This window comes from Brassica napus, chromosome C4 (assembly GCF_020379485.1).
Source record: "Brassica napus cultivar Da-Ae chromosome C4, Da-Ae, whole genome shotgun sequence".
Classification (NCBI taxonomy): domain Eukaryota; kingdom Viridiplantae; phylum Streptophyta; class Magnoliopsida; order Brassicales; family Brassicaceae; genus Brassica; species Brassica napus.
The window spans coordinates 53,819,492-53,890,595 of record NC_063447.1 but is presented as its reverse complement, the minus strand read 5'-3'; the positions used below and the strand labels follow the sequence as shown (position 1 = coordinate 53,890,595).

General features: G+C 36.5%; 4 protein-coding genes, 2 long non-coding RNA genes and 2 pseudogenes across 8 annotated transcripts; 4 read left to right on the top strand and 4 right to left on the bottom strand.

The window, feature by feature from the left end:
* Positions 1-24,356: 24,356 nt before the first annotated feature.
* Positions 24,357-26,640, top strand: LOC106409532 (laccase-3). The gene is made up of 5 exons (XM_048753958.1): positions 24,357-24,645; positions 24,757-24,908; positions 25,003-25,247; positions 25,324-26,409; positions 26,487-26,640. The coding sequence occupies exons 1-5, from the start codon at positions 24,547-24,549 to the stop codon at positions 26,615-26,617; spliced, it is 1,713 nt and encodes a 570-aa protein (XP_048609915.1). The 5' UTR covers positions 24,357-24,546; the 3' UTR covers positions 26,618-26,640.
* Positions 26,641-26,962: 322 nt separating this feature from the next.
* Positions 26,963-36,540, top strand: LOC106411252 (malonyl CoA-acyl carrier protein transacylase-like). Of its 3 annotated transcripts, none has more exons than XM_048753956.1 (11): positions 26,963-27,337; positions 27,567-27,652; positions 27,743-27,809; positions 27,922-28,064; positions 28,217-28,265; positions 28,371-28,508; positions 28,592-28,672; positions 35,664-35,840; positions 35,933-36,019; positions 36,112-36,160; positions 36,333-36,540. In XM_048753956.1, the coding sequence occupies exons 1-11, from the start codon at positions 27,068-27,070 to the stop codon at positions 36,344-36,346; spliced, it is 1,161 nt and encodes a 386-aa protein (XP_048609913.1). In that variant the 5' UTR covers positions 26,963-27,067; the 3' UTR covers positions 36,347-36,540. The 3 variants fall into 3 exon arrangements, with proteins under 3 accessions (XP_048609913.1, XP_022551600.1, XP_013707428.1); XM_022695879.2 differs by having other exon boundaries at positions 36,112-36,214; positions 36,389-36,540; XM_013851974.3 differs by having other exon boundaries at positions 36,112-36,540.
* Positions 36,541-37,081: 541 nt separating this feature from the next.
* Positions 37,082-37,921, top strand: LOC106434864 (E3 ubiquitin-protein ligase RHA1B). Its single transcript, XM_013875715.3, has one exon. The coding sequence runs from the start codon at positions 37,218-37,220 to the stop codon at positions 37,692-37,694; it is 477 nt and encodes a 158-aa protein (XP_013731169.1). The 5' UTR covers positions 37,082-37,217; the 3' UTR covers positions 37,695-37,921.
* Positions 37,922-39,961: 2,040 nt separating this feature from the next.
* LOC125585245 (mitoferrin-like) lies at positions 39,962-41,492 on the bottom strand. Its single transcript, XM_048753957.1, has 2 exons — positions 40,576-41,492; positions 39,962-40,457 (listed from the first exon to the last, which is right to left on the bottom strand). The coding sequence occupies exons 1-2, from the start codon at positions 41,362-41,364 to the stop codon at positions 40,251-40,253; spliced, it is 996 nt and encodes a 331-aa protein (XP_048609914.1). The 5' UTR covers positions 41,365-41,492; the 3' UTR covers positions 39,962-40,250.
* A 2,342-nt stretch (positions 41,493-43,834) lies between these two features.
* On the bottom strand, positions 43,835-44,589 carry LOC106434859 (annotated as a pseudogene).
* A 2,761-nt stretch (positions 44,590-47,350) lies between these two features.
* LOC125585244 lies at positions 47,351-52,538 on the bottom strand (annotated as a pseudogene).
* A 9-nt stretch (positions 52,539-52,547) lies between these two features.
* On the top strand, positions 52,548-55,230 carry LOC111211640. The gene is made up of 2 exons (XR_002662572.2): positions 52,548-54,904; positions 54,994-55,230. It is a non-coding gene; the product is annotated as an uncharacterized LOC111211640 (long non-coding RNA).
* A 12,707-nt stretch (positions 55,231-67,937) lies between these two features.
* LOC125585243 lies at positions 67,938-70,883 on the bottom strand. Its single transcript, XR_007322194.1, has 3 exons — positions 68,653-70,883; positions 68,405-68,553; positions 67,938-68,312 (listed from the first exon to the last, which is right to left on the bottom strand). It is a non-coding gene; the product is annotated as an uncharacterized LOC125585243 (long non-coding RNA).
* Between the last annotated feature and the right edge of the window lie 221 nt (positions 70,884-71,104).

Below are 71,104 nucleotides of genomic sequence, written 5' to 3'. Positions count from 1 at the left end.
TATTCCGAGGAATTTTTCCCTCGGTATATACCGAGGGACCAGTTCCTCGGAATTTTCCGAGGGACGGCTCCCTCGGAATTTTCCGAGGGATATGTCCCTCGGAATATACCGAGGGAAAAGTTCCTCAGAATAAACAGAGGAACCTGTCCCTCGGTATAGCCCGAACGTTTTTTAAAAAACGCATCGATCGATGCGTTTTTGAACAAAAACGCATCGATCGATCAAGTGAAAAATATAATTAATTTCCTCGGAATGTAAAAAATATTAATTTTTTTAAAAGATAAAATTTCTGAAATTTAAATTCGAAAATATGAAATTAAAAGTAAAATTGAAATCATATTAATTAATATTCAAAGTTTCACAAATAAAAATAAAACATTCCAAGTTTGTGGAAAAAAAAAAACTACGGGTCTGGCACGTCCGGGAACACCTCGTTCGGGTACATCCTCTGCATCATCTCCATCATTTGCTGGTTCAGCCTCCTCTGTGCCTCATAGCCCGCCTGTTGAGCCGCCATCTGGGTCTCTAACAAAGATATACGATCATCTTTGTCCTTCAACTGGGCCGTAAGTACTTCTGGATCAACGAAGGGCGGTGGTGCAGAAGAAGGGGGAACCGACCGGGTGCGACGACCCAAACCGACCAAACGTCCCTTCTTCTTTGGAACCGACTGAATAGAAAAAAGCCAAATTTAGAAATTTAAACCAAGAAATAAATGAATTGAACTTTTAAAAACAAAGAACTTACGGATTCAACGATTTCGTTGATTCGAAACCGGGACAAGTTGGTCGAAGCCGTCGAAGCGTCATCCTCGGTTTGAAGCTGAGACACTTCGTCTACCACCTGAGTTTGGACCAGGTCGACCACGTCCCTCACAAGACCGTCATCAATCTGGCCGGTCTTCTTGTTGGTATACGCCCTCCTCATTAGGGCGAGATCATCAACCGGCTCGCCATCATTTTCTTCCGCCTTGAAAAAAAACATAAATTAAAGAAACATTAGAAATTAGAAGAAATGCACAATAAATTTAAATTCTAAAACTCAAATAATTGAAGAAAAAACGGTTGAACTTACCATGCGATCTCCGAGAGTGGCAATAGATTGAGCACCCAAGTTATGCTTGTAGATGCCCTTCCCTTTACGGTCGCTTTTGCGGTTGGTGGAGTTGGTGGAAGAAGTTTCTTTCGTCTCTTCCTTATCCCAATGCGCACACAACTCCTTCCAGACCGTGTCGTTCATCGACTTTGGGACCTTTTAATAAAAAAAAAAGAAAAATTTAATAAATTAAAAAATAGTTTAATAAATTAAAAAATGGTTTAATAAATTAAATCGAACCTTATTGATTTCCCACTTCTTCTTCCACTCTTGGATCTGCTTCCCATAGTTGTCCATTACTTTATGGACGAAGTGGTGATAGATAAAGAGCGTCTCATCGGAATTCCAGTTGAACTCTTGCTGAAAAAAACACAATTAGTAGAAAATTTATATTAAAGATTAAAAATATAAGTAAAAAATTAGAATACTTACCGCAAACTGACGAAACCACAGAACCTGCTTGTCGGTTGGGAAGTGAGTGAAAGTCGGATGTCCACTGTCGAGGGCCGAGTACATCATACGGTTGATCCATGCGCTGATCCCGTTCCCGGATCGGTTGAACCTTAGTAAAAGAACAAACGGTTAATAATGAATCCAAATTTAAAGAAAAAAAAATGTTTAATTACCATGTTTGACCCCGTCCATGTGGATACGGAGTGAGATACGGAAGATGGTCACGACCGGGCTGTTGAACCAACTCCGCAACACGCATCACTCCCGGAGGACCCGGATGAACAGGAGCGGATGCAGCAGCGGGAGCGAGAGGAGCAGGAGCGGGTGCAGCAGAGGGAGATGTATGGTTGGAGCTGTGGGGCGAAGGGGAATCTTGAAAATGGCTGGAATCCCGAGACTGGCTCCCCGTACCACCACGACCACGACGCTGTCGAGGCCGGGTCTGATCATCATGAGACCTGTAAATTTAAAAAATATATTTAATAAATACATAAATATATAAATTAATTTTTTTTTAAAAAAAAATTCCCAAATAATTTAATCACAAAAAAAGATTTATATATATTTAAAATTTTTAATAAATATATAAAAATAGTTCTAATAAACAAAAAATAGTTGTAATAAATAAAAATAGTTTAATAATTACAAAAAATAGTTTTAATATATATATATTAAAAATATTTTCAAATCCCAAATAATAGTTTTTAATCACAAAAAAAGTTTTATAGATATTTAAAATGTTTTGTAAAATCCAAAAAATTGAATTTATATAGAAATTTTTTTTTTGTAAAGTCCAAAAAATCGAATTTATATAGAAAAATCGTTTTTTAAAATACAAAAATCGATTTATATACAAAAATCGATTTTATAAATAGAAAAAAAAAATTATACAAAAATTCTAAATCAATTCAACAAAACAAATCATTCAACCAAATCACAATTCTAAACCTATTATACAAAGAATTCACAATCCTAACCAATCACCTTAACAAAAATCTATCAAAACTACACAAAAACCTAACAAATAGAACCTAAGAGAGTGGGATAGGGTCCTTACATGATTTGTGTAAGAAAAGGGGGAGATCGCCGGAGATATCGTCGGATTTCAGGGGGAAATCGCCGGAGAAAAAAAAGAGGAATCGGGCAGAGGAAAAAGAAAGAAATGGGGAAGAAGAAGTGGCTCGTGGGTATAAAACCTAGGGTCCGACGGATATTATCCGTCGGAATTCCGTCGGAATTCTAATTTCAATTTTCGCGAAATATTTGCCTGGTAAAATGAAATTATTCCGAGGAAATACCGAGGAACTAGTGTTTGGGGTTTCAAAACATCAATTTTTTTTGCCATATTTCATTTCTTATACAAATTGTAATGCATACCATTGAGGATTCTTTATATAGATGAGCATAAACCATGAAATAAAAAATTTCAAAACTAATTGAAAGTATTCCCTTTACCGTTCATTAAAAGGTATAAGTGTTTGTCTTATGTTGCGAGATTTCGTTCATACAATCGGAAAAGTGTTAATTATACGGTAAGGAACAAATTTTTGTCTTCATAATGAACGTAAGACACTTAATAAGGGTTATATAGGTGTTATTCAAACGGCAAAACGTTGTTTTCAGTTTAAAAACCCTATTTCCTCGGAATTTCCTCGGATTATTCCGAGGGAACTCCGAGGAAACCCTCTTCTTCCTTGGAATATCCTCGGAATATTCCGAGGAAATTCCGAGGAACTAGTGTTTGGGGTTTCAAAACGTAATTTTTTTTAAATAAACGCATCGATCGATGCGTTTTTGAAGAAAAACAAATCGATCGATTACAAAGATGGACCGGGCCGTAAGATTGTGATCGATCGATGAGAGAATCCCATCGATCGATCGAGAATCTCAATTGTTCCTCGGAATGTCCTCGGAAAATCTTGTATGTTTTTTTAAAAACGCATCGATCGATGCGTTTTTGAAGAAAAACAAATCGATCGATTACAAAGATGGACCGGGCCGTAAGATTGTGATCGATCGATGAGAGTATCCCATCGATCGATCGAGAATCTCAATTTTTCCTCGGAATGTCCTCGGAAAATCTTGTATGTTTTTTTAAAAACGCATCGATCGATGTGTTTCTGAACAAAAACAGATCGATCGATTACAAAGATGGACCGGGCCGTAAGATTGTGATCGATCGATGCGTTATAGAACAAAAACGCATCGATCGATGTGTGTTCGGAAAACAGAATTATAAGGCAAAACCCGACCTTTTCTGGATCTAAACCTTAGAACTCTCATCCCCTCCGATTTCCCCTATAATTCGCCCCCCCTTTCTCTCTCTATAATCATCCGATTTGAACAATTTTGGGCTCCATTCCACTTGATTTTTCGAGCTCTACCTGATTCCTACACTCGTCTTCACCCTAAGACAGGTATACTCCGCGAATCTCCACATTCTGAAATCGTGTTCTTGAGCAATTTTTTGGGTTTTGTGAATTTCTTATTTCCGTGTTGATTCCTTGATCAAATATGCATGAAACAGATGTTTAAACATGGAATAGAACACAATTGTCTGTGATCAACGAGTTTGAAACAGGATTTGAGATGATTTAGGGATTGAGAATTTTTTTCAATTTGGTTTTTTTTTTATCACAACTCGATTTCGCTTTTCATTTTCATGTTGCTTTGAGTTCTTAATTGATTATAACCATGTTGAGAGCAATGATTCTATTTTGTAGAGAATGAAGCGCACAAAAATGTCAGCAAAGAAGAACACACAAGAAGAGGGTTCGTCTCAGCGAGAGAAGCAAAGGCCAAAGAAGTGGGATAAGTCTGATACCACCCACTACAACAACATGAAGAAGGTAGCCGTTCCGGCTACACAACTAGCATGTCCTGAGACGATGACAATATTGGGAATCCAAGCAGACATTGAAGGACTGTTCCAGAACATGGGTCTAGGCCAACTATGCAACCTCAACGAACCCACTTATCCGGAGTTGGTACGCCAGTTCATAGCATCCGCATACGTCACCCGTCCCGATGATAGCCATCAGGAAGGTTTTCTGGCATTCGTAGTGCAGAAAGTATACTATGAGGTATCTTTCACAGACCTCTGCAGACTATTTGGATTGAGTGCAGGGGAGAGGACATCTGGTCTTTATTGGACTTCAGAGCTGTTGAACTTCTGGGAAACGATTGGCACAGGGGTTTATAGATCTTCTCAGGCAAAGGAGTCACTTATCCGGAGCCCAGTACTGAGATATGCCACACGCCTCATTGGCTCATTGCTATACGGGACAACCACAGCCGCATCAGTCACGCAATGGGAGTTGTGCCTCCTGTACCAAGGTGTGAGGCATTTGCTACCGGCATTTGGAAACTCTACATTCCCACCTGCTACTGCCTTCAACATGGGAGCGGTGCTGGCCGCAAACTTAGCAGGATACAAGGGGAAAGTAACCAAAAAAAAGAGCAATGCATGTGGATTTGGTGCAGTGATTACTCGGATCCTTAGACATGTGGGTGTAGACTGCAAGAACCAGGAGGTAGCACTGGACAGATCGAACAACATTGCTTGGAACTACCTGGATGTCATTTCTCTAGTAAGTAAGGAGTTCATAGCTGGTCCCCACTCGAGGATCCATCGGGATGGTCCTTACGTCTACGTATTCCAGGACCGAGCGAAGAAAACACTCTACTGCCACCTACCTCAGATCGGTCTCACTTCTCTACTTTCAGAGGCTGCAGTTGAGTTCCTACCCCCTGCTACCGCACTAGTAGACAAGCCATCCTTCTTCACGCCAAAATATCAGACCAAAGGCAAGGGCGTGGTTGATGAAGAAGGAGAAGATGAGGCTGCACAAGCCATTCCAGATGATTCACAACCCCATCAGCTACTCCCATCAGACTCCAGCCAGTACAAGCTGCAAGAGCTTCCACCGAACGCCACTTCGCGCCAGCAACAACATTGGAGAGATCAGAGCATAAAGACAAACAACGACATGCTACACAAGATCTGGGCTGCCATTTCACGTATCAGGCCGTGTCGTTGCCAAAAGGATGATGTAGTTCATCGGGACAACTCTCCATCCACCTCTGGTTCGGGTTCGAGTGGTACACACAGGGTAAGAAAGAGGTCCAAGAGACCCAACGATGCAGGAACATCTGGAGCAGGAGACGAGGAGTAGGAGCTATCACCGGCTATTTTATTTTCTTTTCTATTCTAACGTTTTATGGTCTTATTTTCTGTTAATTTTGAACTGAGTTTTTTTTTGGGTTTCTTAATTATGAGTTCGTATTTCTTTTACATGGTTTCTTCGTTTTATTTGGTTGTGTTCTGAGTAGTTTTTAATTCGTATTCAGCTTTGCCTTGCTAGATAAACCAAATAACTATTATCCGAGGAAAGAGGTTATATCAAGTGTTCCTCGGAATTTCCTCGGTATTTCTTTAAAAATAAAAAAAATAAGTTCAATGGTAGTCTGTTTCCGAGTCATCATCACCAGATGAATCTGAATCTGGATCTTCGTGAAACTCTCCAATCACTGGTTCATCCTCTACGTGAACGACGGCTTCCTCTCCAAAGTCGGTTAAATCGACTACAAGGCCAACTCCAGCTAAATCTTCTGCTGCACTTAAGTTGCCGGATGTGCTTGGTTGTAGTGGGTCTTCCAGCTCAGAACTTCCCTGAACTCGGCCTCTCGGGTTGAGTCTTGTAACAGTAACCCATGGATCATCTCTGTTTCTTACCCGGGGGTACTTGATATAACAAACCTGTAACATTTAGAAAAATTATAAATTAATACACATGATGATGAATCATTCTGAATAATTAACATTTAATTACCTGATCGGCCTGAGAAGCAAGAATGAAAGGATCATAATATTGCAGCTTTCGCCTCGAATTTACTGATGTAACACCAAATGCATCTGTTCTCACACCTCGATCTGGGGTGTTGTCGTGCCAATCACAATAGAAAACAGTACAGCGCAATCCAACCATGCCCAAATACTTAATTTCCAAAATCTCATGTATGTGTCCGTAGTATACATCATCTCCTGATGCAGAACAAACGCCAGCATCATAAGTCGTACTCGAACGTCTCCTCTTCTGAGTTGTGAATGCATATCCTCGAGTACAAAATCTCGGATATGACTTCACAACAAAGTTTGGTCCAACGACCATCTCACGTATCCAATCGTCAAATGTTTCACCTCTGGCCAAACCAGCAGACACCTATTAATAGCACATATATATATATTATATCAATAAATGTGAATTAGTATAAATATGTGATAAAATATATTTTAATTTGTTTAAAGCACTCACATAAGTAAACATCCATCCACTAAATTCTCTCTGCTTCATTTCTTCTAGTTCGTCCTCTGTGGCGTATCTATACTCGAACCGCTTTTCTGCCATGAAAATCCTGTATATGATGACAATAATGTAATTAATTAAGATTTAAATTTCAACTTGTTAAAATAAAAATTTGTAAGCTCATTTATTTACCTCTCATATTGAAGAACGTCTTCGCAGTTGGTGAGCAAATATGTTTGCAAATGACTGCGCTCCTGCTCAGTAAGTCGACGGTCCTTTGGTTTTCCGCTAAGTCGTCCAACATCTGTGAAAATGTCTGGAACCGTAACATGATATGCTGCCCGTTCGCCTCTATCATCATGCCGAGCAGGTCTTCTGTTTTTGGTCTGAACTTCTGCTGGAAAGTAGTACTCGGCAAAGTTTGAAGTTTCTTCATTGATCATCTGTGCGACTATAGAACCTTCCACCCTACTTAAATTTTTCACCATCTTCTTCAAATGGAACATATACCGCTCATACAGATACATCCATCTATACTGCACAGGACCACCAAGTTCCAATTCTCTTGCCAGGTGAATAACAAGATGCTCCATAACATCAAAAAATGAGGGAGGAAATATCTTCTCAAGGTTGCACTGAATCACGGCTATGTTAGTCTTCAAATTTTCAATACCTTCAAGAGTCACTGATCTCGTGCATAAATCGCGGAAGAAACCACTTATCCCTGCAATTGCTTCATGAACATTTCGTGGTAATAGTTCCTTGAAGGCGAACGGAAGGAGGCGCTGCATCATTACATGGCAATCGTGGCTTTTCAAGCCAGTAAACTTTCCTTCCTTTCTGTCGATACAGTTACGCAAATTTGATGCGTAACCGTCTGGAAATTCCACATCGTTTGAAATCCAATCAAAGAACGCATCTTTTCCCGCTGCATCAAGTCGGTATATGGGAAAAGGAGCCCTACCATTTCATCAACATGAAGTTCTGAACGAGCACATATATCGACTAAATCCAGTCTTGACTTCAAATTATCCTTTGTTTTACCTTGAACATTAAGGATCGTGTTCATGAGATTGTCAAAAAAGTTCTTCTCAATATGCATGACATCTAAATTATGCCTTAGCAGATGATCCTCCCAGTATGGCAGATCCCAGAAAATACTTTTTTTGTGCCAGTTATGTAGTTCTCCAACAGCATCTACCGGAAAACGCTCATGTCCACCGACTTCTGGCGTCCTTTCTGCACCAAAATCTCTTAGTTGTATCTTCAAATCTTTCCCACAAATTTCCGGAGGTGGACTGTCAAACACCCTCTTGTTCTTCGTAAACAAATTCCTACTCCTACGATATGGATGATCAGGTGGTAGGAATCTCCTGTGACAGTCAAACCAACACGTTTTCCTTCCGTGTTTTAGTTGGAAAGCATCAGTGTTATCTTGACAATATGGACATGATAGCCTTCCATGCGTTGTCCATCCAGACAACATACCATATGCTGGAAAATCACTTATTGTCCACATTAGTACTGCCCGCATTTGAAAGTTTTCTTTACACGAAACATCGTATGTTTCAGCACCTTGAGCCCATAGTTGTTGCAACTCATATATTAGTGGCTGAAGAAACACATCAAGTGATCTCTTAGGATGCTCTGGTCCGGGAACGAGAATCGAGAGGAACAAAAACTCTCGTCGCAAGCACAAGTTTGGGGGGAGGTTGTATGGTGTAAGAATGACGGGCCATAGAGAATATTGTCTTCCACTCTTGCCAAACGGACTAAAACCATCAGTACATAATCCAAGGTAGACATTTCTTCTCTCATACGCAAAGTCGGGATACTTTGATTGGAAATGCTTCCACGCTTTTGCATCTGAAGGATGTCTGATCTCACCATCTGTTGAGTGCTCCGCATGCCATCTCATTGGTTGCGCTGTGCGTTCAGACAGATACAACCTCTGCAACCTTTCCGTCAAAGGTAAATACCACATCCTTTTATATGGCACTGGAACTCTTCCACTCGTATCTTTATAACGAGGCTTTCCACAAAATTTGCATGTAACCCGCTGTTCATCCGCCCTCCAATAAATCATGCAGTTGTCGCTGCATACATCTATTACCTGATACGATAAACCAAGACCAGCTACGAGTTTCTGAACCTCGTAGTATGAACCAGGAGCTACATTATCCTCGGGTAGAATACCTTTTACAAAATCAGCAATCGCATCCACACAGTCTTCAGCCAAATTATAATCTGTTTTAATGCCCATCAATCTTGTAGCAGATGATAAAGCTGAATGACCATCTCTGCAACCTTCGTACAATGGTTGCTTTCCAGCATCCAACATATCATAAAATCTCCTAGCTTCTGCATTGGGTAAATCTTCCCCTCTAAAATGATCATTTACCATCTGCTCAGTACCTACACCATAATCTACATCCGTTCTAATTGGTTCTTCTAATCTAACCGCTGGCTGAGGTTCGCTAGTACTACCATGTTCATAATCAGTTTCCCCATGATGATACCAAATTTTGTAACTTCGTGTAAACCCACTCAAATATAGATGAGTCCAAACATCCCACTCTTTAATAACCTTTCTATTTTTACAATTAGAGCAAGGACATCTTAACTTACCTGTTTTTGCTTCCGGTTGTCGGTGAACTAACCCCATGAATTCGGTTATACCTCGTTGGTATTCTTCCGTAAGCAATCTCGTGTTCGGATCCAAATGAGGTCGATCGATCCAAGAACGAAAATAATTTGAAGAAGACATATTTTTTATGAATCAAATTCGTGTGTAAATAGAGTAAGAGGGAGGATGAAGATATGGAGTGAATGAAGAGGAAGAGGAGTGCTTGTTTATATAGATTAAATCCTGCCGACATACCGAGGAAATTCCGACGGAATTCCGACGGAAAAGGCTAGTTCGTCGGAATTTCCTCGGAATTTTGTAAAATCCCCCAACGGCTCTCCAACGGCTATAATATTTCCTCGGAATTCATCGGTTTTTTCCGAGGAACACATTGTTCCTCGGAATTTCCTCGGAATATTCCGACGGACTGAGGTTTCCTCGGAATTCCGTCGGTATATTCCGAGGAAATTCCGAGGAACCCCAATTTTGTGTTTCCTCGGAATTTCCTCGGAAATTCCTCGGTATATTCCGACGATTTCATTTTCCGTCGGAATGTCCGTCAGAATACCGCTGTTTTCTTGTAGTGGTGTGAATGACGATGAAAAGAAAATAAATAACACCCAATGTTTTTTTCCATTGAAAATTCAGGTTCTTCGTGTATCATTTGGACGTATCGTAAAAGAGCTCATGCCATGGTTAAACCAGTGGATAAAACATCAGACCAAGATAAAAGAACTACAATAGACAAGATAAAGACACACTTTAGAACATGATTATTGGGAAGTTTTTAGGGTGGGGTTCTTAGCGGAATATAAAAACCCGTCTCTTAACTTTTAACTAAAAAAGCTAAGAACCGGTTCTTAAATAAGAGTTTTAAGAACCGGTTCTTATTTTCCGCTAAGAACCCCCCAGTAATCATGCTCTCAGTAGATAAAGACACACTTAGTAGATTATGAAAATAGAGTGCCAAACTTTATAAGAAAATAAAACCTTACCACAGGAGGAATAATCTGTAAGCGAAAGGATTTCGAGGAAATGGATTGTTGTATGGTGAGTTCTTTACTGGTCCAGTTTCTTTTTAACTGAAAAATATGTATTGGTGTGTTTCTTACATATTGGTCAAAATATGTTTCTCTACCTTGATAACTCATACACACTCTTTTATCTGATGTAAAACACACACAGTTATTTATTTATTAGATGAGGATGTATTCTAATCCAGTGTAGCATTTTTATTTTAGGAATTGCGACAAAAAGTCCTAGCTCCAAATTTATCTATGTTATTAAAATAGAAATACACTTAGGAATTGCCCATAAATTTATAAAGTTATTTACATTACAATGCCATTGAAACTTTAAATAATCCTTCTTTCTAATAATGTTATCTTTTCCGATTAATTAATGCATATTCCTAACTATATTTTTTCCTACTAAAACGGAAATAACGACTTCAAGACTTCAACATAATTTGTTTCCATTAATTACATTACAGTGTCAAAAATATCATGCCAATTGAATGTTATAAAAAAACTGTAACCAGAAGCTTTTTTCTTCACTTACCATGTTTTGTTTTTAATAATTAAACTACTGTGTCATACATAAAATAGATTAGGTATGTTTAATTATTTAAGGATATAATGGTATTTTTTCTCTTTAGTTTTTTAAAGGTAATGTTGGTTAAGATAGATATGAAAAATAGAAAATTTCCCTACATAAAATGTGACACCTTTAGACGAAAAAAAATAAAAAATGTGACACCTTTCTTAATAACTGTAACATCAAACTGTCGTTCCTCTCCTATGGCTTGATGGACCCTTTTTTTTTTTTTTTGGCTGATGGACCTATATACAGAGCAATGGACAATAATTTTAATTTAAAAAAAATAATTAAAATCATCACTTCAAGTCTTCATTCATATCATTTTATGTTAATAATTATTCCTCCAAAAATCTTATGTTCAGTCACGTTATCATTAGCATCATATAGATATATTATTGTAACCCATAAAAGCAACAAGATTCATATATATTTCTTAAATGTATAAAATTCAAATCATATATACCTATGATTTTCTAATCTTTCTAACCAAACCAAATTAATATATTCAAAACAGTTAAAGTCTCAGTGACATTGTAGTGTAAATAACTTTTAAAATCGGTTATATATATTTCTTCATATTTTAAATTCAAAAACATTGTTTTCTATATATCGTATACAAATCTTTAATTAAACATTTATGTTGAATTTGTTTATATGAATCGAATATTGTCCATACAATAAATGTTTTAACACACACAAAATCATGATTTAGTCAATGTAATACGAGCTAATATTACAAATACATCATTTAGTACAAATAGAAAAAACTAAAACCCAAAAATTAATATATGCGCGGAACAAGAGCTAGTACTGGTTAAAACCGCCGAAACAATACATCAATACGTCAATCATGCGTGCACAATGTTTTGTGAAATAATTACATTCATACATATTTTTACACTTTCCTTTACACTCAGACATACTTCTACCATGTGGAGTACTTTGTCTCATAAAAATGTCTCTTATACCCTCCAACTAAAACAACTAAAAACACAAGTTAACTAAACTACTTTTCATTTTATTTTTGTTACGTTTTTAAACTCAGATCCAAAAACATAATTTCTCTCTTACTTTTTTTTTCCTACCGAAAAATCACTTTACTCTTTTAGAGACCCTAATCTAATAATTTGTCTCTTCTTTTTCCATCGATTATACCCTGGCGACCAATTGCAATTGCTGAGACGGAGACGGAAGTGATAACGGAGATGGTGGAGAATCATCTTATGGTGGTGGAGGTCATGGTTACGGAAATGGAACTAACGAAAGTGAGAACACAAGGTAAAGATGTGTATGGAGGTGTTGCTCGAGGTGGAGGCGGTCATGGAAGAGGTGATTTTATGGTGATGGTGTTTACGGAATCAGTGAAGAAAGAAGATCCATAAGTGGAAATAGACCATAAACCAGAGGATATGGAGGAGGTGGCGGCGGAAAAGCTTATGGAAATGGTTATGGAAGTGGTAGTGACGAGAAGATGTGAATATTGTATAGAATTATATATGACCACACCACTCTTGACCACATGTTCTTGGCCAGCGCACTTCCCCAAAGTCACACCCCTTCCCCCAACCACAAGTTCTCCACCTACAGTAACATTAACCACAAATCACCCAACCAAAGTACAAATCCCCATCCACTACGAAACAAGTAGATGTACTTGCTTCAATAATAGCCGTCTGATTTATTTTATAAACTTTTAATCCAACGGTTCTAATCCAATCCCACTGTTCAATTAACCTACTAAACTAATACACCCAAAGGAAGTTAACTTTTGGCTATTTTACTTGTAGTCAGCATCAAACCAGAATTTAGCATATCTCTTGTCCTCGTGACCACGTGAAGGGGAATAAAGGAAGAGAAAAATCAAAAGTAAGGGACAAAGTACACCTCATGGAAAAAGTGTGTCAACATAATAAAGACCCATAAGAAAGTACCCAATATTGTAAACTTCTCATGTTTTGTGCATCTAATTCAATAAAGCTTTAATAGATTTATAAAACTGTTGGAAATCTTATTCACTGTTAGATATATAATCTCTAGTTTTATGCTTTAAATAATTATTCTGGGCTCTAGCCATACCAATTTTATGTATTAGTTTGTCAACATGTTATATTTTTACAACTGTTACAAAATCTTATTCAAATTTTAAATATAATAATCTAGTTTATATTTTAAATATTTATTTGGGCTCTAAACATACCCAATCTTGTGTTAGTTTGTCAGTAAACCTAGACAAAAGCATATTTCACATCTGATTAGAACTAGCCTGCAAAAAAAATGAAACAATAATTTGGTTGTCAATAAACAAAACTGCAACGGCAGTATAAATTCAAATACTTAACGATTAATAAAGTTTTAAACCTTCAGATACATGGATGAAAAAACTATGGATCATCATATTCCCCAAATTTATAACGTTTTTTCACAAAACTATAGCGTTATTTTTTTTTTCCTTTTTTTTATAGTCAAAAGCGTTATCTTTTTTGCTAAATTGTAAATATCATTAAAGAAAATGAAAAGTTTGTCTCTGGCTAGTAAAGAATTCTACATACTGTTTCCTTGGAAAAAATTAGATAAAAACAAGGAAAGAAGTTGTGAGAGGATCTGAGAGTGTGGTCATCTTATCCAAATCGCCATTAGGCCTAAGAATGTACGCTTTGGTTGTCTCGGCGTTATGGTATGCCTGATATCCCTGTCAACAAGCTTGAAGACCTGCTGAGGTGTAAGAGAGATGCTATTGTGATAGACAATGACATGAGTAACCAGTTTTCTTAGAGTTCCCGGGGCAAGTGATTCTTGTGTCCTTGCTGTCGAGCCAATCGATTCCAGTCTTAAAACAACCAAGCATGTTAAAGAACTACACTGCTCGTCTCATAGGTATCGTAGGAGACAGCAAAGCTATGGAGATTAATGGAAACGCTTTAGTATAAGCGCAGGGCCTAACGACCTTGTGCTTAAGAGACTTGACAGTTTTGTTAGATTAGTGTCTCGTAAACTTCTTTGGTTTAACTGTTCTGTCTTTTATATTTGGCTCGTTAGATTTCTCAGTTTGTATATTTGACGTGTGTTCAGGAGCTTTACGATTTAGGCTTCCTAAATTTTTTTTTGGAGCGTCAATGGGTGTTTGCCGATCCAAATGACCACCAAATGGCAAACTTGCTTGGAACAAGAGAACAGAGACTCAGTCTTATTCAAGCAGAAACTTAAAAAGAAATTTCCACAAATAGAAGCGTCTCTCCCAGAAAGCAAGTTTTTTATACGCCAATGTTTGTGACCATGTAATGGACATGATCCAAAACCCTAGCAAATATACACTATAAGAAAACACGTCAGTTGCAAGGGAAAATTGCATCGCAATTCCGTTGCAAATTGCTTATTGCGAGGGTTTTGCGAGCAACCACGTTCCCTCGCAAATCATCGTCGCAAATAAAAATCACTCGCAAAACGCTCGCAAATTTGCGACGGAAATATATTCCTTGCAAATTTGCAAGGCAACAATAACTGTTGCAAATTTGCGACGAAACTGATTTCCTCACAAATATTTGCGACGGCTTAGTTGTTCCTCGCAAATTTGAAAGGATTGCTTTTCTCGCAAATTTGCAAGTAATCTTTTCGTCACAATTTTGCATTGGAGTTTTTTCCTTGCACATTTGCGAGGCTTGTTCCGTAGCAATTTTGCAAGTCATTTGCGAGTAATTGCTTTTTCTTGCAAAATTTGAAATTTTATAAATTATTATTTATTTTTAAAATTCTTAAGAAAATTAAATAGTTAACCAAAATATTACTGAAATAGAAAGAAATTCAAGATTCATTACACAAACACATACAAAGAAGTTTCAAGTCATTAGAAAATGATAGAAAACAAACTAAATAGCATCAGATTCATCATCATCTCCAGAACCAGAACCATGAGACACGTCTTCAGACTGAAGAATGTAGGCCACGGTAGAGTCTTTGCTAGCGAGATAACGAACGATCTTGTTCAGCTTCGAAATTTCATTTCCCTGGCTCTCAATCTTTTGAGCTTGGTCGTGGATGATCTTCTTCAAAGATTGGTCCTCAGTACTGCTAGAAGGAAACGAAGCAGGAACAGATCATAAAGATGTATTTAGAGAACCCACTCCATACAGTCGTCCCTTTTTGCGGGGAGCGAACTACATAAAAAATCAGAGAAGGATCAATATCAAGGAAGACTTAAAAAAATTTGAGACTGAGAACAGTAATAAATTACCCCACAATAGATCTTGTTCTTTTCTATTGGAGAGAGGCCACTAGAACCAGTGCTCTCGGGATCATCACTAGCAGCCTGAGATAACTCTTGAAATTTAGATGTCACGTCATTGTAGAGCTGCTCAGCTTTACCGTCAACAAAAGAACCATCCGGGTTTCGTTTAGTGATCTCGAGAACCCCAAGCAAGTCTGGAATAGAACATCCAGTTTGCTCAGCCTACAATTTAAAAGATTAAGTTAAACCATAAAAATGAGATCACAACTTAGATAAAATCGGCAATTTCAGATCACAACTTAAATGAACTAAGATAAGAAAAACAAGAACTTACAATCACTCGTGACCTGAACGATGCTTAGACGGTCCATGTCCATCAGGGTCAGAGTAACGAGCTGCCCGACTGTTACAACTCCGGACTTCAGATTCTGGATCTAGCCAATAAGCAACAAGACCAGCCCAAACATTTGGGTCAAACCACAAAGGCATAGCTGCATCACCTTTTTTCCGCCATTTACTCTTCCACCGACTAACTTTGCGAGACAACTGGAGTTTCAATTTGGCCTCGAAAGAGTTGCGAACGAGGATTGTTATACCGGAATCCCAATGATACATTTGCTGACACAACAAAAAGGCAAATTAATAGACATTCATGAACATAAAATTAATTTTTTTACAAATTTTAAATTTCAAGAAAATTAAATGAATTACCACAAATGATTCAAACCAAAGTCTCACAACATCCCCAGGGGTTTGCTTCCAACTAGCATGCGGTTCTTTGAAATCTCTTTCACGCTTACATCGTCATCAAACCTATCACAGAAAATTAAAGACAATTGAGAGAATTAAATTACAAAAATATGAAAATATTATAATTAATCACAATGAATTATAATTAAAAAACTTACCAAAGCGTATTTGGAGGGCGATCTGGATGGAGGTGAGGAAGACGATCATGTCCAGGACTAGCCAAAATCATATTGATTGACACTAAATCTGCCGCCGGGTCTGGGGCGGGAGCAGCAGGAGCTGGGGCGGGAGCAGCAGGAGCTGGGGTGGGAGCTGCAGGAGCTGGGGCGGGAGCTGGAGGAGCTGGGGCGGGAGCTGGAGCGGGAGCTTGAGGGGAATCTTGCGTCTGGCTGTTAGGAACAGCCGAACTCTCGGCCATCTGGGAATTAGAAGAACTACCCGTATTGGTATGACGGGATGAACTCTTCCTACTACCAGAACTCTTCTTACAACCAGTAGATAGATAGCGGCTATAATCATTTCCTGACATCTGCAAAGAAATTAACCATAACCTAAATAGTTAAAACCCTAACCAAACACAGAATCGTCACAAATCCATAACCAAAACTGATAATCAAAACCTAAATTGATAATTAAACTTAAACATAAACCGAAATTTGTAACCTTTCAAAAGGGACAGAGCCGCCAGTTCGAGATAATGATGGCGGAAGCCCGGCGAGTATGACGGCTGATGAGGGCGACCGTGAGGAGAGAGATCCGGCGAGAGACGGGTTGAGAGCAGGAGATCCGGCGAGGAGAGAGATCCGGTGAGAGACAGATCTGGGGAGGAGAGAGATCCGGCGAGGAGAGAGATCAGGCGAGAGACGGGTTGAGAGAAGGAGATCCGGCGAGGAGAGCTAGATAAAAGTGGATCGACGAGGAGAGAGTGGAGAGAATGAGACCCGGCGAGACTGAGACGTCGGCTGGGAAAAGAGGGGAAGAGAGAGAGAGATACGGCGGAGAGGAGAGGCGGGAGAGGCGGGAGAGTCCGGCGAGACTGACAAGAGACGTCAGCTGCGGGGAGAGAGAGCACAGAGAGGAGACGCGGAGAGGAGGGATGGGAGAGAGATTTCTCTTCTTTTTTTTCTTTGACGGCAGAGAGAAATGGGGAAGAAGGGTTAACTGTCCTTATATATTAACCTAATTTCCGACGCAACTCTCTTGCACATTTGCGAGCGAATTGCAACGAATGTCAAGGGTTTCGTTTGAGCTTATGTCAAGGGTTTCGGAGAGTTCTCGTAAATTTCTTGCAAAAGTGCGATGGACTAGCGACAGTTTTCTTGCAAATCCCTCGCAAAGGTTTAACTTAATGTGTTTAGGGATTCGTTTAGGGTTTTGGCTAGTGGTTTGAAGAGTTGCGATGGAATAGAGGATTTTCATGCAAAACCGTCACAAATTTGTGAGGAAGTTGCGAGAGATTCTTGCAATTCCGTCGCAATTTAGTCGCGATTCCTTCGCAAATTATTATATTTATTTAAAAAAAAAATCAAATACAAGACAATACAGCATAAAAGTGAAATTTTGTCTAATCAGACTCATTTTCAGATACATTTTCACTGTCTCTATTTTCAGCCTCATCATTTGTGATGTCATCTTCGTCAGTTTCAGCATCAAACTCGTCTTCTTATGAAACAGACCCTTCGGTGGAATCATCAACAATGACTTCTACTTCTTGGTTATCTGGATCGATGTGTAAGATATTCTCAGTCGATTCGGTTGGGACGGACATTTCAGCAACTCTTTCGGACTGCATAGCGACATTGGCAATTTCTCCGACGATTATACGCCCTCGCGGATTCACTTTAATCACTGATAACCACCTTTCACGCCTTTCTCTAATCCTTGGATATGGAAGAAAACACACTTGATCTGCTTGTGATGCAAGGCAATATGGTTCGAATTTTGCATAACGTCTATTTGCATTGACATCAATCACCCCAAGGTTATTTTTTCGGACCCCTCGGCCACTCGTTGGATCATACCAATCACACTTAAATAATACGCATTTTAAGTTGATGGTTCCCGGGTAAGTGACTTCTATGATCTATTGCAATACACCGTAGAAGTCAGTTTCACCTTTGATTTGGATTCCAAAATTTGCAGTTGATCTCTTCGAACCGTGTGTGTACGTAAGAAAAGTGTATCCACGAGTGAAGTACATTGGAGCAGTAGTGATCTTAGCAACCGGGTCATCAACAAATTCATACAACCATCGCGGAATTGGTTTGTCATGACATCCATTTTTCACCTGCTCAAAATATATAAATATTAAAATAAGTCATTTTAATTTTTAAAGGTCTAAAGATTGTACGTACATAGTATTGTAACCACCCAGGATAATCTCGTTCGTTCAACTGCTCATAATCCTTTTCTTCTAAATTAGGATAGTGTTCTCGAATTTGTAAGTTGAATATGCTGCATAAAAGAATTGTTATTTGTTAGGCATACATGTAAATATAAAACCAAAGTAATCAATAAAATTTATATATGTTCAATTTGTATGAGTACCTTTCAAATTCCTGCAAGTAGTCAATGTTTCGCACAATATAAATGTGAGCCACATGAGCATGTGCATGATCTTCCCACCAAACTTCTCTCACTTTGCCAGCAAGTCTTCCAATCTGACAAAATATGTCAGGAACGTCTTTAACAAGATATGAAGGTGAAACTCCTCCGTCGTCGTATCGTCTGGGAGCGGTCTTCTTCGTTCTAACGGTTGGGATAAAGTAGTAGGATGTAAAGTGCGAAGTTTCCACCGTCAAACTTCCTGCAACTATCGAACCCTCGACTTTGGCAAGATTTTTGGCAAAATTTTTGAGATATCCCATGAATCTCTCAAATACATACATCCATCGGAATTGCACAGGGCCCCCAAGAGCCGCTTCAAGAGGTAGATGAATCATGAGATTTTCCATTACGTCAAAAAAGATGGGGGGGGAGACTTTTTCCAGATTGGAAAGCAAAATCGGAATATTCTTGGCTAACAACTCGATCCCATCCTCAGTCAATGTTCGAGTGCATAAATCCCTAAAAAATGTTCCAACTCCTACAAATTCATCATCAAACAAAAATATTATTTCAATTAACAAAGACAATAAATTTATACATAATTTTAAAAGTCACTTTTATCACCAGCTATTACTTCATGGACATGTTTCGGTAATAGCTCCGTCATTGCGAACGGTAGGAGCCACTGCATGAAAACGTGACAGTCGTGACTCTTCATACCAGAAATTTTTTTTCCTTGCTCGATGCATCTTGAGAATTTTGACACATATCCATCTGGAAACTTTACATCAGAATTTACCCAGTCAAACAACTTTTGCTTCGCCACCCCAGACAATCTAAAATTCGCAACTGGTAATTTTCCTTCTCTTGTCACATGCAGCTCTGGTCTTGCATATAACTCTGTCAAATCCAACCTCGATTTCAAATTATCTTTACTCTTCCCCTTCACATCCAAAAGAGTGTTCATGATATTCTCAAAAACATTCTTCTCTATGTGCATCACATCAAGGTTGTGCCTTAAGAGATGATCCTTCCAATATGGAAGTTCCCAAAATATGATCTTTTTATGCCAATTATGAGATGTCGTATATCTGTTTGGCATGTTAGGTGGAGTGTTCCAATTTCCCCCAACTTTACATGTCTCCTTAGCACCGTAATAATCAATCTGCTATAACAAAGATGCTCTTGATTGCATTACTGGGGGAGGAACATGCACTACCTTGTTTTTCCTAAACAATTTCTTGTTCTTATGATATGTATGATGCGGCAGAAGAAACCTATGGTGACAACCAAACCAACATGACTTCCTCCCATTTTTCAGCTGAAAAGCATCTGTCATATCCATACAATATGGACATGATAATCTTCCATGTGTGGTCCAACCCGATAACATTCCATATGCGGGGAAGTCACTAATAGTCCACATAAGCACTGCACACATATTAAAGTTTTGTTGCTGCGAGTATTCCCATGTCTGCACGCCATAATACCACAACAGTTTCAGCTCATGAATCAAAGGTTGCAAAAAAACATCAAGTGCTCGCTTTGGATGTTTTGGACCAGGCACTAGAATACTCAAGAACAAAAATTCTCTTTGCATGCACATCTCCGGAGGGAGATTGTATGGCGTCAAGATGACATGCCATAAAGAGTATTGCCTTCCAGATATACCAAATGGACTAAATTCTTCTGTGCATAAGCCAAGATAAACGTTTCTAAACTCACTCGCAAAGTTGGAATATACGGTTTGAAAGTGTTTCCATGCCTTCGCATCTGAGGGATGTGTAATGTCGCCATCTTTCACTGAATGTTGGGCATGCCATCTCATCGACGCGGCTGTCCTTTCTGAGTGGTATAAATGCTTCAATCTATCTGTGATCGGTAAGTACCACATACGATTGTACGGCACATGATTCCTTCCTGTGGTTTCTTGATATCTTGGCTTTTGACAAAATCGACATTCCGTCAGTTTTTCATCATCTTTCCAGTAAATCATGCAGTTGTCAACGCATACATCAATCATTTCAGATGGTAGACCAAGATCCGCAACTAGCTTCTGAATTTCATAGAAATTATCAGCAGCAAGATTACCTTCTGGTAAATACTCATTAATGAGTTGAGCCCACGAATCCATGCACTTCTCATTTAGATTATGATCACTTTTAATGGTCATCATCCTTGATGCTAGTGATAATCTAGAAAGCCCTTCTCTACATCCTTCGTAGATGGGTTCATTGGCAGCGTCTAACATATTATAAAACCGTTGTGCGTCTATATTAGGTTCTTCCCTACTACTATCAGGAATACCAGCTTCATGCAATGCATCTGTAACCATATCATGATACCTATTTCCCTGTTGCTCATACCCATCCCCCGCATTATTTCCAAACATATTTTGCTCATACCCATCACCCGCATTATTTCTAAACATATTTGGCTCATGAGGATCATAATAATTTGCATTATAATTTGGCAGTTCAAATCCCTGACCCGTACTACTACTTGATGCACCTTCCCCATGCAAAAACCATATTTAGTAGTTTGGTCTAAATCCTCTATTATATAGACGCCTCTTCACAGTATCTATTTCTAAATATGGCTCGTTATTGCATTTTCTACAGGGACAAAAGATTTTACCATGTTCCCTTGCGAATGGTTGGTTAGTTGCTTGTTGTAAGAATCCTCGTAGTCCAGCCCGATACTCCTTCGTCACTTCACCAGTCTCTAGATCTTTATGATTGTACATCCATGCCCGTAACGCGTATATTTCATGTCTGGACGCCATTTTTCTCTCAACTTTTTATTTTTTTTCTTACTCACAACACACGGCAATATATTTATCTCAACTTTTTGTTCTTTTTTTTCGTTTTCTTTTCTTTTTTTCGTTTTTTTGTTTCAATGTTCGCTCACTTCTCACAGCTGCTATATATAGACATCTGAAAAATATTTGCAAGACACTTGCAACGGAATTGCAACATATATTGCAACGGAATTGCGATGCCTCTCCCCTTTGCAAGGGATTAGCGAGAGAGATTTGTCCCTTGCAAATATTAGTTACACTTAGAAAAAACGTGTACACCTATCCGTTTTTTGCGAGATTAAATGCCTTTCATAAATCAGTTACACAAAACAAAAAAAAGTGTATCACCAACCTATCTGTTTTTTTGTGACGGAATTGCAACGAACGTATATGGTATTGCAATTCACACGCAAATTCCTTGCAAATTTGTAACAGATTTGCGACGACAACGTCTATCGCAAATTTGCGACGGTTTTGCGTGAGTTTGCGGAAAAGTCTCACAAATTAGTTGCAACTTTGCGAGGAAAATATTTTGACGCAAATTTGCGAGCGAAATTTTTTTTTCGTCGCAATGCGCTTGCAGATCTGTTGCAAATTTGCGAGGAATTTTTTCCTCCGCAAATTTCTCTTGCAACAGGCGTGTTTTCTTGTAGTGTAATATGGTATTTCTTCCTTGTTCCGAAAGTCAGTCGCTTCTTATTTAGTAATACACTAAACCCTGACCCGCGCGCAATTTTCAGTTTTTATTATTTATTTTATTAAATGATGTATTTGTAATATTTGTTCATATTATATTCATTAAGTAAATAATTTTTTTTTGCATCTTAAACTATCTAATTTTTTACGAATGTGTGATATCATATAAAAAATATAAAAAAAATGAGTATAGAGTTAATTAGATAATTTTAAAAACAGAAATTTTCTTTCGTGTGCGATATCATATAAATAATGATCCGCCCAGTTAACAAAAATCATGATTATTTTATGTGTAATTTTTTTTTTTTGACAATTTCCTTAAAACTATATTAAATCTTACATATTTTAATTAGAATATTTTTAATATCTTTACCTTTTTATTTGAAATGCAACTCAATATTTTTTTTAACAATTATAACAAAATATTTAAAAAATATTTTTAGAATTTGTTTCAAAAATATGAAAATTACATTTTAAATTAAAATTATCCTAAAATAAGATAATTTTTGATGTAAACAAAAACTCAAATTATGTCAAAAATAATGATATTCAATGATAATAACAATTTTAATTGATTATTTTTAAAAAATACATTTACAAAAATATTGTTTGAAAGAAAATTCATTTATCTTTCAAATATAAAATAAAAATATTATAATTAAATAAATATAAATAAAAACCATAAATTTAGCAAATGACAACTAAGTTATATTATGCTAAAATTTTCTTTCTAACAATTTATCAAATGACAAATGAGTTATGAGCAAATAATACCATATAATTTTTAAAAACATAGCCATTGTTAAATATTTTTTGAATAAATAATTTTTTTAAAATTTAATCAACTGAAAATAATATTCGTACAATTGTGTGAGTCAAATTCTAGTTTTATTGATGCATGTTATATATTAGTGCTGCATGTTTTAGGTAACATTTTAATGATGCACATTTTTAAAAATCTCCATTATTAAAATTATGTACGTAAGGATAACTCATGAGTTTTTTTGGTTGATTAAATGACATTATGTCCAAATTTATTTAAGGATATTTCATTAAGGTAACTGAAAAAGACAAACAATAAAATAGGAAGTTTAAATTCATTTAAGCATATTTCATTAATGTAACTGAAAAAACAAGTAATAAATTAGACAGTTTTATTCGTTTTAGGATATTTCATAAATACAACTGAAAAAAGCATGCAAAAAAAAAAAGGAGTTTAACTAATGAAGTAAGAACATTTTCAAATGAGTACTTCTCTTTTAATAATATAGATATACTCATGGTTTGTCAAAATGAAAATAGGGTTCAAGGAGACGAAGAACGGATGGTTTAATGTACAATGCCCTTTCAAAGACTTGTCCAAAATCATTCGGATCACTTGCTTTGGGACTCCATTCACCCTTCGGAAGCAGCCTACATTTACCTTGGTAACTTCATAGCTGCTCAGATTCGAGGTTGGCTTTAGGCGTATTTCACTACAATTTATTCACTAAAATAAAAAGCTTAAAACAAAACACAAAAAGTCCCACAAAATCAATATAGCTCAAAATCAATATAGTATTTATTATATGTTGAACTATCTAATGTTTTGACAAAAACATAATCTTATATATGTTTCTTTAAATTATAAGTAAAGACGTTGAACAAACATCTAGAATATACTAATATAGAAGACGTCAACTAACCATTTTGTTTAAAATTAATTATATCGGTAAAGGTTAGTTATGGATTTCTATACCAAATCCATGCAACAAATTTCAACTCCCATCGAACCACTTCTTTCTTAGTTTGATCTTCACATTTTTGGTTTCATTAGCTGATCATTGTCAATTTTAAGTGCTTTTAGATTTAAACAAAAAGCTTTTGTAAATCTACTGAAATATAACATAAATTTATCAAACATTACCAAAGATGCTATATGGAATGTGTAAAGCAAGTTTGCTTCCTGTACCATTATAAACGAGAAGTGGCAAAATGATTAACGTTATGTTATTTAAAGTCAGCAATAACCCTAAAACTTACTGGAGTATATGTGACAGCATATATATTGCGTTTATGTTTACGTAATTTATAAATGTTTAACGGAGTCAATGCGTTATATGCATCCATGGTGAGACTCAACTTAATACATAATCATATATAATGAAAACAAACAAACAAAAAAGAATGATTGATAATAATTAGAGGATATATCCTAGTACCAAATTAGTCCAGTGGGTGCACCAAATCAACTAAACCATTTGTGTATTTTTGTTTTCATTTTTCTCCCTTGTGCTCTCTAAACCTAATAGTACCATATAATATAGTATAATATAATATAAGTTTGTTAAATTGCTAACGAATTCACAAATAGCTCTGTTGCTTCCCGCTTAGTGTGTATAAAAAACCACTCCTCTCCTTCCTCTAAACTCACACAACACATCCCAACACAGAGCTTCTCAATACAGCAACAATGGAGTCTCCCCGGCAATTCTCCTTAGTATCCTTCATCGCCCTTCTTGCTTACTTCGCTTTTCTCGCTTCAGCTGAACTTCACGTCCGTGAATTTGTGGTAAGCTGGCTAATCTCTTACATTATAGCTTTTCTCTTTAGGTGAGTTTAGATGAATGATGATTTATACAAACTTGCGCGATGGTTTTGTGTCTGTTGTGGATGACTTTAGATCGAGCCAAAACCAGTGAAGAGGCTGTGCAGAACTCACCAAAGCATCACGGTGAATGGTCAGTTCCCTGGTCCTACGCTCGAGGTCAGGAACGGTGACTCTCTCGCAATCACCGTCATCAACAGAGCTCGTTACAATATTAGCATTCACTGGTAACTAAAATGATTACATCACTGTAACTAACAAACATATGTCTATGTTCTGCTCTGTTTTTATACTCTGTGTTTGCTCTGTTTTTTGGGACAGGCATGGAATCAGACAGCTGCGGAATCCGTGGGCTGATGGTCCAGAGTACATAACACAGTGTCCGATCCGTCCAGGTCAAAGCTACACTTACAGATTCACAATAGAAGACCAAGAAGGTACTCTTTGGTGGCATGCTCATAGCCGCTGGCTCAGAGCCACTGTCTACGGTGCTCTTATCATTTACCCTCGTCTGGGTTCTCCTTATCCCTTCTCTATGCCTAAACGTGACATACCAATTCTTCTCGGTAATATTTTATAATTTCTAATTATTCCAAATATCATTTTTCATGATCACTAATAACATTTATCATGGGAACACAGGGGAATGGTGGGATAGAAACCCAATGGACGTTTTGAGGCTAGCACAGTTCACTGGAGCAGCAGCTAATGTTTCTGACGCTTACACAATCAATGGCCAACCAGGAGATCTCTATCGCTGTTCGCGGGCTGAAACAGTCCGTTTCCCAATTTTCCCTGGTGAGACGGTCCAGCTCCGCGTCATCAACGCTGGATTGAACCAAGAGCTCTTCTTCTCAGTCGCCAACCATCAGCTCACAGTTGTGGAAACCGATTCCGCCTACACAAAACCATTCACCACTAGTGTCATCATGATTGGTCCCGGACAAACCACTAACGTCCTCCTCACGGCAAACCAGCGACCCGGTCGCTACTACATGGCAGCTCGTGCCTACAACAGCGCAAACGCCCCTTTTGACAACACAACCACAACTGCTATCTTAGAGTACGTCAACGCTCCCACTAGACGTGGTCGCGGCCGCGGTCAAATCGTTCCAGTTTTCCCGGTTCTTCCGGGGTTCAACGATACCGCAACCGCAACCGCTTTCACCAACCGTCTGCGGTACTGGAAACGAGCTCGAGTACCGCTCCAGGTCAACGAGAACCTCTTTTTCACCGTTGGTTTGGGGCTAACCAACTGCTCCAACCCCAACAGTCCGCGTTGCCAGGGTCCAAACGGGACCCGGTTCGCCGCCAGCATAAACAACCAGTCCTTCGTGCTACCACGAAGAAACTCCATCATGCAAGCTTATTACCAAGGCATGCCTGGTATCTTCACGACGGACTTCCCACCTGTTCCACCAGTCCAGTTCGATTACACCGGTAACGTTAGCCGGGGGCTATGGCAGCCCGTGAAAGGGACCAAAGCTTACAAGCTTAAGTACAGAGCTAATGTTCAGATTGTTTTACAAGACACAAGTATTGTCACGACTGAGAATCATCCCATGCATCTTCACGGGTACCAATTCTACGTTGTCGGGTCTGGTTTTGGGAATTTTAACCCGAGAACTGACCCGGCTCGGTTTAACCTATATGACCCACCGGAGAGGAACACCGTTGGTACACCTCCAGGTGGTTGGGTTGCAATCCGGTTCGTAGCTGATAATCCAGGTAATTAATTTACTTAAATTATGGATTAAGCGAGTTAGCCTCAACCTTTAAACCATAACTTTGTTCTAATAACGCAGGAGCATGGTTTATGCATTGTCACATTGATTCACATTTGGGATGGGGTTTAGCGATGGTTTTCTTGGTGGAGAACGGAAGAGGACAGTTGCAATCAGTGCAGGCTCCACCTTTGGATCTTCCAAGATGCTAATATAGATCTCTAAAGGATTTGTGGGGGGGGGGGGGGGGGGGGGGGGGGGGGGGGGGTTTGTTTTGTTTTTATTTTAATCAAAAAAGGTTTGAGGGTCGTCTCTTTGTTATGTGTTGTTGTTGAAGATCAACAACTGCTCTATTGAAAAGAAGTTCATCTTATGGTTTCCATTGTACTCTTGCTTGTAACTTTTCCACGTTATATAGAACATCACCATTTTCTATTATTAAAAAATACCTAAAAAGTCACATAATTATAGTTCAACAAAAAGTTATGCACATTTAAAAATAAAATATGTACAAATGTTAATTTTTACTTTATATACTTTTGAATAAACCAAAATATATCAAAATCTAGTTAGCTAAGAAAAAAAGGTCGGGGTTTGATTCTCCATCTAGCACAACGTTGGTTAGCTCCGCCTTGAGCTTTTATGACTTAACCCTTGTCTGAATGCGCTCACTGCTTCACCAACCTGCTATCCTACGCACTGCTCTACCGGTTCATTCTCTTAACCTGCGCACCATGGCCACAGCCTCTTCCTTGCTCTTCCCATCCGTATCTCTCAACAAACTCTCCAGCTCCAGAAATGCTTCCTCCCTCGGATTCTCCGTCACGCGATCTAGAGTTTCAATGAGCCTCTCCACTGAGTCTCAGACTGCGATCAACGACTCTTTGTTCGCCCATTACAAACCCTCCTCTGCTTTTCTCTTTCCTGGTCAGGTACCCACTGTAATTGAATTGAATCGTATGCTAACATCGAAAGTGCGAGTTTTTAATAGAAAAAAGTTCGAAATTTCGAGACTTTCTTTGGTTCTGCGATGCCTACACTGAGAGTTTTGTCTAATGAATCTGATTGTAAAATTCCATTGCGACAGAACCATGTCAGATACTGTACTAGTAAAGTTGTCGTGTAATGATTTTTTGAGATATATATATATATATATATAAGGGAGCTCAAGCGATAGGGATGGGCCAAGAGGCTCAGAGTGTTGCTGCAGCTGCAGACTTGTACACCAAAGCTAACCATATCTTGGGGTATATGTTCCCTTTGCTTGTAACTAACTATTCTTTTCTTTTTTTTTTCATTTAGTGAATAAATAATTTAAACTAAATGGTGGCTTATAGGTATGATCTTCTTGACATTTGTGTTAATGGACCAAAAGAGAAGCTTGATTCCACTGTCATTAGCCAGGTACATCTTTCTTCTCGTCACCTATATCTAGCATAACTGAATCCTTTATCTAGTATTTTATGATGTTCATTTATGTATGGTTGTTAAGATATTGGTTTGTCATTTTTCTCAGCCTGCGATTTATGTCACAAGTCTAGCAGCAGTTGAACTACTTCGTGTTCGTGAAGGCGGCGAACAAATAATAAACTCGGTTGATGTGACTTGTGGTCTCAGCTTAGGAGAGTACACTGCCCTCGCATTTGCTGGAGCCTTCAGGTTAGTTTGTCATACAACACTCATCTCATAAAAGATACCAAACTTAGGAGAGTTCTGTGAGAAAAACGACAAGGTTACAAGTACAACTTAATCCATCTGTTTCATTTGTGAACCATCCACCTTAGTTCTTTTCTTTTTTATTTACTTTCAAGCTTCGAGGATGGGCTAAAGCTTGTCAAACTTAGAGGGGAAGCCATGCAGGTAAGATTTTATAAGCATCATTCTGTACATCCTTAATTAATTATTTCAACTTGTGCTTGAAGTGACTGATCTCACTTAGTTTTTAATTAAATGCCTTTTTTTCAGGCTGCTGCGGATGCTGCTAAGAGTGCAATGGTTAGTATCATAGGGTTGGATTCAGAAAAAGTTCAGCAGTTGTGTGATGCAGCAAATCAAGAAGTAGAAGAAGCTGACAAAGTTCAGATCGCAAATTACTTATGTCCGGTAATCCAATACCATCTCTCTTTGCATTTAAAACCTGTAAAAAACCAACTGCGCCATTCTATTAATGCAGTCTGGTATTATAGGGTAACTACGCTGTCTCTGGAGGTCTCAAAGGAATCGAAGCTGTTGAAGCCAAAGCCAAGTCATTCAAGGCCCGAATGACGGTAACCTCTCTCTCTTAATCCTTTTATCTTATGTAGAGGCTATAAGAAACTGTTGGGCCTAATTATTAAGCATAATAGCTCAAATAATATATGGCAAAATGTGAAAACAAATGGGTCTATGGGTTCTTATAAAAAGCCTTGTTGGCTTTAATGAAATGAAGTTAACAACATCCCACATTGGTTGAGAGAGTTGATTTTGAGGAGTATATATATGTCTTCATGACATGAGATGTTAAACAGCTCAGAGGAAGAGAGAGCTCCCCGCGCGCCGCCGCCGTCCGGCTCGGCTCGACGTGGGCTTGGGCTTGGGCTTGGGCTTGGGTCTTGGGTCTTGGACTCATATGGATATTTGTCCCTATATTTTCGTAACAAAAAATCACCAGATCCCTCAACGTAAGTCTAGAGAGTGTTTCGTAGAGTTTATAGGGCGATCACGAGTGAGGCGTGATTCGTCTGCCATGGTTGTATCCTAGGATTCTATATTCGTACAGTCCCGTCTCACTAACGGAGCGAATATTTTGAGTTAAGGAAAGAGATCATATCTCGACTCCATGTCTCTTTGCGAATACAATTTCTTATCGTTCTTGTATTCGTCTTTTACATTCGTTTATTTCCTTAACATCGCTTTTATTCTATCGTTTATGTCAGTCCGGTTTTCCGGCTTTTACAATCTTAACTCAAAATCGCTTTATGTTTAAAGCTTTAGTCGGGTTGATAAACGATTAATAGAAACGGGTTTTGGAATCGTGTTTGCGATTTGCTTTCTAGCATTTCCGCGAAACATTTTGTTCTTATCTCACAACGATGTTTGCGATTTGCTATACGCTTATCCGCGAAACGTTTCTGCCTAAATGTGTTTGCGATTTGCCTTAGAGCACTTCCGCGAAACGTTTCTGGTTTATTTCATTACGCTTTGCGGATTGCTTTCTAGCATTTTTCGCAAAACGTTGATACATCCTTCAAACGTTATATACATGAATCGTTTCAGTAACCGTTTTCTTAAGCGAGTTTGTGAAACATTCTAAGTCTATAAAAATGGTTTCTGCAAACGCTTTTAAGCGAGTTTGCAAAACGTTTTTTTTTCAGACTTATATCCATATGATTTGGTTCAAATACCAAAAATGAACATCGATTTTAGACTATTATTTTCTTTAAAATAATATGTTATTTGTTGAATGGAGTACTAATCCGTTTTTTCATGTTTTCTCTACAGAAAAATGACAAACGATAACAACACCCCCATTGACACCACGGATGTCATTCAGACTCCACTCAACGCTGCAGCAACTGATGCAACTGGCGTGACAACCGCTGCAGCAACAACGAGCACTATCCTCCCTGCGGGAAATGCTGCTGATGAAACCACTCGCCGTAGCCTATTCGGTGCTGGTCTTTATCAGACGGGTTCAGTATCAGCAACTGCAAGTGGTCCGGTGGCAGTTCAAACTCCTCCGGCTGTACCTAGCTTGTTCACTCAAGGGCTGATGCCAGACAAGTTTGATGGCAAAGGCTTCAAAACGTGGCAGAAGAAGATGATGTTCTTCCTGACAACGATGAAACTGGACAAGTTCATCCAGGAGGACAAGCCCCTGATTCCGTACGGGATTGATGATGTCCACAGTCTTGCAACTGTTGACATATGGGTGCATTCCGACTTCATCTGTAAAGGTTACATTTTGGGTCGTCTCATTGACCCATTGTACCGTGTCTACTGTGAGATCCCCACGGCGAAAGAGCTATGGAGATCACTGGACAAGAAGTACAGAGGTGAGGACGCTGGCTGCCAGAAGTATGTGGTCTCAAAGTTCCACGACTTCAAAATGGTGGATTCAAAACCCATCATGGATCAGGTGGAAGCGCTTCAGCTCATTTGCCATGAAATCGCTGCTGAAGGAATGTCCATCTGCGAGACATTCACAACTCTCAGCTTCATTGAAAAGCTTCCTCCAAGCTATGCGGATTTCAAGAACTACTTGAAGCACAAGAAGAAGAAGATGGGGCTCGAGGAGCTCATCATGAGGCTTCAGATGGAATCCAGAAACCGAATTGCTGACAAGGTCACTGCTAAGGAGCACAGTGTCAACATGGCTGAGCACAAAGGCAAAGGAAAGGCACACGCCCATTCTCCTGCCAAGCCTTCCAAAACTGCTGCAGCCCTGAAGGCTTCTGGAAAAAACTTCAAGAACAAAGGCATTGAAATCAATGCGAATGCGAATGTGGAGAAGTTCAGGGGAAATGTCACTACTGCCACAAAGTGGGGCACAAGACTGTTGAGTGTCGCAAAAAGATCAAGGATGAGAAGGCTCAGGCAAATCTCACAGAGGAGGATCTCGTTGCTGTGGTGACTGAAGCCAACATGGTTGAAAGCAACAACCCCAAGGAATGGTGGTATGACACTGGTGCAACCACCCACATTTGCACCGATAGGGCGATGTTCAGCACCTATCAGAAAAGCATGACTGAGGAGAAGCTCAAGATGGGAAACACTGCAGTCTCCAAGATTGAAGGACGCGGCAATGTGATTTTGAAGATGACATCTGGACATGAGGTCACTCTGACGAATGTGAAGCATGTGCCTGACATGAGGAAGAACCTGGTCTCGGGAACCTTGCTCAGCAAGAATGGATTCGCCACAAATTTTGAGGCGGACAAGCTCGTGATTAGGAAAAATGGGATGTATTTGGGAAGAGGGTATGTTAAGGGTGGACTTGTCAAGTTGAATGTAATGACAGTCCCTCCGAAAGTTGTAGCTTCAAAAGTTTCAATGAATAAGAAAGAGCCAGTTGCTTATTTGGTTGAGTCTTTTAATATATGGCATGAAAGATTAGGCCATGTAAACTACAAATCTATACAAAGATTAATGAATTTAAATCTAATTCCTAAATGCAAAACAAGTAAACAAAAATGTGAAGTATGCGTACAGGCTAAGCTCACGAAAACGCCATCACCTCGTGTTGAAAGAACTAATAAACCTCTAGATTTAATTCACACAGATTTATGTGATTTAAAATACTTACAAACTAGAGGTGGTAAAAAGTACTTTGTGACCTTCATAGATGACTGCACAAAATATTGTTATGTATATTTATTACATAGCAAAGACGAAACCTTAGAAAAATTTAAAGAATTTAAACTCGAGGTCGAAAATCAGCTTAAAACAACTATTAAAGTAGTTAGAAGCGACAGAGGAGGCGAGTATGATGGTCCATTCAATGCATTCTGTAAAGAACATGGAATAATCCATCAAACTACAGCTCCTTACTCACCAGAATCTAATGGAGTTGCTGAACGCAAAAATCGAACTCTAAAAGAGATGATGAATGCAATGTTGCAGGAATCTGGGTTACCCCAGAACATGTGGGGGGAAGCATTGCTTACCACTAATTATATCCTCAACAAAATTCCACACAAAGTAACTGGCAAAACTCCATATGAATTATGGAAAGGTAATTTACCTTCGTATAAATACCTCAAAGTGTGGGGGTGCCTAGCAAAAGTTGCAGTACCGCCACCAAAGAAGGTCACTATTGGACCTAAAACAGTGGATTGCATCTTCATCGGATATGCACATAACAGTAATGCTTATCGATTTCTGGTACATAAATCTGAAATATCAGACATTCATGAAAATACAGTCATGGAATCAAGAAATGCATCTTTCTTCGAAAATATTTTTCCATATAAGGAAAAACAAGGTTCAAAACGAACTCGAGAAGAAAGAGACAATGACAAAAACTCAGAAACTGAGACAAACGTCGAGATTTCTATAAATGATATTTCAGAAAATGAAGAAAAAGATGAACCTCGAAGGAGCAAAAGAGCTCGAAAAGAAAAATCTTTTGGAGAAGATTTCCTAATGGCATTTTTAGTAGAAAATGTTCCAAAAACTTTGGCAGAAGCCATGGCTTCACCAGAAGCTCCATTCTGGAACGAAGCGGTCAGGAGTGAATTTGATTCGATCATGCAAAATTATACTTATTACATAACGGATTTACCACCTGGCTGCAAAGCATTAGGGAATAAATGGATAATGACACGAAAACCTGGTGGAAAATACAAGTCTAGGCTTGTAGTTCAAGGATTCCGACAAAAGGAAGGCCTTGACTATTTTGATACATATTCTCCAGTGACGAGAATAACATCAATAAGACTGATGATAGCAATCGCAGCCTTAAGAGACCTAGAAATCCATCAAATGGATGTAAAAACTGCTTTTCTAAATGGTGATTTAGAAGAGGAAATTTACATGAAACAACCTGAAGGTTTTGTCATTCCCGGACAGGAAGACAAAGTATGTCGACTTGTAAAGTCACTTTATGGGCTTAAACAAGCTCCTAAACAATGGCACGAAAAATTTGACAATACAATGATGTCAAATGGTTTCAAAATAAATGAATGTGACAAATGCATATACTACAAAACTACCAAAAATGCGTATGTTTTGCTATGTCTATATGTAGATGATATGCTCATTATTGGAAACAATAAAGACATTATCAATCAAACAAAGAACATGCTCAAAGGGACATTTGAGATGAAAGACTTGAGATTAGTAGATGTAATTCTCGGGGTTAAAGTCACAAGAAATTCAAACGAAGTTATCTTAACCCAATCTCATTATGCTGAAACAATATTAGAGAGATTTAAAAATTACTCTAAGAGTACGGCAAAAACTCCGTTAGATCCCCAAATGCACTTGACAAAGAATTCAGGTGAAGCGGTTTCACAAAACGAGTATGCACGTGTGATTGGAAGTCTCATGTACTTGACCAATTGTACTAGACCAGATCTAGCGCATGCAGTAAACGTACTTAGTCGATATACAAGTAATCCAGGTCATACACACTGGAAAGCTATAACGAGGGTACTCAATTACTTGCGCTACACCAAAGATTTTGGGCTTCACTATGGTAAAGAACCAGCAGTTTTAGAAGGATACAGTGATGCTAACTGGATATCAGATTCCAAAAACTCAAAATCCACGAGCGGATATGTCTTTACACTAGGAGGAGCAGCAATATCATGGAAATCTACCAAACAAACAGTGTTAGCCAGATCTACCATGGAATCTGAGTTCATAGCCTTAGACAAAGCAGCAGAAGAAGCTGAATGGCTTAGAAATTTTTTGGAAGATATTCCTATGTGGGAGAAACCTGTGCCAGCCATACGCATACATTGTGATAGTCAATCAGCAATAGCTCGGGCTCAGAATAATCTCTACAATGGTAAATCTCGTCACATCAGAAGACGACATAAAACCATTAGACAACTTATCTCAACTGGTGTAATCACAATAGACTACATCAAATCGGCTGACAACCTAGCGGATCCATTTACTAAAGGTTTGCCAAGAGATGTTGTTGCTAAATCATCAAAAGGAATGGGTTTAAAGCCTATAACGAATGAGGATACGTGATTGCAACCCTACCTATCATGACTGGAGATCCTAAGACGTAGGTTCAAAGGGAAAACAAAATCAAACAGAATCTAACCAAAGCACTTGAGACAAAGTAGTCTCTTCCCAGCTCCTAAGATGAGAAAAGTGCTAACAAATGTGTAAAGGATAAGCATAAGCTTTTAATGATTCCATAGATTCTAAGCGGAGTATTACTCAATACTTTTCAGGGTCAATCACCTAATGAGTGTGAAATGGGGCCGTTTCTAGGAGAATGAATGCAAGGCTATATTCTCTAAGTTCACTCATGAAAACCAGGAAAGTTCAGGGCCACAATGAACACAATAGAGAACTAAGTTCTACGAGAAAATGAAGCTGCGTTATGCCTGTTGTCTCGGTTTACATAAAACACCAGTTGGTTCAAGACATCATGTTCACCTTCTGGTAAAGTAAACCCGACAGATATTAACTATGAGTGGTTCAAGGCTTAAAAATGCCACCAACTCAAACACAGTGAATTTTTCGCAAACACTCTCGATAAGTTTGTCTAGTCTAGTAAAGATTAGAATAAGTATAGTTTTTAGAGTCTATCGAGTCTGTATTTAGTCTGCATATGTTTTAGAAGAGTCATTTCTATTCATGTGGGGGATTGTTGGGCCTAATTATTAAGTCTAATGGCTCAAATAATATATGGCAAAATGTGAAAACAAATGGGCCTATGGGTTCTTATAAAAAGCCTTGTTGGCTTTAATGAAATGAAGTTAACAACATCCCACATTGGTTGGGAGAGTTGATTTTGAGGAGTATATATATGTCTTCATGACATGAGAGGTTAAACAGCTCAGAGGAAGATAGAGCTCCCCGCGCGCGCGCCGCCGCCGCCGTCCGGCCGGCTCGGCTCGGCTCGGCTCGGGCGTGGTCTTGGGTCTTGGGTCGGGCCTCCGGCCTCCGGCCTCCCCGATAAGAATATTCTTTTTGGACCAAGTTAAGCTCAACGTTTTGCCATTTAATTCCCGAAAAACGACATGCATTTTATTTTAAACAACACGTAGTTCGTTTAAAAACAACACGCTGTCTCTCTTCTTGACGATAAGTTTAAACGAGAAAAGATCTTGCGGAAGAAGTTTCGTAACGCCTCGCCTCCGAGATCCTCGCGAGGTTTCCGCCAACGTGCGCACGTACGGCATTAGTTACGGAAAATGGCTCGTCTTCTCTTCTTTAAAAACTCGTCTCCTCCTTCATTTTTCTTTAAGTTTTTACGCAACAAAAAATCACCAGATCCCTCAACGTAAGTCTAGAGAGTGTTTCGTAGAGTTTATAGTTCGATAGGGTGATCACGAGTGAGGCGTGATTCGTCTGCCATGGTTGTATCCTGGGACTCTATATTCGTACAGTCCCGTCTCACTAACGGAGCGAATATTTTGAGTTAAGGAAAGAGATCATATCTCGACTTCATGTCTCTTTGCGAATACAATTTCTTATCGTTCTTGTATTCGTCTTTTACATTCGTTTATTTCCTTAACATCGCTTTTATTCTATCGTTTATGTCAGTACGGTTTTCCGGCTTTTACAGAAACATGGTTGTTGGGTGTGTAGGTTCGCCTAGCAGTTGCGGGTGCTTTCCACACGAGCTTCATGGAACCAGCAGTGTCTAGATTAGAAGCTGCGTTGGCAGCAACGGAGATCAGGAGTCCTAGGATCCCAGTGATATCCAACGTCGACGCACAGCCTCATGCAGATCCTGACACGATCAAGAAGATACTTGCACGCCAGGTATAAACAAAATCAATACATTGTGTTTGCTTATTTTCTTGTGGCGGGTAAAGATAAAAACAAAGACTCAAAAGGGTGTTGAAAACCTCCAGGTTACATCTCCAGTGCAATGGGAGACAACAGTCAAGACACTCTTGGCCAAAGGACTTAAAAGCAGCTATGAATTGGGACCTGGAAAGGTTTTTTTTTTTGTTTTTGTTTCTAGCCTCGTAAATTGTTATAGCTTGAAGCTTCTTTTTTCGTCTAAGTTGTGTTGCATTTAAAACGGCAGGTGATTGCTGGGATATTCAAGAGAGTGGATAAAAGCGCCAGTGTTGAAAATATCAGTGCTTAAGACTGGCTAGCTTTTTGTTCATGTTGTATTTTGAGTTGAGGATCAGTAATAAACTAATAATAAGTAAATTAAGTCTTATTATGTATGTGGAATCTCTCTGGTGTTTTAGTGGTTTGGAATTCAAAGTTTTGTATGGAATATATCTGCCAGTGTTGAAAATATCAGTGCTTAAGACTCTGGCTAGCTTTTTGTTCATGTTGTATTTTGAGTTGAGGATCAGTAATAAACTAATAATAAGTAAATTAAGTCTTATTATGTATGTGGAATCTCTCTGGTGTTTTAGTGGTTTGGAATTCAAAGTTTTGTATGGAATATATCTGTAACAGTTAGCACGATATATGTTGAAATATTTTGATTTGAAGTTTCGGTTGATGAAAGGGCAATACTTCATAGAGACTGTGTTCCACCTTTCTGAGCAAATATGTTGTTACAAAATTGAATAAAAAAACTTAATAATAACAGAAGGTTTTAAAAATTAGAGCTCAGTCACATTGCATGTCATCTTCACTATCAGGAAGCTGCGAAGGACCCAACCTACGCTGAAGCCAATATCATCACAGCTCTTCTTCTCCAAGAGATGTTGCACCAGCCGGGCATCGAACCCGGGTCTGTACCGTGGCAGGATACTATTCTACCACTACACCACTGGTGCTTTGACGATTACGTAAATCATATTTACATACAATTCTTAAGATAACAACAACAGGTTGAACAAAGACTACTATTTAGCTAAAGCACTGGTTACTTAATACAGAGACATGAGAATGGGAAAGAGAGAAGACAAGATACCACCGATCTGATCTACATACCTATTCCACCTAACCAAGACAATAATAATAAAAAATTATAATAATAATAATAATAATACCATTGTCAAAAAGAAGTAGACTATATATTACTGTCATAGACCCACCGTCATTGGTCCCCCCTCCAATTGCTCATTTCATATCTTCAGTTGAAAACCCAAGCATCTATGTTTACAAATATTTTCGTCTCTGTAAACATCTCTTGCTCCATCTCTTCTCTCTATCTCTCTCTCTGCGATGGGTTTTCCTACGGGTATAAAGGAGCTTGAGATTCCGGAGTACCTATTTAAGATACTTTCCGTCATCGGTTTCTTCAGAGACATGGTCAACGCTCTCTGTCCTTACATCGGTTTACCCCATTTTTTAGACGATGGAATTCCTCGACCCGGCCCCATCATACCCGACAACACGGCGGTGACTCTCGCTTACGAGGTTTACCCGGTGGTTCGTTTCTCGGATCTTCAGACCGATCTCGAAGACTGCTGTACGGTTTGTCTCTTGGACTTTGCATACGATGATAAAGTTACACAGCTTCCGAACTGCCGACACGTGTTCCACAATCGTTGCATGGACCGTTGGATCGTCGACTGCCGCAAGATCACATGTCCGATTTGTCGAGACCGGTTCTTACCGGCCGAATATTACGCGCGGATAAATTCCGGTTTTGGTTCGGTTTGGTACATTGAAGAATCGGAAAGTAATATTCTACTATAAGACATTTGCATCTGTTCTTTAGATATTGGTATCTGATCAGTATTCTGTGTTTTTCTTTTCAGTATTGTGTGTTAAGTTTTAGTTTTCTATTGTATCTTTAATTAATATTATTAGCTAGAACTTTTTCATAGAATATTTTCTTAACCATGTGATAGTCGAGTTTTAAGTCGTTAAACAAATATGCTCGAGGAAGTTGGTATTCTTAAAATATGCAAATGTTGAGTGGAGACTGTGGACTTGAGCATATTCTATTTTTTTATTTTTATTTTCGACTTGAGCATATTCGAGAAGGTTACTATTTCCCTCATCGTTCTGTCATCTGAGAAGCTAGATTCTTTCATGGTAAAATTTTCTCACGTCTTCATGATATGTTCTAGTACTGTATAAACGGGATGTGAACAATTCAATGCTATAAAATAACAGATGACATTCATTAGAAAAATTGAATTTTTATCCTTCTGAATGGATTCTTTTTTTGGTGTAATCTGAATGGATTATTTTAAGCTCATCTACTCCTTTTGGTATATCTCGTAGAGACAAATAAAGATACAAACAGATATCTCTCCAATCTGAAACAGCAAATCAGAAAAAACAAGGCCTTGGGGTGGTGGGGACTCTAATCTGATACCATTATTGCTTGAAAACAAATCAGTATACAAACAGAGATCTCTCTGAAGAGCGAGTGTGTTAACACTAACAAACCAGCAGCTCTGTGAAGAATCAATTTACCTGAATCAGGCAAGCAAATATAAGCCAAACTCATGTTTATATCTTCTTCAAGCTGTGTTTGAGTCGCCATTAACATCTTGAAAGAATGATTTGACTTTTTCATAAGTGGACCAGCAGATCGCAGCTGCTGGCGCATGGAATAGCACTCTTGGTAGCCATCCTCTGGCTACTCCTCTATAACCACCTTTCTTCACTATTGTCCGGAACACATCGCTTATCGAACCGCTCTTGAACCGGTTACAACCACACACACCCTGAACCATCACCAGAGACAAATTTTCAGAACAGAGCAGAAGAAATGGCATTGATAAGGGTTTGAGTGAAACAAAACAAGTATCCAAATTGCTAGAAGATTATAAACCTAGACCTGACATTTGGTTATCTTTTCTTCATCTTTCACCTCATTATGTCACAAATGATCAAAGCCTACTACTTTCGTTATTCCGACAAAGACAATACAACACTCGGTGTATACGGCAAGTGCTATTCCGAAAAGCTAAAGAAATTTTTTTCAATGAGGATCATTATCTTTCCGAGAGCTTAAGAACTCAAGTGCAGATATTCTTGAACTTATAAAATTTAGTAGAAATAAATAATCTCCAATTGAGCTTGTACACATACACATTCAGTTCAGCTCTTAAATGTAGCATACTAAGAAGAAAATAATGTAGTAATTGTTTGATACACCAAAACCTATTACATAATTAATTCTACTAAATCAAGTAAAAAAACAAGATTCGCTACTACTCCAATATATAAGACAAGTGCTTTCAGATGAAAAGAGCTTTTTTACAATTTATATGTTTACAAAAAAGATTTTAACAAAAAATAAGAGCTCAGTCACATGGCAGTGAAACCCGAGAAATCAGAGGTATGCAAAGGACCCAACCATTGCTAAGCCAATAATCATCAAAGCTCTTCAACAATAAATGCACCAGCCGGGAAGCGAACCCGGGTCTGTACCGTGGCAGGGTACTATTCTACCACTAGACCACTGGTGCTGGATTTTTAGATGTTAACTTCAAACCTTTTCGTATATCAGATTTAAATTATTCTCATCTTTGTTGTTATCTACAAATGTTGTTTTGTTGTCTCTTCTTGGGTATCTCGATGTTGAGGTTATTGGTGAAGTAGTATTGTACCCATGCTTGAGGAAGTTGGTGTTCTGAATACAGGCAATGTTGGAGACTGTGGACTTAATCTTCTTTTTTTTACTTTTCTCTTATACATCTGTAGATGCTATTTTGTTTCATGTTCAGCCTTTTGAGTAAGAGAGCTTGATTACTTCTCGTTCTGCATGTCAGATCATTTTCTCGACTACTCCACAAGAATACTATTTTGACTGTCCCTACCAACTAAGCTCTCAAGGATCTGGTCAAACCTATCTAGATGCATCGGTAAATATATATGTTGCCACTTTACATGCCTCTGCAACATACTTCTTACTTCTTCAAGCAGTTTAACATAATGGAAAGTAAAGAAGGGAGATGTGATCGTGTACGGGTTTTTTTCGATAAATGGGATGTGAAACAATTCAATGCAACAAAAGAACATATTTTCATCGGAAAATTTGACTCTTTATCTATTCCTTTTAGTATATCTCATAAAAAACAAATAAAAATACAAACAAAGATCTCTCTAATCTGAAAAAACATGGGGACTCTAATCTGATAACATTATTATTGCTTCAAAACAAATCAGTATACAAACAGAGATCTCTCTAAAGAGCGAATGTGTTAACACTAACAACAACCAGCAGCTCTGTGAAGAATCAATTTACCTGAATCAGGCAAGCAAATAAAAGCCAAACTCATGTTTATATCTTCTTCAAGCTGTGTTTGAGTCGCCATTAACATCTTGAAAGAATGATTTGACTGTTTCATAAGTGGACCAGCAGATCGCAGCTGCTGGAGCATGGAATAGCATTCTCGGTAGCCACCCTCTGGCAAGTCCTCTATAACCATCTTTCTTCAATATTGTCCGAAACACATCGCTTATTGAACCGCTCTTGAACCGGTCACAACCACATACACCCTGAAAACATCACCAGAGACAAACTATGTTTACCTATAAAGCATCTACCATCACAACCACATTGGTTCTCATAAACTCTATAGACAGTCATTCAGAGTTACAAAGGTTTCAACTTTACCTGACACTGCAACTGCGTCTTAACAACATCAAGCGGAGTAGTCACAACAGCCGCCAACCCACCAGCCGCAGCTCCCGCCGTAGCATAAATCAACCACCCTTCCTCCTCCTCTCCGCCACCAACACGCTCCGGAGAAAACTCCCTCAACCCCCTCTTAACCGCCTCGTAAGTCGCGAAATGAACCGCCGTAAACGGAGCGTTCATAAGCACCGTCGTCCTATACGAAGCGTAGAAAGCACCAAACCCTTCCTCCCTCATCACCCTCCCGACACAATCCCAAACTCCCTTGTAAGTCCCGTTCCCGATCTGCAGCCTCTGCTTAACCATATCCATCGGAGTGAAAACAGCATCGCTCGCCACGGTGGCGCACACGCCGGAAACCGCGTGCGCCGCGGAGTTGTTAGGATCCCCGCCGGATAGATACTTCTTGGAGACTTCGTAAAAGGAGAAGTAAACGGCGTGAGCTGGGCCGGCGCCGAGGCCCATGGCCCATATGCCTCGGTACAGAGCGGATGGGCCCTCTGTTTTGATGATCGATCGGAAAGCTTGGCTGATTCCGACGGGTTTGATCGGGCAGGGGCGGATGGCTTGCATGTGGGTCTTGATGGTGTCGACTGGGAACATCGCCATGTGTTCGACTGAGCCGGCGATTGAGCCGGCGACCATGAGTTGCCAGAATCGGAGTCCGTTGGGTTGGGATGGGACGACGATGGCGGGGTGGAAATCCGGTGGTTGGGGGATTGGACGGAGGTCGTTGGATGATGTTGTGGCGGCGGCTTCTATCGCCATTGTTGAATTAGGGTTCCGAGATCAGTTCTCGAATCTGGAGATTTGAGAACTGAAATCTCCGACAGAGAGGAAGGTGGGGGCGGCGGGTAAACTAAAACTTGGTTTGGGCTTTTACATCCCTTTTTTTTTTTTTTCCACTGATAATATTATTTCAAAAGTAAAATCCTAATACAACACCTTCGGACATATTAGAACCCAAAAAAAGGCAACTAAAGCTCACAACGGAGCAGCTTAGACCCACAACATGTCGGACACACCAAAGCCCAAAGAAAGGCAACTAAAGCCCACAACGGAGCAGCTTAAACCCACAACGAGGGCAACTTACCAACACAACCTTGATAAAACATAGACCAAACCGCAATAAACGCAGCAACCTAAACACAACTACACTTAAGCATAAGACACTCCAATGTAGCAAACCTCCTAAATAGCAATAAGCAGTGAGCTAGACATATCGCTGCTGCCCACGGCAACCACCCGATACCGTCCGCTTGAAGAACCCAAGACACCAAGTCTTCTTAACCCGGATCTATCGCTGCCGCCTATGGCCTGCCAAACAATACCATCCCTACTCGTAACCAAGACCCAAAGCTTCACAACCCGACAAGAAGAATCGCTTCACGATCCACACAACTTTCGGATACGGTTTGAACGCACTCTCTGACGTCCACTTTACACCTAGATAGAAGCTCACCATAACCCTTCACACAACCAAGCCTCGACGATCCAAACCCATAACATTCATTAACACTCCGACCGACGAAAGCTCACTGCAATCACCACCATAAAAGGAGAAGTCTGCCACTGAACCCGTCAAACACCAAACACAGAAACTTCTCGCACTGGAACTGGCATGCCGCTAAGAAAATAAATATACTAGTAGACAGGACAAGTCTAATCCCGAAACCATTCCTAGACGGACCGTTAGTCTCCAAGAGATTGAATTCAGACCAAGTACCAATGATTTCATCACCCTAAGGCGCTTCCCAAACTTGATGACGGGAAGCGACGAACTCATCCAACTAATCAAATCTTTCAACAGTTTAAACCTCCACCGCCGGACAGAACCTGAGGCTCGTCGTCAATGGTGGGATGTTGGATCCCCAAGAGACAGAGGACAGTCTTCTAACCCACTCGTTGAACAACTCTTCCATCAGCCTCACCGCCTCCTGGGAAAGTAGATTTGTGGTAGATGAGGCGACTCACCAGAGCACGCGCCGTCTCCGTGATGATTCCGTCGGAGATCTGAAACGGGAAAACCAGATCTGACTTAATCATCAGTCCTAAAAGCCGACTCACCATTCCTCTGCCGTATCTTGAGCCTCGCCTTTTCTCCATAAGAAAACAAGTCCGGCCTCCGTTGAAACCGAAGCATCACCGGTGGAACTCGAGAGTTACGGAGCAAATTGCATATTGACTTGGAAATGGAGGAGGAAGAAGAGAGCAAAGAGCAAATGAGAGAGAGGGCTGACGAAATCGCCTCCGGCACCGTCGAAGGCGGCGGGTCGGAGCTAGGGTTTTCTTACCGGAGGTTCTCGGGTCGTGCTCGCCAATGGCTTTTACATCCCTTTTATTTCCCCTAAGGATTTATTCTGTCTTAATTTGTTTTAGATAACAGAATAAAAACGGGAAAGCTGACAAAATATGTCTATTATAATTTCTTTTTATCAAAAACTTGTTTATTAATCTAGAACGTCTAATTTTTTTTGGACTAATAAGAGTTTTAATCCATTTTTTATGGAAATATTAATTAAAATATTTTAATTTATACAGTTTCTAGATAAGTTATAGCTAGTGTCTAATTACTCTATTAAAATATAAGTAATTCAACTAAAAATTTAGGAATTAATTTCTTTCAAGTTTTCAGAAAAAATATATGAATAGCGAAAAACAGTAAACATAATACATATAGAAATGAGGAAAATAAATATTTGGAATCATGTTAAATATTAATTAAAAATAACAGAAAAACTTTAAAATTCAAAATAAATAACTTTATATACTTTTAGGTGTCATCTAATTTTTTGGTTTTAGTGACAAATCACAAAAAAATAAAATATATAAAAGTAAACAATGTCTTAAAATATTATTTAAATTTAACTGATTCATCCCAATTTAAATAATCCTTAGTCAGTTTTAATTTATCTAATTCAGTTAAATTAAATTTAATCAAAATGAATTATGACTAATTTAATTATATGATAAAACAATGGGTTTTTCAATATATTTTTTTTTGTGAAAATTCAAAAATTTGTCTTATTTATTTTTTAGTATATCTAAAATTTTAATATTTCATTAAAATAATTCTCTAATTAACCAAATTAAATTTTAAATATTTAATGTAAATATAATAATTTTCTAATTAACTCTTCAGTTGTTTGATCAAGAATACTAATGAATTCGATAAAATTTAATCGACGGAACATTCATATCTAAGAAAGAAACTAGAAGGTGAGTAGGGGAAAAGCTAAATTTAATTATAAATAATATTTTCAGTTTAAATTTAAAAGAGTATGTTATAAGATAAATATATAATTGATCCAAAATTATGTTGAAGAAAACCTACAATTCACACGTAGACATAAAAGGATCGAGTAGAACAAAAAAGGAAATAAAACGTTTGTGATTGATCTAATCAACCTAAGATTAGAAGAGAAAGTAGAAAGAATATGCTGAGTCCAATCCAAACAATAGAGATTGAAGCTGCTCTATGTGGAGCTGGTGATGGACCTATCTGATACAGTGTACCATTACTAACTGGTGAAGGAGATGACGAAGATGTACTAGGTGATCGAACCGGTCTAGCAACTGGAGCCGCGACATGACCCATTGAGACCGGAAAGAGAGGATTTGAAGTTTTTGTCCTATTTTGCAGTGACCAAGAACACCACATATGAAGTTTTGGTATCCTGGTTTGGTTAGACTGATCCTATCAGACCCGGTTTGGTTTATTGCTAACGGTTTAGACGGTTGACACAGCTCGAAATCATTGTGAGTGACTTCAATGACATCGTGAAAAACATTGTTGTATTCGAAAACCAAAGAGTCTCCAACTTGAAAAGTTTTCGAAGAAGGAAAAGTTTTCGAAGTAGCCCAAGCTTCGTAATTGACGTTCACCATGGTCCATCCGCTTGAGTCGCCTACTTTGTGTACGGTTCCTCCAAAAGAAACTCCAAAGAGAGCCACAAGAATCTTTTCTGCAGATAATGTACTCTTATCACACATCTGAGCTTTGCAGATGATGTCCTCATCTTTTTTGATGGCTCTGAGGAGAGTCTAGCTGGTATTATGAGTATACTTGAAGAGTTCAAAACTGTCTCGGGGCTAAGGATTAATAAGGAGAAGACTGAGCTGTTATTGGATGGAAAATGCTTGGTTAAATGTCAGGAGATGGCAGAGAGGTTGGGAATTAAGCAAGGGGCTCTACCTATTCGCTACTTGGGAGTGCTGCTGTCTTCAAAAAAAATGAAGAAGAGTGACTTTCAACCTCTACTGGACAAAGTACTTTACAGATTCAACTCCTGGACAGTCCGTCATTTATCTTTCGCGGGTCGGTTCCAACTCATTCAAGCAGTAATCTACTCCACGATTGCCTTTTGGGCTTCAATCTTTATCATTCCAAAAGAATGCATAAAATTGCTGGAGCAAATGTGCAATGCTTTTCTTTGGAGAGGAGCTCCGACGGATGCTAGGGGAGTTAAAATCTCATGGGTTTTAGTTTGTACTCCCAAAGAAGAAGGAGGTTTGGGTCTAAGGAGGTTGGAGGAATGGAATCAAGTGCTCGGTTTAAAATTGATTTGGCTGATCTTTGCAGCAGGTGGCTCTCTGTGGGTTTCATGGGTCCGAAGTCATTTAATTAGGGATAAAAACTTTTGGGAGCTTCAACCACAGAAATCAGATAGTTGGATTTGGAAAAGCCTCTGTAATTTGAGACACATTGCATTCCCTATGATAATATGTGAGATAGGTAATGGAGCTTCTGCTAGCTTTTGGCATGATAACTGGACTTCTCTAGGTCCTTTGATCGATATAACGGGACCTAGAGGACCAGGGGTCACGGGTCTTCATGGTGATGCAGTGGTTGCGGAAGCTTTAAGAGAAGATAACTGGTGGGTTAATAGAAGCCGTAGCAGGAACATGCTTATTTCTCTGGTTCGAGATTGCTTACCAGAAGCAGGCCCTATTATCTCTTCTGAACATGATTGTAGTTACTTATGGAAGCTAGGTAACAGAGTTGCTTCATGCTCTTTCTCCACTGCAGATACTTGGGCAGCTCTGCATCCTCAGGGGGAGTCAGTGTTCTGGCACCGACAAGTTTGGTTCCAAGGGAGGATACCGAAATACGCCTTTATTACTTGGGTGACTGCTAGAAACAGACTGGGAACGAGAGATAGAATGCGGAGTTGGGGACTTCAGGTGTCGTCAACTTGCATTCTATGCAACTTGGCAGATGAGACGAGGCAACACCTCTTTTTTTATTGTAGTTACAGCTCCGAATTGTGGACATTTTTCTGCTCGAGATTGAATATTCACCCTCCTGTCCTGTTTGAAGATGGTTTGAGATGACTCAGGAACCCATCTCCTGATGAGTCCGTGAAGCTGATAACTAAGCTCGTATACCAAGCAGCAATTTATAGTATTTGGAAGGAAATGAACAATCGAATTCATAATCAGAGATTTGGCCCGGCACAGGCAGTGATCCTTGAGATGAAGCAAGCTATTCAAGCCCGATTAGATCCTTTATCAAGAGCCAGCAACTCTAGAAGGACTGATACTACTCTGCTTGGCACTTGGTTTAGTTTTTTTTAGCAGAGTCGATGAAGGTGAAAAGGACTGAAGGGATAGAAGTTGAAGTTGAAGAAGTTTGAAATTATAGAAGTGGTTATGGTAGAGAAGTTTAGAAGAGTTAAAAAAAATTTGCAGGTAGTTTGAAGATCTTTGTATAGGTAAGTTTTTGGTTATTTCACACGGTTGTTGGCGCCTTTTAGGTGTAAAGATGTATCTCTTTTTATTAGTTCATAAATGAAATAAAGGCTTTGATGATTAAAAAAAAAAAAGCCACAAGAATCATCAAAGAAGTGAAGAAGGCGTTGCTCTTGATCAAAGCCATATTAACCAATGTTGTAAGTTTTTTTTTTTTTTGATAAAACTCATGTTGTAAGTTCTTATCTTTTTTCCGATACGAGGTAATTAATTAACCACAACAAACGAAAACGAGTTGAAAAGATAATTGAAGTTTTGAGTTTGTAAGTCAGGGAGGGGAAAATTGTTAAAAGCTCTACACGAGTTAATTCAGAATTCTTAGAGAAATAGATTGGTTCATTTTAACCTATATCATATTTTTTATCAAACAAACTATAAAATTGATAAATAATGTACAAAAGAATATTTTTGCACTTTCATTAAATAAAAACTACGGAATTGCCTAATATGATTAACGTATATATGACAATTAATGATTATGAATAATAAATATTTGATAATAATTTTTTTTATCTTAGCTTTTTTTTGTTTAATTTTATATTAATAAAAGATATTAAACAACCACATTAACCATATAATAAAAAAATTAAATTTTTTTCTTATATGTTATATTTTGAATTTTTAAAACGACTATAAATTATTAAAAATGTTAAACGTCTCACACTAAAATTTTGTGATCATTAATTTAACTCTTTTTGGTAATAACAAGATACAAATGATCATAAATCGTATGAATATGAAGTCTCATTTATTAGACATTCATATTATATATTAATATAGTTTAAAATTAAACTATATAAAATAAAAAAAATACTTAAATATGATAATTTTTAAATTTGTATTGAAACCTTAATATTTTAATTTTGAAATTTGCACTAAAAAATTCGCACATTAGAAATTTTGTATTTATCATATGAGTATGAATTCTCAATAATAAATATTTATATTAAAATATACTATATATTTATGTCCATGTCATTGAAATTTAGTTATATACCATATAAACTAGGTGATTTGCCCGCACTTGCGGGCTTAATAATCTTACAAATATTTGTAAATAGATATATTGTAAAGTTTTTTATAAGATAAAGTTTTTTTATTTTAATAAAATATATTTTATTACGTAAAATAAATTTGAAAACATTCATATATATATAAAAATATATACATGGATATATATTTATTTTTAAAATATTACGATGTAAAGTATTTTTGGATAACATAATATATAATTTTTTTTAATTTATGGTCATTATATATTAATAAATTAATCTAATATTATTATTTATTAAGGATAATGATTATTTTAAACGCTTTAATTTTCAACGTAAGAGCAAAAAATCACTTCGTAAAAAATATATATTTTTTCGTATCTTAGCCAACTTTTGTAAAAAAATATCAAAATGAGTGATTTTGATTGTCCTAATAAATATATCTTAAAAGATAGATGATTCATTCTATCTTATATGTTATATATGCTAAAATTAGAACCGATTTAATATTACTAAAACCAAATATAATGTAAACATATATATATAATATTTTAATGTTATTAAATTAAATATAATATAAATTTAAGTATGATAGTATTGTTACAATTTTTTAATTATTTTGAAGATAATGATAAATTATCAGTTAAATTACTAAAAAAAATTATTAAAATTAATAATTAGCATAAAATATAACTAAATCTAATCCAATGTGTATATCCTCATATCCAGCGAATGAGAAATATGTTTTCAAGAAACTTAAGTAGAATCATGATTCACTAAATATGTTTCAAAGAAGTATTGGATTTAAGTTACAAAAAAGAAGTATTGGATTTCCAAATTATTTTAAAATCATGAAGCGTTAACCTATAACTTTCTCCTACATGTCAGTATGAAATTTTTTTGATGGTCATCCAATCACTTTCATTCAATTCACTGGATATATTAAAACATCAGCAAATTCCTTTTTAATGCCTTCAACAATATTCCTTTTTAATGTCTGATCTGTCTTCTCGCCGGATACTATTATAAACCAATTAATATTTCAAAACTTTATAATATAATAATATAACTAACTATTAAACCTCAAGAGTCAATGAACATGTCAATTCGTATTGCAAAATCAAGGGTTTCAAAATAGTCAATGAAGATCAATACATATTGCAAAATCAAAGGTTTCATTATGTCCATCAATAAACAGAAATATGTATATACATGTATCTACTGACGCTAACATTCACCAAGACAAAAAAAAATCAAGGGTTTCATTATGTCCCTTAGCATGGTTAAACTTTTGTGATAGTTTAAAGCAGATTTCCCGTATAAACTTAACGTCAAATATTATAAAATCGGCAAAGTCAAACATTATGCATTTAGTTTACAATAAATAAAATAATATCAAATTTTTATATAGATGATGATTTTTAAGTTTTAAATAGTAATGTAGATCGATCATTTAAACTAATGATTCAATTAAATTAATTAAAATATGACAAATAAGAAAATTATTAACTAAAATTGTTGAAAACATGACAAATAAGCAAAATATCCTAAAATCATGAAAAACATGACAAGTAAGCTAAATCACTTCTTAAATAATAGTATAGATAAATAAATAAAATAATTGTTTTGATTAATTTACCAAAAAAGTATCGCAAATAAACAAGATGTATTGTTTTTATTTATGTCCTTACTCTAATTTAATTATATACATAATACGTAAATGAATACAAATAAATAATAATAGATAAAAATTACTTTTATATATAGCGCGGGTCTTAAGCTAGTATTATTTTTGAAGTAGATATCTTATAAACTTTTAACTAATATTGATAAACATCCATTAAAAATATTTTTTTGTTCATTATATCCGGCCGTATAGATACCATTTTCTCTTTCTTCCTTTTTTTTTGTGGAAATTTTTTTTCTCTATAAATAGAAACATTATAGAAAATCTTTTGTAATTAACAGATACTTCTTCTTATATTTGGAAAAAAGTATATTGAAAAAAAGAAACTGCTATAGTTGTAAAGAACTCAAGCAAACGAGTAACTTGGTGTGCTATTATCATGACATATTTGAGCATATATCTCCCTATTGTACCGAACACCAACGCCGTTTATGAGAAAATTAAAGTACTTGAGATGACTAACTATAGGATTTATTAACTCTTAACACAATGATATATAGACTATGAAATTCGATATGATAATCTAACATCAAACTTATCCCTTTCACTTGAATTCTAGAAAACTTGCGGTCAAGTTGGATTGTAGTGATCATGAAATCAGACTAAACTAAATTGAAGAATAATCGTTAACATGAATGGTATCGCTTAAAATTTATTATATGAATAGTGAAAAATTAAATTAAATTAAATCTGAATAACTTTTAATGGATACTAAAATTTGCTCACACCATATAAAACTAAATAATAACTATTAAGCATCAAAAAAATAGAAAAATAGAAAGATTCTTAGAGATATGACAAAGGAAAAAATCTCATGTGAATGATCTATCAAACTAAGATGAAAAGAGAAAGTAGAAAGTAGCTGAATCCGATCCAAACATTATTGGTTGCAGCTGCGCTATGTGGAGTTGGTGGTGGACCCATCTGATGCTGTGGAACATTATTAACCGGTGAAAGAGATGACGAGAAGGTAGTAGGTGATCGAACTGGTCCGGGAACTGGGGCTGCAACGGGACCCAAGGAGGCTGGTAGGACGAGGATTTGAAGCTTTTGTCCTATGTCGCAGTGACTAGGAAATCCGCATATGAAGTTTTGTTAGACTGATCGTATCTGATCCTGTTTGATATCTGGCTAATGGTTTAGACGGTTCACACAGCTCGAAATCATTGTGAGTGACTTCAGTGACGTCATGAAAACCGTTGTTGTATTCAAAAGCCAAAGAGTCTCCGACTTGAAAAGTTTTTGAAGAAGCCCAGGCTTCGTAATTAACACCCATCATGGTCCATCCGCTTGAGTCGCCCACTTTGTGCACTGTTCCTCCAACGGCAACTCCAAAGAGAGCGAGAAGAATCATCAAAGAAGGGAAGAAGGTGTTGCTCTTAATCAAAGCCATGATCGATGTTTTGGTTCTTTCTTTTTCTGGAACAAAAAAATCAATCGATGTCAAGGACAACGAGTTTGTGAGAGATTTGTTGAAGTTTTTGACCTTGTTTTATGGAGATTGAGAGGGGGTGGTAGGGTGTTTATATAGAGGGTTTGGTGCACCGCCTCATTTTCCTTATTCGCTTAGGTTAATGCAATTTCTCGTTTTTACTTACCTTTTCCCTCTAGTAATTACAGACTGAAAACTTTGAAATTATACTCATATATTTTTAATCAAATATTAAATTGTATTATATCTGCTTTCCTTTTTCTCTCTTGTTTGTTGTCTTAATCGAATATTAAATTGTATATTCCTGTTAAATGATGATATATTAATTTATTTGCTTAATATTTTTTTAAAATAGTAGAATCATTTTGAATGAACCGTAACGTCTGATTCCTCCACCACCTCCAAGCAAGAACCTTGAATTCAAATCCTGCGACCCTGCTTCTCCAATAGCTGTGTACAACACCTGCCACGATCTTGTCAAGCTCACTGTAACTGGAATCCACTACTTTATTAGTTCAACGGCCGCTCATTGTAGAAGGATGGGCTTAATTCCATTAGTAGTCGCACCTATGGACCAGTTTAATTGGTGGTTACTTACTTTCAAACCCCTTCATCACTAAGCATTAACTACTCAAGCGTATGCTACCTTATCAGCACTAAGTTTCTCTAGTTATTCGCTTAGTGCTTTTGTTTCGTTTATTTAACCAAAATACAACGTAAAACTCACATGCACGATCATATGGTTATATCTTTAATGAAAGCGTCGATATTAACATCTGAAGAACCGGCTTTTGCAATAGCTCCACGACAGATCTCACTGAGATCGCAAGCCCCTTCTTCTCACATCTTTCCCTTCTTCAGTCTCTCCATCAATAAACCTTTTCATCAGTTCCTTGACCTCGTCTCTCCTCAACAATCATCTTAGCATTCAAAAACTGATCCCAAACCAAAGGAAACTTCAGCTTTGGTACTCCAGAATACATCCCTTCCAATGTCTCGTTATACACCCACAATGCGTCCAAAACCCGACTACAGCTGTGTGACACAACACACGCAGCTGATCGCACCAGCTTACTACAACACCCAAACTACCGTCAACAGCCTCCTTCAAACTTGACTCGCGTGATCCACAAGCTATCCAAAGGAACCGGACTCTGCTGTAAAAAGTAAGTATGAAGTAAAAAGTATTCCAATCAGACTTAACCACGATCTACCCAAAAATATTGGGACTCGGAATATTTTTTACTTCGTACTTACTTTTACTTTATTTTGTAGAAAAAAATAATGTTGGGTTGGAGATGCCCTCAGCCTAAAGAAAACTCGTTAGAGATATATAAATTTAAATAGAACTAGATTCTGACCCGTCCTTCCAAAGGGCGGGTATATTTTTTGTTTTATATTTTTTAAGAAGTTTGATTTTATATTTGTGTTTTTTTCTGCAATCATTTTGTGTTTTTTCTTTGTAATCATATTTGTGCAAAATATTTTTTAAAAATTATTAATACGAGGTTTTGATAATTGTATTGAATTTGTGATGTTTCATAATTATACACACTTGTGCTATAGCCATTTCACACATTAATTTTGTACTTTATTCTTAAACAGTTATTATTTTTTAAATAACAAAGTATATAGTTATTAGTTATATTTTTTACCCGTGTTTTTTAAATGCGGATTTATTTCTGAAACAAATCAAATTTATTTGATATAAATTTATATTTTTGACTATTTATTTACATTTAAATGCTATAAAGAAAGTGTTATAAATGTGCAGATTATAATATGTTTAACGTTTTAATACAAATAATTTTGATGATAAAATATGTAATAAGGTTTCAATAAAATCATGATATTGTTGCATTTATTAAAATTTTGAATTATTAACGTAATTAAATATTCATACTCGAAAAACCAATATGAAATCTACCTGTAAGTCTGGGTCCCGAATCCGATTAAATTCGACATATATTCAACAATATTGATTTATTGTATTTATCTAAATTTTGCTAAATTTAATTTATAATATAATTTTAATATCTTTTGTGATATTTTCATATTTGATCTGAATCTATGTTAAAATGGTAAATCTAGTGATCTGCATATAATCCAACTCAGATTTTGTATTAAATTATAAAATTTCTATTTAAAAACTCCATAAAATCCGGTTAAAAACCAATAAAATTGGCATTGACATTTAATGCTTGACTCGAAAAAAAACTAGATAAATCTAATGATCTTTTATTTTGTTTTAATTTAAATTTAATTTCATGATAATTATTATTATTTTTATTTTATTTTTTGTAGATAGATTATTCAAGTAATTGTTATTTCATGAAACTGAAATAAAAATCTATATGTATTTGGCAAATAGAAAATAATTTTTATATTAAATTTTTCAATGGTAAATAATATTATAATAATATATTATCTGTTTTATTAAAAGAATATTAAGTATAAACTTAGATTTTAATTAGTAGTCATAATAGTAAGAATAAAGGTGGATATTAATTCATTGGATTAACAAATGTATAATGTATAAGTAATGTATTATTTGTTGATTAATAACATATATTGTCCGTAACAAAATGTCTAGATGATTTAAAAAAAAAATTGTTGTTTATTTTACAGATTTTAATCGACATATATCAATAATTTTATTTGTACACTCTCATAAATGTTGTAGTCGTGGATCCTAGAATATAGGAATCAAAGGAAACCGTGTAAAGTATTTGGGGTTTTTTAGGTAGGTCAAAATTGTTAAAAAGGTGGTTACAAAATACTCCATCTGTTTCATAATACTTGATGTTTTGCCTTAGTGCACAAAGATTAAGAAAACTACATTTTTCTAAAAAATTATTTTAAAGACATAATTTTAAAATCTGTTAACCAATTATAAAAAAGACTGTAAAATTCAATTGGTTGAACAGTTTCCAATAAAGTTAAAGTTAACATTAAAATCTCAAAACTTTATGTAAATTGAAACAAAATAATCCTTCTAAAACATCATCTATATTGAAACGGAGAGAGTATTTTGTAACAACCTTTTATGAGAAAATAATTGTTAGACTAAACAAATATCAATAGGTCATAATTATAATTTAATAGAATAGATTAAAGAATTATCAAAATAAATAAATCTATGTATTATGAAAATACTATAAAGTGTGATTAAAATAGATTATATAATTAACTTTCAGAAAGTAAAGAATATGTAAAATGTGTAAAGCAATTAAAAATAAATAATCAATAATAGAAAAATATAAAAGATGTCAAATTATAATAGTAATTAAAATTCTGTGAAATTTTATAAATTTATAAAAAAATTTAAAAATTAAATTGTATTAAATTTAAACTTTAATATATATTAATGATGATAACTACTTTAACTAACATAGAATGAAAGATATTAAAACATATTCAAAATTAATAAGGATAATAAAAATATAGAAAACTAATATTGTGATCAAAAATATTTTTATAATTAAAATCCCCAATTTGAGAATATTACCAACAAAATGATAGATAAGTAATAATATAACAAATATAAAATCCAAAACATATTAAATGACTGTAAATAGTTAAAACTAGGTGAAATGCATGAAATCTCCATAATTTAAAACAATTATTCTACATTTTTTTCAAAAAATTGTAAATTATACACCATATAACTATAAATATAATAACTAATTGTTTAATGAGAAATTACCTAGGGTAGCCTTTTTTAGTTTATCTTCACAAAAATAGTCATCAATGAAGAAAATGACCAAAATACGCTTTTATTAAAGGTTAAAAATAACCCTAGGGTACATTTTTACCCTAGAGTTAATTAATCTAGACTTAGAGTTTAGAGTTAAGGGGTGAGTTTTTGGGACAGAGTTTCAAATTTAAAAAAAAAAAATATATTAAAAATTTCAAAATAAAAAAGGTTATTTTGGTCATTTTCTTTCTTGAGGGCTTGTGACAAAAACTTAAAAAGAGTTATTTGATAGAATTGCCTTTGTTTAATTGTAACATGCAATTTTTTAAAACCATACAAATGTTATCATATTTTTTTAATAAACATATAAGTTTTTTTTGTTCCTTAATATTTTTTAGTTTTCTGGTATTTAATATTATTATGCATAGGAATATTTTTTAAATAACAATAAATATATACACACATATTTTGGATAGAATATAAACATGTAACAATCTAGTTGATAATTAATGATTACATATATATATTACTTCTTTAAAATTATTAGATTAAACAAAATATTTTAGATTTTCATTTAAATAGCACACTTTATAAACAAAATTACAAGAAGAAAAAAATCACATTCTTTTGAGACAAGACTACTAAACAACTTAAGGTTAAAGACATCACATTGTTGTTTAAGAAAACCATGAAGATACAGACAGCTCTCATGTGCATATTCATCATCTCCCTATTTACTTTACATCAGTGTATGTAGATTTTTGCAATTATATTACTTATGTTTTTTTTTGTTTTTTATCTTGTTAATGTTTGGTTGATGTGTGATTTTAATGTGAAGGTGCAAGGACGGATATTAGAGTTATATATGAATCAAAGCTAATCATAGACTCAAATTGTATGCATACAAAATGGTTTAAGAAATGGGGTTGGTGTTGTGTAGCCTTAAAAGGTGATCCTTGTTGGCCCGACAAAGCCGCATGTGATTCAAAATGTCCTCGTCCGCATCTATTCTACTAAAACAGCAGTGTGACCAATTAATAAAAAGTTATGTTCAATTAAAAATAACTGAATTTTATATAACTGCATTTAATTATATCAAAACACTAACCACGTTATAACTTTTTAACCAAAAACAGTTATCAGGTTTTCTTTGAAAAAACTTTTTATGATCATCAATTAATTTCCCAGTAACAAATAACAGAAGTCAGACAGGAATACAGAGTACAAACTACAATCGATCCATCTGTGGTTTCCGAAATCACTTTGTAGCTGCTTTCCTTTATTCCACTTACCGGTCTGAGACAACAAAAATTAAGACAAAGGCCCTGTAAAACACGGGTAAGGCATCCAAGTTTGTCGTAATTTTTTTTTTTGAGTTTAGAATGTTTAAAACTGATGTTTTATGGCAGATCTATGTATTTGAGACATAATTAATACTTAATCACACAACAATTTGATACTTTACAGGAAAATAGTTGATGACCGCCATGAAAATAGATTTACAGAGTCAAACCCTAAAAAAAGATTCAAGGGAAGATGATGCAAAAATTACAATTATGCCACACATTAAAACGATAAATTAAATAAAAAAGCAAGACAAGTTTTTGTCGTATAGAACCAGGGAACTAAGAGCATGATTAACCCGGGGTTCTTAGGAGATGAGGTTCTTAGCGCAAGTTAAGAAATTTTTTCTTTACTTTTAACTAAAAAAATTAAGAACCGGTTCTTAAATAATGACTTTAAAAACCGGATTTTAGTTTTTTTAGTTAAAAGTTAAGAAACAATTTCTTAACTTCCGCTAAGAACCTCACTCTAAGAACCCCGGGTTAATCATGGTCTAATCGATTGAGCCAACAACATTTGCCACCAGACCACTGAAATTTAATATTATTTATTCCCATGTTTATTAATTACAAAATCCGATTCAACCAATTCTAAGCATAATCGATTAATTTTGATTCTTAATAATTACCATAAATGACATTTCTTGATTAGTTCCTGATTTTAGTCGTTTGTAAACAAAATCATTTTTTTTCCTTACTCACATTCATTTTGTTTTCATTATACACACTTGCTATATTTTCTATAGCATTTATAGAAATAACTTTACAAAAATAATTTTGGTCATTTATATTATTTCTGTTCATCTTTATAATTTACATTTAAAATATACTAAAAACTAAGTATTCTGTAAATTTTTGAAAATCCGGTTGAACATATTTGACCAGTCCCAGTAAGCATAACAAATCAATATCCGGTTCGATTTTCAAAACATTGGTTCCAGTTCAGTTTTCTGGATAATTTTGCATAATGTATATAAAAAAACGAATAATCCAGATTTTCAGTATAAATATCGAGTTGTTTGAATAAAAATATCAAGTAATTCAAATAATTTGAAGGTTTTGGATTAAAAAGTATCCCAGTAATTCGGTTAATAAATAGCATTTTTGGTATATTTGGTTAATTATAATTAAATATAATTAATATTTGTAGGTATACAATTTTTATTCTTAAAATTTGGGTTTGCGGATTAGTTCTGTCGTGATATATATATATGATTTTTCTTGATTATTTATGAATTTGATTCTGATTTAGTGGTTTCAGATAAATGTGCGTAGACCTATACAATATTTTATATAGAAATTCATATATATTTTTTTCTTAATTTCAAAAATAAACCCAGGTTTACAAAGCGCGGATCAAAATCTAGGTTTTCTAGGTTTTTGTTTAACAATTGGGCCATGAGTCACAATATTTTAAATAAATACAACGCAGTTTTAACAACTAAATGAGCCTTTTCATTTACATTGGGTCAAAATTTACAAAACTTATTTTTAATTGCATGACAAATTACTATATGTAATAATAACGTTATTATCATTATATGAAATAAATTCATGAAAATTCAGTCAAAACATATAATTGTAACTATATTTTGTTATTTTTTGAAAAAGTTATAACTGTTTAGGAATAAAGTGCCAAATTAATGTGTCAAATGACTATAGTACAAGTGTATAGTTATGCAACATCATAAATTCAATACAATTATTAAAAAAAATTACTTATAATTTTTTTTAAAAAAAATTTACACAAATATAATTAGAAGTAAAAACAAAAATATGATTACAAAAAAACACAAATATGAAAATTAAATTTCTAAAAAATGTAAAACAAAGGACGGGTCAAAATATAGTTCTCCTTAAAATAATATATAGTACAATTTATGTATTAAAAGTGCTTATTTACTGTATGAAAGTAATAAATAATATAAATTTATCTAATTTAATTTAACTTGAAATTATTTTGTTTTGAATTTTAAATAATTAAGTGTTTAATCTGCACATGCAGAAATAATCATTTTATAAATGTTTATTATTATATACATTATCAATTCAAAAACCATCACAATTCAACTCTGTTATCTCTCCATTTATGAAGGAAAAAAATAAGCCAAAATCTTTATAGAAGATATAATTTTAAAACTAAGAATTTATCATAATTCAATATAATTTAAAACATTGTTTACACATTATTGGACTTTTATCCATATAATGAGTCAGAGATATTTTAATCAATAGTAAAAAAAAGTCAAAACCTCTCTGACACGCTTCCCAATGAAGTCTGTATGGAAGCTCCCAAGCAGCGTTTCCGCCCAGAGCCCTCCGCCGTCCACCGCTGGTGAACCTCCTCCGCCCATTCCCACCCCACCTGAACCCCCTGATCCCCCCCCCCCTTTCCCCCCATGAATTCCCTCCCTTATCCTCTCACTCTTCCTCCAAAAACAGATCTGTCACAGTACCGAAAACCCTAAAAACTGGGGTTACGGTTCCTGCTGCCATCACTCCTGCAAAGGAACAACAACTAGAAGACTTAGTCAGTCTTCAAACTAAGTTAGGAACAGAGGTTATAACTGAGACCACTGGCCCTGAAAGGGGATATACGCTTCAAACTGTCACTCCCGCAGCCACACTATTTGAGTATGTAGAAGAACCAGCACTACCTCCAACCCTAAAAACCATTAACTCTAAACCTTCTTCCCCAATCAACACAAACAAAGCCTCCACCCAAACCCCAAACCCACCCATCCTAAACAAACTCCCCTCTGTTCCTCCAATGCCAAACCCTCTATCATATAAACCACAACTACCTGAGAAAACACTTGTTGAGAGACTGAGAAAGTCCGAAGATAAAACCCTAAAAAAAGTAGCACATGTTACCACTTCAGACATAGGTAGACCAAGAGTTCTCATACCAGATTCAGTTTTTGAAAAAGGTGCAGAGCTCTGCAAGGATTTCATTGTATGCTACTTTAACGGAAAGCCTCCACCATTCAGCCAAATCCAAAGTGTGTTCAATCATATGTGGGGGAAAGGTAAACAGTTAGAAATCCACAACAATCCTAGAAATCGATCAACTTTGGTAAGAATTCGAAGTGAATACCTGCGTGAGAAGATTCATGACAAGTGTATTTGGTATGTCGGCGATTCCATGTTCCACACTGTTCAATGGACATCTGAACACTCAATGACAACTCCACCGCTCAAAGCTATCAAGATTTGGGCACACTTGACAGGGGTTCCACTCGATCTGAGGCACCAACAAGGTCTCAGTCTTGTAGCTGGTTTGGTTGGTGAGCCAAAGGAGACAGATGATTTTACAAAGAACCTGGTCAGCCTCACAGTCTCTCATGTTAAAGTTGAAGTTGACCTAACAATCCCCCTTCCCTCAGTTGTTGAGTTTCAACGACAAAGTGGAGAAGTGGTTGAAGTCCTGGTCCACTACCCATGGACACCCCCAACTTGCTCTCACTGCCATGAACTTGGCCATATTGTTCGAAACTGTCTCCTCTATGTACCTCCATCTGCTGATCCTCCCCCACCAAATACCTCTACACAAAACGCCAAAGCCACTCCCAACAAGTCCTCCCGCCCTACCAATCCCTCCTCAAACAAACCACCCAAGAAAACTTTATCAGTATCCAAAACTCCTCCACCTAAACCAGCACAAACTTATGTAAAAAAGCTTCAAACACATACCTCTTTACCTTTTGCCCCTGATCCTAATGACACTTCTTCCTCCACTCCCAACCTTTCCAACAGTAACCAACTAACTCTATCTCTGAACCAAATGGACGTAGACTGCCCAATTTCCCTAGTCCATCAGAACCTTTCTCTCTCAAATAACCTGGCCTCTCCTGATCCCCCTCCACGGCCTTCACTAAAGCAATCTCGATCCTCCCCCACTTTTTCTCCATCTACAACTCAGAATCAGAATCCTAACCCTTTTGTCCAGGAAAAAAATGACCCGGTCCTCTCTTTATCTTTTTTGTCTAACCCATCTTCCAAAAAATTCATCACCCCCTCCGCCAACCCATTTCAGCCCCTCTCATCCACTTCTCTTTTGTTACTCGATTCCCATGTCTCTAATGGGGATCATTCCCTCCCTCCCCAATGAGTGTAAAACTTTTTTTTTGGAACGTCTGTGGCCTAAATGACCCGGATAAGCATCAGACTTTTGTAAGCTGGCTTTTATTTCATAAACCCATTTTTGGTGCCATTCTTGAAACTCGTGTAAAAGAACTCTCTCTGTTGCTTCTTATGGCAAAGCTCTACCCCGGCTGGAACTTTGTCTCAAACCACCTATCAGATGAAGATGGAAGAATCATCCTAATCTGGAAACACCCACTGAAGGTTCAGTTTGTAAACCAAAGCAGTCAGAGCATCACTTGCATCCTACAGCTCCCAAACTCGGTGCCTTTCTACTATACTGCAGTGTGTGCTTCAAACTTAACTGCTGACCGTTCTGATCTCTGGACAGAATTGTTATGTCTCCACGACTCCTTGGATTTGCAGAACTATTGTTGGATTGTTGGAGGCGACTTTAATCAAATCCTGACGCCTTCGGAGCATTCATCTCCAACTGTCAATGCTCAAGATCTTCAGATGTACCAATTTCAAGACTGCTTATTGCAGACTGGGCTTTTTGATCTGAGATATAACGGTCCCTGCCACACATGGAAAAACAGTCAACCTGACATGCCTATTGCAAAGAAGCTTGATCGACTTCTCACCAATTGCAATACTATCTTAGCCTACCCCCACGCCACAGCCATCTTCCTACCCCCAGACATATCAGACCACACCCCATGCCTTCTGGACCTTGCTTTCCAGTTACCTAAAGCGGGAACCCAACCTTTTAAATTCCAAAACTATCTAACTAAACACCCGGAGTTCACCATGGTGATACACGACGCTTGGTCTCGGGCCGGAAGCAATTGCTGGACTCTCACTCAACTTTGTTGGAAGCTTAAGCTCATCAAAATAGATTTGAAACTTCTAAACCGAGATAACTTTTCTAAAATCCAAGAAAGTGTTTAGGAGACTTACAATCTGTTACAAACTGCGCAGGTACACTCTCTTCAAGCACCGAGCCAACAGCTGTTCCTGGAGGAAAATGATCTACATGATCGATGGATCTTCCTGAGACAAATAGAGGAATGTTTTTTCAGACAAAAGTCAAGAATTAACTGGTTGCAAGAAGGGGATCTGAACACTACCTACTTCCATCGTATCTGTTAGGTTCGAGCAAGCTACAACGCAATAAGGTCCTTCATCACTGCTGCGTGCATTCAAATTACTGACCCCCTTCAAATGAGCCAGTTGGCCATAGCACATTTTCAATCAGTCTTGGGACCTCTCAGCTATAGACCGCCTCATATTGCTACCCAACCATCTTGGTTTGCGCTACTCACCAACTTCAGAGTATCAGCACTGCAGTCGCAACAAATGTTGTTAGTTCCTATAGCCTCAGAGATAAAGAAGCAGTTCTACAAGCTAAATCAAAACAAGGCTCCGGGGCCTGATGGTCTAACCTCGGGTTTCTTCAAAGCAATCTGGGACACTCTAGGAGCAGAGGTTGTTGTCTCGATTCAACACTTCTTTGCATCCTCATTCCTACCAGCCGCAGCCAACGCCACCATCCTCTCTCTCGTTCCTAAATTCCCAGGAGCAAGCAAAATCACAGACTTCCGTCCTATCTCATGTCCCAACACGGTATATAAAGTCATCTCAAGACTGCTTGTTACTCGCCTGAAGCCCTTCCTACCTGAGCTCATCTTGCCTAGCCAGACAGCGTTTGTCAAAGATAGACTGCTGGTTGAAAATTCTACACTGGCGAGTGAATTAATTCATGGGTATCACAAGCATACTGGGACCAAAAGGATTACCATTAAGGTTGACATTGCAAAGGCGTTTGACACACTGTCTTGGGAATTCCTCCTCCCCTGCTTGGAAGGTCTTCAAGTACCTCAAAAATTCATCTCTTGGATCAAAGCCTGCATATGCACAACCAGTTTTATGGTGGGTTATAATGGAGTTGTTAATGGCTACTTCAAAGGAAAGAGAGGGATCAGGCAAGGAGACCTCCTCTCTCCCTACCTCTTTGTCATAGCCATGAACTTCCTCTCTCTGATGTTAAACCAAGCAGCCCAAAATGGAAAAATCAAGTACCATAACAGATGTGACAGAATGAAGCTTACCCATCTCTCCTTCGCTGATGATCTCCTAATCTTCATCGATGGATCCCTCAGCTCTGTCTAGAATGTACTTCAGGTACTAAAAGAATTTGAGTTGAGATCAGGCCTTGCGGTCAGCTTCCAGAAGACAAACTTCTATGCCTCGGGCTTATCAGATCAGGAAATAAGTACTATTCAAGCGCCTACTGGTATGCTGCACGGCTCCCTTCCTTTCCGTTATCTAGGTGTCCCTCTGAACTCAAGAAAGCTGTCTATAGTGAACTGTGAACCTCTACTCCAGCAAGTCAAATCTCGCCTCTCCTCTTGGTCGGTTAAAACTCTGTCTTTTGCGGGGCGGCTTCTCCTAATCAAGACGGTGATTGCGGGGATCACAACCTTTTGGTGTTCTGCTTTTATTCTACCTAAAGCCTGCATCAACAAGATAAACTCAATGTGTGGCTTTTTCCTTTGGAAAGAAAATTTGGAGGGTCATCACTCAGCAAAAGTGGTGTGGGACACAGTGACACTAACAAAAGAGCAAGGAGGCTTAGGGATAAAGGAGGCTTAGGGATAAAGGACTTACATGTGTGGAATAAGGCTTGCTCAATGCGACTCATTTGGATAATCTTTTTCAGAGAGGACTCGGTATGGGCAGCTTGGTTCAAGGAAGTAGTACTTAAAGGCGCTCTGCAAAATTATTGGACAGTGAAACCAAGCCAATCAAACTCTTGGTTAGTTAATAAACTGATCAAGCTGAGAACGGAGAAATACCCCTTAATCAAGATGAGGGTTGAGAATGGAAGGTCGGTCCGCTTTTGGCTAGATAATTGGGCACCCACAAGCTCCATAACAATGTCGCAGGTCTTCCCTGGTGGCCGTCTAGGAATTCCGCTGAATGCAACCATCACTTCACTGAATCGAGAGGGGAATTGGAGATTACCACCGGCTAGGTCAGAAGCAATGCTTGAACTCTATGCCTACATGACAACAATTGAGCTTACCAATCAACAATATTACTACGAATGGGAGATACAAGGAACAACAACCACAAAATTTAGCACGGGAGCAATCTACACTTACTTGCGAGGTACAATTTCATAACCATCTTGGACTAAAGCAATTTGGTTCCCTCGAGCTATCCCGAGACACTCTTTCCACTTGTGGTTGGTGACTCTTGATCGGTGTCCAACTAGAGATAGAATGATCCAATGGGGGATTCAAGTAGATCCTACCTGCCTCCTCTGCAATTTGGCTCCCGAATCAAGAGATCACCTATATTTTGACTGCTCCTACGGCTTCGCACTCTTGACAATGGTAAAAACGCGATGTTGAATCACCCCTAGGATTTCTTGGAGTCGAACGATCGCCCAAATGGAGACGCTACCTCTGCGGAAAGCTGAGCGTCTTCTTACACTCCTCTCATGGCAAGCAACTGTGTACTGGTTATGGAAGGAGCACAATGACTGTCACCATAACAACACCTTCAGGTCGGTTGATTCCATCTTCTCTTTGCTTGACTGTCTGATTAGAAACAAAATCCAAAGCTTTAGGGAATCAAATCCTACCCTCTCCTCACAGATGATGCAGCGTTGGTTCGAAACAACTCCAACTCGATCAACTCCTTCGTAAGCATCGACACAACTTTCTCCAACTTCCTAAACTGTCACCGATTCACTTTCTTGGGTTGGTGGGCCTTGCAAACATGAAAATTCTTTATTTGAGTTTTCTTGGGCTTTTGATTGTGTTATGTGGAACCAGGCATTTGCCTGAAAACACTAGCCTTGGGCTTGTAATATTTTCTTTTCTTAGTATAAATGAAAGCCAGCTTACAAAAAAAGAAGAAGATATTTTAATCAAAGCAAATATGCTTTAAGTGAACCAACACTTGTCGAGCACTTATTAGAAAATTATTACTGTACTTAGTCCTCCTATACATTAAATGAGAAGTCACTTTAGTGATTTCTGCTGAGCTAGCACTCATATAGAGCTTCTCAGGAAAAACGTTATAATTCTATTGGCTGGTTTTTTTGAATTTTTCTTTTTCATTTATTTTAATCAATTGCTTATGTAGACAAGCCCAAAACTATTGTCGATTTCGTAAAGCCCATATATAGCTAGGGGATAATAATTATCGATTTAGTTTAGCATTAGGTACCCGTTCGGGTTCGGATCGGGTATTTCGGATTTTTGGATATTTCGGTATAGAGGTATAGAACCCGTTCGGGTATTTCTATACTTCGGGTCGGGTTCGGGTATTTTTAGTTCTGATTCGGTTATTTCGGATCTGGTTCGGATATTTAGATTTTGAAAAAAAAAATTAAAATTTTCATTTCTCAAGTTTTTATATTTAAAAATATAACTTTCAGTTAACTAATTTTTTATTTTTAATAGATTGAATAGTTAATAGATTTGGACATAACATTTTAAAACTAAAAAAGCATTAATTTAGTTATTTTTTTAAAAATTTCGGATGTAACTTTTTGTTAATTTTTTAAATAAAAAACTTGACATGCATTTTAAGTGAGTAGCAAATCATTTTTTTCGTAATTGTATGTATATCATATGAACTTAAAGTATGTGTAGTATCAATATAAATATTTTATATAAAATGAGATATGTAAACTAAAAATATAAGGTTAATTATACATATGTTCGGTTATCTTCGGATATCCATTCGGGTTCGGGTATTATCCGTTCGGGTTCGGGTATCCAATCTCTCCTTATTCAATACCCGTTCGGGTATTTTGCTACTTTGGTTCGGATTTCAGTTCGGGTTTTTCGGATCGGGTTCGGGTGCCACTTCGGATATCGGGTAAAGTGCCCACACCTACTAATTAGGTTGTTTGTTTTTAATAACTTACCTTTCTAATATGGATTACTTGCGCAAGTTGAAATCATTAAATATGCAAATAACTTATTGACAAAATTTGTTTTTAATAACTTACCTTTCTAATATAGATTACTTGCGCAAGTTGAAATCATTAAATATGCAAATCATTTATTCACAATATGGATTACTTGCGCAAGTTGAAATCATTAAATTTTATCGATTTAGTTTACCCTTGGGCAAGATTTAGAATTAAGACAAATATTAAAAACTTTTCTTATTATTCAAACGGTAAACTTGCGCATGTTGATATCATATTTATTATATTGATTACAAAATATTTTAATGTTTCTAATTAGGTTGCTTGTTTTTAATAACTTACCTTTCTAATATGGATTACTTGCACAAGTTAAAATCATATCATATGCAAATCATTTTTTGACAATACACATTTAATATCTTTCTTTAAACGATTTTATTATTTATTTTGCAAAATATTAAAATCATTAATATGAGAATAAATCGACTGTATATATATAGGAGACACCCAAGGTCTTAAAATACAAACATTCTCTTTTCATTTTTTAAAGTATTATTCACAAATCTCTCCTCTCATACTATTAAGGTATTACGACAATGCTGCTTGTGTGCTAAGAAAAATGTGTTTAGACGCAAAGGTTCCTCATCTTTAGAACCCTGAACTCAACTCTTTGTGTTTTGTCTCCAAAAAGCATGTCTGGTCTATCTTTTCCATGTGTTGAATACTGGTAACGACAATATGGTCTTCCTTTTTTTAAATGTAGACCAGGTAGTGAGAGGGATAGTGATCCAGAAAACCTTGATTGAACATGCTGAGAAGTTTCGCCAAGTTAAAGCAGTTCTTGAAGAGGTTCTTTAGTACTTTCTCTCTCTTTGTTGAATATTGTCCAGGAAAGTATTACATAGTATCATTTAGTAATACTATCTTATATCATTTTTTTGTTGAATATACTATCTTATAAGTAAGCTAGCATTATGCATTTTTAATTTAATTCATGAGGTTATTTTCTCACAGCAGAGAACCTTTTGGAATGGCGCAGGGAGAAAATTTCTCAGGGATATACAGAAAGGTTCAACTGAAGCCGCTGAAGTGGGATGGTGAAGGCGAAGAATAAAGACCTGTAGAGGCTCTTATGATTCTTAAATACGGCGGTGTTTACATACTCTACCATTTAATTTGTCATCGTTATATATATATATATGTTTTCCAAATATGGAAGAATTGTTTAACTTATTGACGTTTAACATCACTTGCCATATAATCTAACGAATATTACAAATAACAATTTATGGAAACTATTCTCGAAATTATTGAAAGACTAATAATGTTTTATTTATTATTTTTAATATTTATAATCTATAAAATAAAATGAACGAAATTTTATATAAGATAATTATAATAGTTTTATCCTCTACTTGATGAACTGTGTTCGAATATAATTATATAATAACTATTTTAAATATTACAAAATCCAAAAATGTTTATTAATATTATTTTTAAATTATTTATCGTTGTTTAAAGAATAAATTTATCATAATTTTAAAATAATTTATAAAATGCTTACAAAATGCAAGACAAAGTTGCACTTTCAAGAGTTAAGTCGAGATCTGGATTAAAAATCCTAATAACTGGTAAAGAAGGGAAGCCGAAGACAAAAACATTGAATGTTGTCTACAAACAAATTTTTCAGAATATTCCGTAGTCACGGTACGTAATTTTAATCTACTTTTTTTAAATACAAATTTTAAAATATATAAACGGTTACAATTATTTATTTTTTTGTATTTGCCAGATGGGCTGTGATGAGTTAGAGGACCGATGACGGTATGTCAATTTAATATTATTTCATATTCAATAAAATTTAGAAATTTATAAATCTATCAAATAATGTTAACCCGTCAAATTACTTACAAAATTTATTTAATTTTTTGCACGTTTCTAATTGAATTTGCTTTCTTTATCGAGAAATGTACTTCATAATTTATATTATTTATGGATAATATTTTGATTTTTTATATTTTCTTTTAATATGTCTACATAAATGTTTGTTTATTATTTATGAAGTAGAAAATTATTCACCTAAATAAAGAATTACGACACATATACAATCCTCCTATACATTAAAAGAGAAGTCACTTTAGTGATTTCTGCTGACATGGTATTAATATAGAGCTTCTCAGAAAAATTGTTATAATTCTATTGGTCGATTTTTTTGAATTTTATTTTTCATTTATTTTAATCAATCGCTTATGTAGACAAGCTCAAAACTATTGTCGATTTCGTTAAGCCCATATATAGCTAGGGGATAATAATTATCGATTTAGTTTAGCATTGGACAAGATTTAGAACTAAGACAAATATTAAAAACTTTTCTTATTATTCAAACAGTAAACTTGCGCATGTTGATATCATATTAATTACATTTGCTTAGAAAATATTATAATGTTTCTAATTAGTAGGGGTGGGCGTTCGGGTACCCGTTCGGGTTCGGATCGGGTATTTTGGATTTTCGAGTATTTCGGTATATACGTGTAGAATCCGTTCGGGTATTTCTGTACTTCGGGTCGGGTTCGGATATTTTTAGTTCGGATTCGGTTATTTCAAATCGGGTTCGGATATTTAGACTTTGAAAAAAAAAATTAAAATTTTCATTTCTCAAGTTTCTTATATTTAAAAATATAATTTTCAGTTAACTAATTTTTTATTTTTAATAGATTGAATGGTTAATAGAATTAGACATAAAAATTTAAAACTAAAAAGGCATTAGTTTAGTTATTTTAAAAAAAAAATTGGATGTAATTTTTTGTTAATTTTTTAAATAAAAAACTTGACATGCATTTTCGGATCGGGTTCGGGTGCCACTTCGGATATCGGGTAAAGTGCCCACCCCTACTAATTAGGTTGTTTGTTTTTAATAACTTACCTTTCTAATATGGATTACTTGCGCAAGTTGAAATCATTAAATATGCAAATAACTTATTGACAAAATTTGTTTTTAATAACTTACCTTTCTAATATGGATTACTTGCGCAAGTTGAAATCATTAAATATGCAAATCACTTATTCACAATATGAATTACTTGCGCAAGTTGAAATCATTAAATATTATCGATTTAGTTTACCCTTGGGCAAGATTTAGAATTAAGACAAATATTAAAAAATTTCCTTATTATTCAAACGGTAAACTTGCGCATGTTGATATCATATTTATTACATTGCTTACAAAATATTTTAATGTTTCTAATTAGGTTGTTTGTTTTTAATAAATTACCTTTCTAATATGGATTACTTGCGCAAGTTAAAATCATATCATATGCAAATCATTTTTTGACAATACACATTTAATATCTTTCTTTAAACGATTTCATTATTTATTGTGCAAAATATTGTGCGTCATTAATATGAGAAATAAATCGACTGTATATATATATGAGACACCCAAGGTCTTAAAATACAAACATTCTATTTTCATTATTTAAAGTATTATTCACAAATCTCTCCTCTCATACTATTAATGTATTACGACGATGCTGCTTGTGTGATAAGAAAAATGTGTTTAGACGCAAAGGCTCCTCATCTTTCATCGACTCTGCCACCCACTTTGCCTTGGAAGTATTATATGCTACTTGATGAATCGACTCTGCCACCCACTTTCATCGACTCTGCCACCCACTTTACCTTGGAAGTATTATATGCTACCTGATTTCTTTGTTGGGTCATAAACGATCATCTGAGCTGTATCTGGATAAACAACTTTTGACGAAGAAGCTACACTACCTGACAAGTCCACAAGGAGATATATTTACTTAAATCATCACCAAGCTTGAACATAATCTTATCCACGCCAGAAAACTAAAAAAACTACAGACCTATTGTTGCAGATCCATGAGGTAGGTTTGTCTTGTCTACTTTCAGAACTACAGACCTGAAACTGATATAACCCACTCCACAACACCACCGAGATGAAACCATAAGCTCCACCTTTAACTGTTGCTGAAACTGAAGATCACCAATTATACTGCCAAAACCGGGAAGAAGGATTTAGCAAAGATCTTCAGAACTCTTTCAAAACATAACAACAAATCCTTGATGATGGTGAGGATCATGATAATCATACCTTAGTTTCTTCCACCTTATAATCATCAAGCGTCATCAGTCAGATAAAACGCAGGATGCAAGCTCTGTAGAATCAAAACTAACTACAAAAGTTGAAGACTTGAATGAATCTCGTTTTTTCATCAGTGTGATAGCTTCTTGAATGATCACAAACATAATACATAAACGCAATCTCAATATGAATGCCAAAGATGGATCAATAACAAGAGTTAAGAGACGGGATCACGGATTAAAACCTAATCAGATTGATCCTCTCAAAGCGATAAGAAGACTGCGTGAAATGAGATATGAAATAGGCAATCGGAGACTTAGGTTCGAGTCGGGATCACCTGGGAGAAACGGAGGCGGAAATTCTGGTAACAAAGTTCGGCGAGGATTGATAACTCAGAACGGCGAGGTTTTCTAGTACCTCAGGGAGGTGAATCGCTGTGGATCGTCTTCGGAATCTAGGTCGACAGAGGAGAGGAGGAAGCACTCGACTTCATTGCGGCGGAGCACTGGTCTTCCGCTCGTGGTCACCTCCGCGTTCGTAAACAATCCAATTCTGCTGCTTTCACTGGCCATGGAAGGCAGAAGATACCGATAAAAGCTTCGTCGAAGAGAGAAAGAAACACCTATCCCACAAGAAACGTTTCTTCTAGCCCTTAATCAAGACACGTCTCTTAAGTAAATGGCTATTTTCTTTTTAATTTAATTACTTATTACACTAAGAGCCACACTTAAATACTCCAATAAACATGCACTAAATATCTGTAAAAAGGTAACATGCCTGCCCCCTAATGGCATTATCTCTGATATCTTTCTTTGGATATACTGGGGATTATGGACAGGAAGAAACTAACTGATATTTGAAGATAGGCTAGTTTCACCGGAGGAAACACTGTCCAAAGCCATATGGAATGAACAGGAATGGAATATGGCACAACCCCTGCTGCCTACACCGGCCCACCAATGCAGTAAGTCATTGATCATATCCAACTTTGATGATTAAGTACTCTGCTTTGCAGATGCAGCATGGAAGAAGGAAAGCAACACAGCAGCATTTGGATATATTTTTAAAAATACAGAAGGGAAAATCATCCAACAGGTTTCTCGAGTGGAAAGACAAGTCTCATTGCTCTCATCGCCGAAGCTCTAGCACTACTTTGTGCAGTACTTACCGCCAAAACATGGGACTACTTAAGAATTTGTTTCAACACAGATTGCCATTCGCTCTTAGTAGCAATTTCTTAAAAGTCTCCTCTGGCTGACCTCTATGGGATCCTCCAGCACATCGAACATCTATCTCATTTTTTCTACCCTGTTGAACTTCTCAGCTGATTTGCTTGCTAAGTCTACTCTTTATAGTGCTACTGCTACTTCGAAAACATAGTCATTTCTGGCAGAATTTCTGACGGAAGAAGTATTCGTTGGAAATTTCTGACGAAATTCTGACGGATTTACGAGAAATATGAAATTTTACCACTCGTCGGTATTTCGTCGGAAATATCCTGGGAATTTCCGACGAACATTCTTTCGTCATAAATAATCGACGAAATACCGACGACTCCCGAGGAAGATTAAATGATTTATGGTATAGATTTGGGGTTTATGTTTTCGTCGGAAATTCATTAGAAATTTCTGACAAATTTCCGACAAATTTCTGACGAAATTTTCTAGGAAATTCGTCAGCAATTTCCCAGGAAATTTCGTAGGAAATTTTCGTAGAAAAAAATTCGTAGGAAATTCGTCAAAAATTCGAACCCCCAATACGTAATTCGTCGGAAATTTCCTACGAAAATGAAATATTTCCAACGAATTTCCGACGAAAATGATATATTCCGACGAATTTTCGACGAAAATGGTATATTCGTCGGAAATTGAAATATGCCCGGGAAAAAACCCGCCTAATTTTTCGGGAAGAACCAAAATAAAAAATTCAGATGAACACAGTCTGTCAGAAGTTTTAATATAAAAACGTAAGCCCCTTCTTCTTCCTCATTTCTCCTCTCTCTCTCTCAACCCACACAAATTCTCTCAAATTCTCTCTCTCTAATCCAGCGATTCTAAACCTTAAACTCCTCAAATCCACCTCACAAATTATGTAAGTCATCCCTTTCCTTTTCTCATTTGACTTATGTTACTTTTTGATTGTGAAATTGTGAATTTTAGGTTTTGAATGTTGGATTTATGTTAGGATGAAGAATTTTATGAATTATATGATAGATTTTGTTGTTAGGTTGTGGTTTAGATAGGTTTTGATTGTGATTTTGTGGTCTGTTTATTTAATTTGTTGTTTTGTGAAATTTCAAAAAGTTTTTATTATTTTATAAAATGATTTTCAAATTTCAAAACCTTTTTGGAGTTTTTATAATTTTTGAAAGTTTTATTTAATATATATATATATATATATATATAACATTTTCAAGTTTTTATTATTATTGTTGTTTTAAAACGTTTTTATGATTTTATAA

Excerpts from the sequence above, each read along its gene's own strand:
- LOC125585245 (XM_048753957.1), bottom strand. The coding sequence starts at position 41,364 with ATGGCGATAGAAGCCGCCGCCACAACATCATCCAACGACCTCCGTCCA. Across the intron at positions 40,458-40,575 it reads AGACGCAGTTGCAGTGTCAG|GGTGTATGTGGTTGTGACCG; the intron begins GTAAAGTTGAAA and ends TGATGTTTTCAG.
- LOC106434864 (XM_013875715.3), top strand. The coding sequence starts at position 37,218 with ATGGGTTTTCCTACGGGTATAAAGGAGCTTGAGATTCCGGAGTACCTA.
- LOC106409532 (XM_048753958.1), top strand. The coding sequence starts at position 24,547 with ATGGAGTCTCCCCGGCAATTCTCCTTAGTATCCTTCATCGCCCTTCTT. Across the intron at positions 25,248-25,323 it reads TGACATACCAATTCTTCTCG|GGGAATGGTGGGATAGAAAC; the intron begins GTAATATTTTAT and ends ATGGGAACACAG. Across the intron at positions 26,410-26,486 it reads GTTCGTAGCTGATAATCCAG|GAGCATGGTTTATGCATTGT; the intron begins GTAATTAATTTA and ends CTAATAACGCAG.
- LOC106411252 (XM_048753956.1), top strand. The coding sequence starts at position 27,068 with ATGCGCTCACTGCTTCACCAACCTGCTATCCTACGCACTGCTCTACCG. Across the intron at positions 27,653-27,742 it reads AAAGCTAACCATATCTTGGG|GTATGATCTTCTTGACATTT; the intron begins GTATATGTTCCC and ends GGTGGCTTATAG. Across the intron at positions 28,266-28,370 it reads TTAGAGGGGAAGCCATGCAG|GCTGCTGCGGATGCTGCTAA; the intron begins GTAAGATTTTAT and ends CCTTTTTTTCAG.